General features: G+C 55.3%; 1 protein-coding gene across 3 annotated transcripts; it reads right to left on the reverse strand.

The window, feature by feature from the left end:
* Window positions 1-423: 423 nt before the first annotated feature.
* On the reverse strand, window positions 424-49,652 carry HSPBAP1 (HSPB1 associated protein 1). 3 transcript variants are annotated; one of them, XM_073645714.1, is made up of 8 exons: window positions 49,569-49,652; window positions 35,172-35,357; window positions 24,837-25,018; window positions 20,022-20,158; window positions 15,023-15,194; window positions 7,663-7,746; window positions 3,531-3,641; window positions 424-1,070 (listed from the first exon to the last, which is right to left on the reverse strand). In XM_073645714.1, exons 1-8 carry the CDS (start codon window positions 49,594-49,596, stop codon window positions 711-713), a joined length of 1,260 nt encoding a protein of 419 aa, XP_073501815.1. In that variant the 5' UTR covers window positions 49,597-49,652; the 3' UTR covers window positions 424-710. The 3 variants fall into 3 exon arrangements, with proteins under 3 accessions (XP_073501815.1, XP_073501816.1, XP_073501817.1); XM_073645715.1 differs by having other exon boundaries at window positions 49,578-49,649; XM_073645716.1 differs by lacking the exon at window positions 35,172-35,357 and having other exon boundaries at window positions 49,569-49,643.
* Between the last annotated feature and the right edge of the window lie 2,047 nt (window positions 49,653-51,699).

Below are 51,699 nucleotides of genomic sequence, written 5' to 3' on the forward strand. Positions count from 1 at the left end.
GGAGGAGAAGAGAACGGGAGGAGGAGAGGGCGAGAGGAGAAAAGGCAGGAGGAGAGGGCAGGAGGAGAAGAGAGCGGGAGGAGGAGAGGGCGAGAGGATAAAAGGCAGGAGGAGAAGAGAACGGGAGGAGGAGAGGGCAAGAGGAGAAAAGGCAGGAGGAGAAGAGCGCGGGAGGAGGAGAAGAGGGCAGGAGGAGAAGAGCGCGGGAGGAGGAGAAGAGGAGTAGAAGAACGTGGGATGAGGAGAGGGCGGAAGGAGGAGAGGGCAGGAGGAAGAGAGGGCAGGAGTGGTCTGTCGAGGCTGCAGAAGGACGGCCTACTATAGGTAAGAACCGGCGGTGTTTCTGGACGGTTCCCCCGTCAGCGCTGCCGCCCCATAGAGGCGAATAACAGGAGCGAAGACAATGAGAAGAGAACGTCACTATTTAAAACTTTGTTATGTTTTTATTTTTAACAATAAACAAACAAGTAATAAAAATAAAGATTTTCTGGAGACTGAACATGAACTGTACAAAAGCCGCCTTTCAGTTATCTATTACCGCCTGTTATCAGCCATTTAAGGCAGCGTAGAGGCCAACTGTAGGCCAGGTTATTATACCTATACCCTCTATTACTCTCTGTTATCAGCCGCTCATCTGCTCCGGTATCAACATCAGATTTTGGGGTTCGTGGCCCTTTAGCTCGAGCTGCATTTTGAGGTTAACTCTTTCCTCACCTCCTGTTCACCAGGAGCTGGGCGACCATGGTGAGGACCCGCGGGTGCAGCAGGCAGTCCAGCAGCTCGTCGCTGGTTATGGCGCCCGTTTCCCTGTCTGGTCTCGGATGTTTCACCTCTTTTTCTCCAGACTCCTCGTTAGTTAATGAAGGTAACACAGGGACGAAGCACTGACTGACCGGAGCGCGGCTGCTGGACCGGCCCTGACGCTCCTCATCCTCCCTCCTCCGCTTCATTTCCGGTTCATCTTTTTCAGCGGCGTTTTCCGTCTCGTTCGCCGCCATCTTGTGCTCCGTGAAGGCAGAAACCGCCAGATTCAAATATTGGAGGTTCGTTTCGTGAGTCGTCGCCTCGTCCTGCAAAACACAAGGAGAGTCACCGAAGGGTTAATGATCGGCAGACGTCGCTGACCTCATATTATTCAGGAAAAACTGCGGAGACGGCGACTTCTCCTGTAATATTTCTATCCCTCCAGAGTCGTCAGCAGATTCCATCCTTCACAGCAGCAATCACATTTCTCTGCAGTCCCACGTAAGCAAAAGAGACGCAGGAGCCGTGATTTACACCTTGTGAGACGCCGGAAACAAAATCCGATAGTCCGGCAGAAGTGGAGAAGCAATAACGAGGCTCCTCTGATCAACACAGCTATGCAGAAAAATCCAGATTATCAGATATTCCGGATTATTGGACAGAAATAGAAGTGGATACAATGTAAACTCACAATTGTCATCAATCAGCGGAGAATTACAATTGGTTCCTTCTTATTCCAGACAGTCATCTACTTCTGTGCTGGAAATAATCTCCAGATTATCAGATATTCTGGATTATTGGATGGTCATGGAACAGGGTCCAAAGTAACAACCGAATGTTCGTTACAGAGAGAGACAGACAGACAGACAGAGACCGTCAGACAGACAGAGACCGACAGACAGACAGAGACCGACAGACAGACAGAGACCGACAGACAGACCGCCAAACACAACAGACGCCGTCAGCCGAGCAGTCACTCAACTCTCTCCCCGATACACAGGAACGCTCGGCTCTATGAGAGTCATTGCCGGACTCCCCCATCCTCCTCCGGACTCCCCCGTCCCTCCCTCTTCCCTTCCTCCAGACTCCTCCCCAGTCCTCCTCCTCCCTCCAGACTCCTCTCCAGTCCTCCTCCTCCCGTCGTCCCCCTTCCTCACTACTCCCCCGTTCCTCCAGACTCCTTCCCAGTCCTCCTCCTCCCTCTGGACTCCTCCCCAGTCCTCCTCCTCCTCCCTCTGAACACCTTCCTCCGGACTCCCCCCCCCCTTCCTCTGGACTCCTCCCCAGTCCCCCTCCTCCCTCTGGACCCCTCCCTTCGGACTCCTCCCCAGTCCTCCTCCTCCCTCAGGAAACCTCCCTTTGGACTCCTCCACAGTCCTCCTCATCCCTCTGGACACCTCCCTTCGGACTCCTCCCCAGTCCTCCTCCTCCCTCTGGACCTCTCCCTTTGGACTCCTCCCCAGTCCTGCTCCTCCCTCTGGACCTCTCCCTTTGGACTCCTCCCCAGTCCTGCTCCTCCCTCTGGACACCTCTCTTCGGACTCCTCCCCAGTCCTCCTCCTCCCTCTGGACACCTCCCTTCGGACTCCTCCCCAGTCCTCCTCTTCCCTCTGGACACCTCCCTTCGGACTCCTCCCCAGTCCTCCTCCTCCCTCTGGACCCCTCCTTTCGGACTCCTCCCCAGTCCTCCTCCTCCCTCTGGACTCTTCCCCAGTCCTCCTCCTCCCTCTGGACCCCTCCCTTCGGACTCCTTCCCAGTTCTCCTCCTCCCTCTGGACTCCTCCCCAGTCCTCCTCCTCCTCCCTCTGGACACCTCCCTTCGGACTCCTCCCCAGTCCTCCTCCTCCCTCTGGACACCTCCCTTCGGACTCCTCCCCAGTCCTCCTCCTCCCTCTGGACCCCTCCCTTCGGACTCCTTCCCAGTCCTCCTCCTCCCTCTGGACTCCTCCCCAGTCCTCCTCCTCCTCCCTCTGAACACCTTCCTCCGGACTGCCCCCCCCTTCCTCTGGACTCCTCCCCAGTCCCCCTCCTCCCTCTGGACCCCTCCCTTCGGACTCCTCCCCAGTCCTCCTCCTCCCTCAGGAAACCTCCCTTTGGACTCCTCCCCAGTCCTCCTCATCCCTCTGGACCTCTCCCTTTGGACTCCTCCCCAGTCCTGCTCCTCCCTCTGGACCTCTCCCTTTGGACTCCTCCCCAGTCCTGCTCCTCACTCTGGACACCTCTCTTCGGACTCCTCCCCAGTCCTCCTCCTCCCTCTGGACACCTCCCTTCGGACTCCTCCCCAGTCCTCCTCCTCCCTCTGGACACCTCCCTTCGGACTCCTCCCCAGTCCTCCTCCTCCCTCTGGACCCCTCCCTTCGGACTCCTCCCCAGTCCTCCTCCTCCCTCTGGACCCCTCCCTTCGGACTCCTCCCCAGTCCTCCTCCTCCCTCTGGACCCCTCCCTTCGGACTCCTCCCCAGTCCTCCTCCTCCCTCTGGACACCTCCATTCGGACTCCTCCCCAGTCCTCCTCCTCTTTTTATCTAATTTCTGAATTATTAGATGCCGGATTAAGAGGCGTGTTGCTCCTTTGTTGTAAACTATGAATCTGCACCTCCCAGTCCGGGACTCCGGACATTTCGGCTCCTGATCATTCCGGATTAAAGGAACCTTCGGTGGTTTTCGGCCGATCGTACATCAGCGGGTGACAGACAGCGGCTGCTAAGGACGAGCCGCCCGGATTGTGTTCATAGAGCTCGACTGTCAGCAGCGCTCGGGGCCGTCAGTATTTCGCACCCTGCACTCACCTCCGTTGGGTTCAGCCAATCGCCGGAGCTCTCTGCGCCCTCCGCAGACTTAAAGGCACAAACCACCGTCCTGGTTATGGCCTCCTCCACCCGAGCCGCATGGTCCGAGCCCTGCACAGCACAAACACGACAGTGGTGTTACATAGGACTGCAGGTGACATCTACTACATTATCTGTACTCAGGGAGTTATCACTGTGTTATCTGTGGTGTTACATAGGACTGCAGGTGACATCTACTACATTATCTGTACTCAGAGAGTTATCACTGTGTTATCTGTGGTGTTACATAGGACTGCAGGTAACATCTGCTACATTATCTGTACTCAGAGAGATATCACTGTGTTATCTGTGGTGTTACATAGGACTGCAGGTGACATCTACTACATTATCTGTACTCAGAGAGATATCACTGTGTTATCTGTGGTGTTACATAGGACTGCAGGTGATATCTACTACATTATCTGTACTCAGAGAGTTATCACTGTGTTATCTGTGGTGTTACATAGGACTGCAGGTGACATCTACTACATTATCTGTACTCAGAGAGTTATCACTGTGTTATCTGTGGTGTTACATAGGACTGCAGGTAACATCTGCTACATTATCTGTACTCAGAGAGTTATCACTGTGTTATCTGTGGTGTTACATAGGACTGCAGGTGACATCTACTACATTATCTGTACTCAGAGAGATATCACTGTGTTATCTGTGGTGTTACATAGGACTGCAGGTGATATCTACTACATTATCTGTACTCAGAGAGATATCACTGTGTTATCTGTGGTGTTACATAGGACTGCAGGTGATATCTACTACATTATCTGTACTCAGAGAGTTATCACTGTGTTATCTGTGGTGTTACATAGGACTGCAGGTGACATCTACTACATTATCTGTACTCAGAGAGATATCACTGTGTTATCTGTGGTGTTACATAGGACTGCAGGTGACATCTACTACATTATCTGTACTCAGAGAGATATCACTGTGTTATCTGTGGTGTTACATAGGACTGCAGGTGATATCTACTACATTATCTGTACTCAGAGAGTTATCACTGTGTTGTCTGTGGTGTTACATAGGACTGCAGGTGACATCTACTACATTATCTGTACTCAGAGAGTTATCACTGTGTTATCTGTGGTGTTACATAGGACTGCAGGTGACATCTACTACATTATCTGTACTCAGAGAGTGATCACTGTGTTATCTGTGGTGTTACATAGGACTGCAGGTGACATCTACTACATTATCTGTACTCAGGGACTGAGGACTGCAGGTGACATCTACTGTGTTATCTGTGGTGTTACATAGGACTGCAGGTGACATCTACTGTGTTATCTGTGGTGTTACATAGGACTGCAGGTGACATCTACTGTGTTATCTGTGGTGTTACATAGGACTGCAGGTACACTTATGAGTCTGGACAGTTTGCCGATGCCTTTCCCAGCTTTCCTGTAGTCGGGCGGTCCCACGTTTCCCGCAGGACGATCTCGCGGAGGTCGGCGTTTGCTCCATTATCACGATACATATTTAATGAGCGGCTGATGATGGTCGGCGCCTTCTGAATTTAATTATATTACAATGGAATAAATCTGCCGGCAAATTATTTCTCCGTTTTCTATTCACGGCCATGTGAGATCGTTCAGGAAGCCGCCATCAGGGGCTGAACTACTCCCCCCATCATCTCATTCATATCCCAGCATGTATGTGGCTGCGGCAGGAGACATCGCAGCAGAATTGTGAGTGCAGCTCTGGGGTAGCGCTGAACCCCCTGCAGTAGATACTCGTGAGCTGAGATCGGAGGGTCCCTGTGGTGTTCTCTCGTTACTTTGTGTCAGATCGGCACGTCCTGATATTGCACACGTCTCTATCCGGCGGCCATCGATCGCTGCTGGCGGAGCCGCGCCGTTCTATCACTTGTATATAAATAGTTACTGTCTCGCGCCTCCAGAAAATGAATTTCTCTTTACTTGTATTGATCGCAGCAAGACGAGCATCGCACGGTCCGACCGCAGCTCCATGACTGCAGGACGGATCCTAGAACCCTTACATGGGGCTGCTGGAGGCCTCATACTGATGAAAGCAACCTGGCAAATCTAAAAAAGCTAATATTATTAATTACTTACTAAAAGCAGCAAGAGAGAAGGCGCCGAGCGGAGCAGAACGCCGAGCGGAGCAGAACGCGGCTGCCTGTAGAGCGGAGCAGGCTCATCCTGAAGAGCGGAGCAGGAACGCAGTGCGGAGCAGGCTCATCCTGCAGGGCGGAGCAGGCTCATCCTGCAGAGCGGAGCAGGCTCATCCTGCAGGCCGGAGCAGGAACGCAGTGCGGAGCAGGCTCATCCTGCAGGGCGGAGCAGGCTCATCCTGCAGGGCGGAGCAGGCTCATCCTGCAGAGCGGAGCAGGCTCATCCTGCAGGGCGGAGCAGGCTCATCCTGCAGGCCGGAGCAGGCTCATCCTGCAGGCCGGAGCAGGAACGCAGGGCGGAGCAGGCTCATCCTGCAGGGCGGAGCAGGCTCATCCTGCAGGCCGGAGCAGGCTCATCCTGCAGGCCGGAGCAGGAACGCAGTGCGGAGCAGGCTCATCCTGCAGGGCGGAGCAGGCTCATCCTGCAGGGCGGAGCAGCCTCATCCTGCAGTGCGGAGCAGCCTCATCCTGCAGAGCGGAGCAGGCTCATCCTGCAGGGCGGAGCAGGCTCATCCTGCAGGCCGGAGCAGGCTCATCCTGCAGGGCGGAGCAGGCTCATCCTGCAGGCCGGAGCAGGAATGCAGTGCGGAGCAGGCTCATCCTGCAGGCCGGAGCAGGAACGCAGTGTGGAGCAGGCTCATCCTGCAGGCCGGAGCAGGAACGCAGGGCGGAGCAGGCTCATCCTGCAGGGCGGAGCAGGCTCATCCTGCAGGGCGGAGCAGGCTCATCCTGCAGGGCGGAGCAGGCTCATCCTGCAGGCCGGAGCAGGCTCATCCTGCAGGCCGGAGCAGGCTCATCCTGCAGGCCGGAGCAGGCTCATCCTGCAGGGCGGAGCAGGCTCATCCTGCAGGGCGGAGCAGGCTCATCCTGCAGGGCGGAGCAGGAACGCAGTGCGGAGCAGGCTCATCCTGCAGGCCGGAGCAGGCTCATCCTGCAGGCCGGAGCAGGAACGCAGTGCGGAGCAGGCTCATCCTGCAGGGCGGAGCAGGAACGCAGTGCGGAGCAGGCTCATCCTGAAGGGCAGAGCAGGCTCATCCTGCAGGGAGGGGACGAATACATCCCCCTAACAGATGACAAGGACCCACCTATCCGCGGAGGTCGGCACCCTACCCAGCCAACACAATGCAGCCCTCGCTGCTCGTAATCACTGGACGAGTCTATGATTGACCGGCGGGAATATCCAATCATCCCTCCAGCGCAGAGCAGCAGATACCCAAATACATGGAGGATACGCAGCAGCAGCGCGGCTTCAAAGAGCAGGAACAAATCTCTCACATTTATCTCATCAGGGAACAGAGTCAGAGCGGAGCGGATACAGAGCGCGCCCAGGTCAACGCTGCAATATACTTATTATAGTGACCGACCCTGACTGCGGCATAGAGCGCATAACAACTGGGGGGGGGGCAATATCTCAGTTCAATGCCGGCTGTGACGCCAAGTCTGCCCCGTCAGGAAGCGTAATGGCGATATGACATACAGCCTGGAGCAGAGGAGAGAGCACGACCGCGCTAGTCACGTGACTGTGTACAGTGATGTCATCAGATATCAGCAGTGACAGCAATGGCACCCCATTATCAGTGACATCATAACATACTGTATTATCAGTGACATCACCATATATTATCAGTGACATCATCGTAAATTATCAGTGATGTCACTGTTTATACAGCTGCTCTATACAGAGGCTCAGGTCCGATATCTATTATACAGCGCGTGCTATCACTTATTACGGACCATTCGCCATTCACACAGTGATATATGACTCGGATGGCGATAATCATCACAGAGAATCTCCCACTACTCCCTGATGGGCCCTGATCCGCTCTCATCCCAGAGGTTTCATGGGCGGTAATCTGCGCCAGACTCATTATACATATAATCTCCAGCTCCGGATATAACGCCCCACCCACCCCCACTATCCCATTATCAATGATGCGGCTTTACCAGCTCCAGCCAGGAGTTGATGCTAACGGTGACGTCATCCACGGATTCCACGTAATGCCACCATCGCCGCGGGACCACAAGAACCTGCAGGGGGCAGTAAAGAGCGGGCGTTATACATCAGACACAGGACCACATATAGCACATTATACAGATTACAGCCGCACTGCGGGGCCAGATCAGTGGCTGCAGGGGGGTATATTAGTGGTCCCCCAGCTGCCCGAGATGGGACCCCCTGCGCTATTTTAGCTTACCGCTGCATTCATCGTTCTCAGAGTGAGCTGCTCTTCACAACAGCCGGGGGGGGGACGACAAAGGGAAGAGCGGGGGGGACGACAAAGGGAAGAGCGGGGGGGACGACAAAGGGAAGAGCGGGAGGGGGGAACAAAGGGAAGAGCGGGAGGGGGGAACAAAGGGAAGAGCGGGAGGGGGGAACAAAGGGAAGAGCGGGAGGGGGGAACAAAGGGAAGAGCGGGAGGGGGGAACAAAGGGAAGAGCGGGAGGGGGGAACAAAGGGAAGAGCGGGAGGGGGGAACAAAGGGAAGAGCGGGAGGGGGGAACAAAGGGAAGAGCGGGAGGGGGGAACAAAGGGAAGAGCGGGAGGGGGGAACAAAGGGAAGAGCGGGAGGGGGGAACAAAGGGAAGAGCGGGAGGGGGGAACAAAAAGAAAAAAGGAAGAGCGGGAGGCGGGAACAAAAGGAAGAGCGGGAGGCGGGAACAAAGGGAACAGCGGGAGGGGGGAACAAAGGGAACAGCGGGAGGGGGGAACAAAGGGAACAGCGGGAGGGGGGACAAAGGGAACAGCGGGAGGGGGGACAAAGGGAACAGCGGGAGGGGGGACAAAGGGAACAGCGGGAGGGGGGACAAAGGGAACAGCGGGAGGGGGACAAAGGGAACAGCGGGAGGGGGGACAAAGGGAACAGCGGGAGGGGGGACAAAGGGAACAGCGGGAGGGGGGACAAAGGGAACAGCGGGAGGGGGGACAAAGGGAACAGCGGGAGGGGGGACAAAGGGAACAGCGGGAGGGGGGACAAAGGGAACAGCGGGAGGGGGGACAAAAAGGGAACAGCGGGGGGGACAAAAAGCGAAGAGCGGGGGGACAAAAAGGGAAGAGCGGGGGGGACAAAAAGGGAAGAGCGGGGGGGACAAAAAGGGAAGAGCGGGGGGACAAAAAGGGAAGAGCGGGGGGGACAAAAAGGGAAGAGCGGGGGGACAAAAAGGGAAGAGCGGGGGGGACAAAAAGGGAAGAGCGGGGGGGACAAAAAGGGAAGAGCGGGGGGGACAAAAAGGGAAGAGCGGGGGGGGACAAAAAGGGAAGAGCGGGGGGGACAAAAAGGGAAGAGCGGGGGGACAAAAAGGGAAGAGCGGGGGGGACAAAAAGGGAAGAGCGGGGGGGACAAAAAGGGAAGAGCGGGGGGGACAAAAAGGGAAGAGCGGGGGGGACAAAGGGAAGAGCGGGGGGGACAAAGGGAAGAGCGGGGGGGACAAAGGGAAGAGCGGGGGGGGACAAAGGGAAGAGCGGGGGGGACAAAAGGAAGAGCGGGGGGGACAAAGGGAAGAAAGGCAAGATGCATGATAAGATTCTGTCCGCAGCCACCACTAGGGGGAGCTCCCTGTATACAGAGATGCATGATAAGATTCTGTCTGCAGACACCACTAGGGGGAGCTCCCTGTATACAGAAATACATAAGATCCTGTCTGCAGCCACCACTAGGGGGAGCTCCCTGTATACAGAAATACATCATAAGATTCTGTCTGCAGCCACCACTAGGGGGAGCTCCCTGTATACAGAGATGCATGATAAGATTCTGTCTGCAGCCACCACTAGGGGGAGCTCCCTGTATACAGATACATGATAAGATTCTGTCTGCAGACACCACTAGGGGGAGCTCCCTGTATACAGAAATACATAAGATCCTGTCTGCAGCCACCACTAGGGGAGCTCCCTGTATACAGAAATACATCATAAGATTCTGTCTGCAGCCACCACTAGGGGGAGCACCCTGTATACAGAGATACATGATAAGATCATGTCTGCAGCCACCACTAGGGGGAGCTCCCTGTATACAGAGATACATGATAAGATTCTGTCTGCAGCCACCACTAGGGGGAGCACCCTGTATATAGAGATACATGATAAGATTCTCTCTGCAGCCACCACTAGGGGGAGCTCTCTGTATACAGCGATACATGATAAGATTCTGTCTGCAGCCACCACTAGCGGGGAGCTCCCTGTATACAGAGATAGATGATAAGATCCTGTCTGCAGCCACCACTAGCGGGGAGCTCCCTGTGTACAGAGATACATGATAAGATCCTGTCTGCAGCCACCACTAGGGGGAGCTCCCTGTATACAGAGATACATGATAAGATTCTGTCTGCAGCCACCACTAGGGGAAGCTCCCTGTATACAGAGATACATGATAAGATTCCGTCTGCAGTCACCACTAGGGGGAGCTCCCTGTATACAGAGATACATGATAAGATTCTGTCTGCAGCCACCACTAGGGGGAGCTCCCTGTATACAGAGATACTCTGCAGTCACCACTAGGGGGAGCTCCCAGTATACAGAGATACTCTGCAGTCACCACTAGGGGGAGCTCCCTGTATACAGAGATACTCTGCAGTCACCACTAGGGGGAGCTCCCTGTATACAGAGATACTCTGCAGTAACCACTAGGGGGAGCTCCCTGTTTACAGAGATACTCTGCAGTCACCACTAGGGGGAGCTCCCTGTATACAGAGATACTCTGCAGTCACCACTAGGGGGAGCTCCCTGTATAGAGATACTCTGCAGTCACCACTAGGGTGAGCCCCCGGTATACAGAGATACTCTGCAGTCACCACTAGGGGAGCTCCCTGTATACAGAGATACTCTGCAGTCACCACTAGGGGGAGCTCCCTGTATACAGAGATACTCTGCAGTCACCACTAGGGGGAGCTCCCTATATACAGAGATACATGATAAGATCCTGTCTGCAGCCACCACTAGGGGGAGCTCCCTGTGTACAGAGATACATGATAAGATCATGTCTGCAGCGACCACTAGGGGGAGCTCCCTGTATACAGAGATACATGATAAGATTCTGTCTGCAGTCACCACTAGGGGAGCTCCCTGTATACAGAGATACTCTGCAGTCACCACTAGGGGGAGCTCCCTGTATACAGAGATACATGATAAGATTCTGTCTGCAGTCACCACTAGGGGGAGCTCCCTGTATACAGAGATACATGATAAGATCATGTCTGCAGCGACCACTAGGGGGAGCTCCCTGTATACAGAGATACTCTGCAGTCACCACTAGGGGAGCTCCCTGTATACAGAGCTACTCTGCAGTCACCACTAGGGGAGCTCCCTGTATACAGAGCTACTCTGCAGTCACCACTAGGGGGAGCTCCCTGTATACAGAGCTACTCTGCAGTCACCACTAGGGGGAGCTCCCTGTATACAGAGATACTCTGCAGTCACCACTAGGGGGAGCTCCCTGTATACAGAGATACTCTGCAGTCACCACTATGCATTGCTGTCACTGTTTTACCTCCTATAAATATTTATTATTAATGAGCAGAATATTTTGGAGGTTTTTGGTAATAAGAGGTAGAGATTTAGGAGTGAACTAGGAACAAAACACAATGAATGGAGTGAAAGTTACCGGAGTTCTATACAGTGACTATATCGGGGTATGCACAATGTATATAGGGGCGTCCACCACTCGGCCAAATGCTTCTTAACCCCTTTACAGCCCATGATGTACTAATACGCCTCTGCGCCCTGGGCTTTAAGAGCCTGACCCGTATTAGTACGTCATGGCGATCACGCGCACACACAGGCTGCGCAGACGCGATCGCCGCCGGGTGTCAGCTGATTGTCACAGCTGACACCCGGTGCTATGTGCAGGGAGCGGTCCCACACCGCTCCCGGCACATTAACCCCCGCAATGCTGCGATCGAAGTCGATCGCAGCATTGCGATGGCTAAGGGGAGGTGATCACAATACTCACCTCCTCTTCCGGCCTCCAGCGCTGTCTGCCGCGGCTTCCTGGATGTTGCCATGACGTCCCGATGTCGTCATGACGACATCCGGGTCACCAGACAGCAGGAAGATTTTTTTGGTCATACGAAGTACATCTCCAAAGTATCTTCTGCATCTGCAGCGCTGACAGCCTGCATGACACAGGGATGGTGCCGCATTCCTGTGCTATACAGGTGATCAGAATAAAAAAAAGTGAAAGTCCCAGAGTGGGACAAAGTATAAAAGTAAAAAAAGTATCAGAAAGTGAAAAAAAAAAAAAAAAAAAAAAAGTTGTAAAAAAAAATAAAAAAAGAATCCACCAAAAATAAAAATATAATGTACCCATCAATAATTATTATTATAAAAAAAAAACAACAACAAACAATATAAGTACACATATTTGGTATCGCCGCGTCCAGAACGACCCGACCTATAAAACTGTTCCACTAGTTAACCCTTTCAGTAAACACAGTAAAAAAATAAATAAAAAACAAAGCAAAAAAACATGCTTTATCATACTGCCAAACAAAAAATGGAATAACACGCGATCAAAAAGACGAATATAAATAAAAATGGTACCGCTGAAAACGTCATCTTGTCCCGCAAAAAACAAGCCGCCATACAGCTCCATCAGCCGAAAAATAAAATAGTTATAGCTCTCACAATAAAGTGATAAAAAAAAAATATTTTTTTCTATAAAATAGCTTTTATTATGTAAAAGCGTCAAAACATAGAAAAACGATATAAATGTGGTACCGCTGTAAATGTACTAACCCGAAGAATAAAGCTACCTCATCAATTTTACCACACGCGGAACAGAATAAAAAAATGTAAAAAAACACAATTCCTGAATTGTTGGTTTTTGTTTATTCTGCCTCCCAAAAGCTGGAATAGAAAGCGATCAAAAAATGTCACGTGCCTGAAAATGGCACCAATAAAAACGTCAACTCATCCCGCAAAAAACAAGTCGTCACATGACTGTCTGCCAAAATCTGGAAAAATTATAGCTCTCAAAATATGGCGATGCAAAAACTAGATTTTACAAAAAATGCGTCTCTTAGTGTGTGACAGCTGTCAGTCATAAAACCCCATATGATTCTGGTATCTCTGTAATCACACCGACCTGAAGAATAAAGTCGTCTAATCACTTATACCGCACGAGGAACAGCGTAAAAAATAAACGCTAGGGCTCGGGTTGGGATTTTTTCAAAAGTAAAAAAAAAAAAAAAAAAAAAAAAAAGATGACGATATGGCGACTAGTGTTGAGCGCAAGTGCTCGCTACTTGAGTTTGCATCGGGTGCTCGGGTATGCATTGAGTATCGCGGGTGCTCGAGTCTCCGCCCCATATGCTTCGCGGCCAAAGAAAACTCGCGGGGATTGCCTGCCATGCATGAGCGATCCCCGTATGTTTTTTTTTGGGTGTCTAACAACCGTGAAACATGCGGGCGGGGACTCGAGCATGTCACTCGAGCACACGCTGTACATGGTGCATACCAGAGTATCTGATGCAAACTCAAGTAGCGAGCACTTGCGCTCAAGACTAATGACAACTTATTCAATATGATGACCTAATGTGATCAAATTCTGTGCCGTACCTCTGGGTTCAAAATGATCACTATACACCTTGATAAAATCCTTGAGGGGTCTAGTCTCCAAAATGGAGTCAATTGTGGGGGGGTTTCCACTATTTAGGCAAATCAGGGGCTCCCCAAACGCAACATGGTGTCCGCTCTCGATTCCAGCCGATTTTGTGTTCAAAAAGTCACACAGTGCTCCTTCCCTTCTGAACCCTGACGTGCGCCCAAAGTGTATTTTCCCCACATAAGGGGTATCGGCGTACTCAGGAGAAATTGCACAAAAGTTTTTGGGGTCCACTTTCTCCTCTTACCCTTGTGAAAATAAAAAAAATGGGGCTAAAACATCATTTTTGTGGAAAAAGTTTGATTTTTTTACTTTCACGGCTTCATGTTATAAACTTCTGTAAAGGACTTGGGGGTTCAAGGTGCTCACCACACATCTAAATACGTTCCCTGAGGGGTCTAGTTTCCAAAATGGGGTCACTTGTGGGGGGTTTACACTGTTTAGGCACATCAGGGGCTCCCCAAATGCAACATGGAGTCCGCTAATTATTCAAGCCTAAACAGTGGTTTTCCCTCACATATTGGGTATCTGCGTGCTCAGGAGAAATTAGACAACAAATTTTGGGGTCCATTTTTTCTTGTTACCCCTGCGAAAATAAGAAAAATTGGGTCTAAAGTAACATTTTTGTGAAAAAAGTTAAACGTTAATTTTTTTCTTCCACATTCCAAAAATTCCTGTGAAGCACCTGAAGGGTTAATAAAGTTCTTGAATGTGGTTTTGAGCACCTTGAGGGGTGCAGTTTTTAGAATGGTGTCACTTTTGGGTATTTTCTGTCATATAGACCCTTCAAAGTGACTTCAAATGTGATGTGGTCCCTAAAAAAATGGTTCTGTAAATTTTGTTGGAAAAATGAGAAATCGCTGGTCAACTTTTAACCCTTATAGCTTCCTAACAAAAAAAAATTTTGGTTCCAAAATTGTTCTGATGTAAAGTAGACATGTGGGAAATGTTATTTATTGACTCTTTTATGTGACATATCGCTCTGATTTAAGGGCATGGAAATTCAAATTTTGAAAATTGCAAAATTTTCACCAAATTTCCGTTTTTTTCACAAATAAACGCAAGTGATATCGAAGAAATGTTACCACTATCATGAAGTACAATATGTCACGAAAAAACAGTCTCAGAATCAGGGGGATCCGGTGAAGCTCCAGAGGTATTACCTCATAAAGTGACAGTGGTCAGAATTGTAAAAATTGGCCTGGTCATTAACGTGCAAACCACCCGCGGGGGTAAATGACAGAAAAAAAGAAAAATATCGTACATTCACCTCCCGCACCGCTCCAGCGATGTCTGTACAGGGTTTCCCAAAAGTTACATGACATTGTTGGGCCACGAGTGTTGCAGCCAATCATCAGCGGCCGCTATTGGTCCGCAGCCAATCATCAGCGGCCGCTATTGGTCCGCAGCCAATCATCAGCGGCCGCTATTGGTCCGCAGCCAATCATCAGCGGCCGCTATTGGTCCGCAGCCAATCATCAGCGGCTGCTATTGGTCTGCAGCCAATCATCAGCGACTGCTATTGTTCCGCAGCCCTGACGCTTCAGTTGAACAGATCTCAGACTTTGGGGGAGGTGTGAGCGCTGCAGTCTGTTAGTGGCAGCTGATCGGCTGCAGCGCTCAGGTGGCATAATGTCAGGAGAATGTTGGGAGACCTGGTGCGGCACTGGTTGTGGGGGGAGTATATTGTGCGGTCACGTGCTGTATACCTGGCCTGGGTGTAAGGTGACCACGTGTGGACGAGCCCTGGAGAACGCCGGGTGACGCCGCCCGTCAGGGTTCACCACGTTGACCCTACTGAAGACGCTGGACTCCTCGTACGGGATGCGGGTGGGGTACAGATACGCCGTGTCCTCGGGGGGAAACAAGCGCCACTTCTTCCTGAAAACAAAGACAAGCCCCAAATAACGACACGAAAGAGGAACACAAAGCGTGCGGAGCAGAGATACAACGGTGCGCGCCTCAGCCACCGAGCCCACAGCAGCACAGAGGGTTTCAGGAGAGGAGAGGGCAGCACAGAGGATTTCAGGAGAGAAGTGTTCTCATCTTCTAAGAGTTCACACTATAATTACTAACTGGATGGAACAGGGTCATCAGCAGCACAGAGGGTTTCAGGAGGAGTGTGCTCTCATCTCATGGGAAATAAAGCTGTTACTTCATGATAGGAGCTGGTGCAGCACAGAGTATTTCAGGAGAAGAGAATTCTGGCCTTGTGGGAGGTTACACAGTGGAGGGGGTAGGGTCTCATGAGCAGCACAGAGTATTTCAGAAGAGTTTGCTGATTTTTTGAAAGGTCTCACAATAGTTATGAGGCAGGGGCTCACTGGCAGCACAGAGTATTTCAGGAGAGGAGTGTACAGATGCTGTAGGGAGTGGTAACCTCATGGGATGATGGGAGTGGGGGACGGGGGGAGTTAGTGCGGAGGAGGGGTACGGATGCATGAGGCCAGGGGGGCTGCGCTGGGGGTCTCGGCAGTGGGCAGTTCTCCATAATGATCTTGCACTTGTCTCTTTTCTGTGATCGATCCGTCCTCCATTAGTCTCAGCATGAGCCGCGTCCCATAGAGCGCTGCACTGTACAGCGCCCCCTGCAGCCACGAATGGGGAACTAATCAGAAGAGTGAGAAGCCGACGGCACGGAGCGAAGGCAGAGGAGGGGTCCGCACGCGGGAGGAAGGGGGCCGCACACAGGAGGAGGGGCGCCGCACGCAGGAGGAGGGGGGTGCACGTGGGAAGAGGGGGAGACACGTGAAAGGGGGCGGCACGCGGGAGGAGTGCACGCTGGAAGAAGGGGGGCAGCACGCGGGAGGAAGGGGGGGTCGCACGCGGGGGCGCATGATGGAGGAAGGGGGCCGCACACGGGAGGGGGGGCGCAGTGTGGGAAGAGGGGGGGCGCACACCGGAGGAAGGGGGCCGCACGCGGGAGGGGGGGCGCAGTGTGGGAAGAGGGGGGGCGCACACCGGAGGAAGGGGGCCGCACGCGGGAGGGGGGGCGCAGTGTGGGAAGAGGGGGGGCGCACACCGGAGGAAGGGGGCCGCACGCGGGAGGGGGGGCGCAGTGTGGGAAGAGGGGGGGCGCACACCGGAGGAAGGGGGCCGCACGCGGGAGGGGGGGCGCAGTGTGGGAAGAGGGGGGGCGCACACTGGAGGAAGGGGGCCGCAAGCGGGAGGGGGGGCGCAGTGTGGGAAGAGGGGGGGCGCACACCGGAGGAAGGGGGCCGCACGCGGGAGGGGGGGCGCAGTGTGGGAAGAGGGGGGGCGCACACCGGAGGAAGGGGGCCGCACGCGGGAGGGGGGGCGCAGTGTGGGAAGAGGGGGGGCGCACACCGGAGGAAGGGGGACGCACGCGGGAGGGGGGGCGCAGTGTGGGAAGAGGGGGGGCGCACACCGGAGGAAGGGGGCCGCACGCGGGAGGGGGGGCGCAGTGTGGGAAGAGGGGGGGCGCACACCGGAGGAAGGGGGACGCACGAGGAAGGAAGGGGGGGCGGCACGTGGGAGGAGTGCACGCTGGAAGAAGGGGGGCGCATGACGGAGGAAGGGGGCCGCACGCGGGAGGGGGGGCGCAGTGTGGGAAGAGGGGGGGCGTACACCGGAGGAAGGGGGCCGCACGCGGGAAGGGGGGCGCATGTGGGAAGAGGGGGGGCGCACGAGGGAGGAAGGGGGACGCACGAGGAAGGAAGCGGGCCGCACGCGGGAAAGGGGTGGGCGCATGCGGGAAGAGGGGGGGGCGCACGCGGGAAGAGGGGGGGCCGCACACGGGAAGAGGGGGGGGCCGCACGCGGAAGGAGGGGCCGTGGGAGGAGGGGGGCCACATGCGGGAGGAATGGGGGCCGCACACGGGAGGGGGTCACGGGTGCTCAATGTCTAACCATCACACCCCATGTCTGCACCGACACCGCAGCGGGGACATCATATTCTGAGCTAACGACCCACAGGAAAATGCGCGAAGCCTTAAAGGAGTTTGGTTAGTATTTGATAAGACAGCACATTGCTACTTTCTAAGCCATCTGCAGATCATCGCGCCGATCCCCAGACCTCAGGTTCTGTGCTGGACACAGAGCGGCGATATGAAGGGGGCCGGCTGACATCAACCACTAAGCCAGACCCCTCTGTCCGACCAATGAAAAGCTCTGCAGCCTTCTGAAGTACTTTGTGTCCACATCACAGAGGACTGCTCCGCTGCAAATGTAACAGACTCGCAGCTGTGAAAAGTATCAAATCAGGAAGAGGTCTCCGAATCTGGACGAAAAGCTGAATGTCTCTGTACCGTCCACCTACCTCTGCCCGCACCTTCTCTGTACCGTCCACCTACCTCTGCCCGCACCTTCTCTGTACCGTCCACCTACCTCTGCCCGCACCTTCTCTGTACTGTCCACCTACCTCTGCCCGCACCTTCTCTGTACCGTCCACCTACCTCTGCCCGCACCTTCTCTGTACCGTCCACCTACCTCTGCCCGCACTTTCTCTGTACCGTCCACCTACCTCTGCCCGCACTTTCTCTGTACCGTCCACCTACCTCTGCCCGCATTTTCTCTGTACCGTCCACCTACCTCTGCCCGCACCTTCTCTGTACCGTCCACCTACCTCTGCCTGCACCTTCTCTGTACCGTCCACCTACCTCTGCCCACACCCTCCCTCTGCACCCTCCATCTCAGCCTGCACCTTCTCTGCATCGTCCCCGTATCGCTGCTTGCACCCTCCCTTTATCTCTGCCTGCACCTTCTCTGCACCATCCACCTACCTCTGCCTGCACCCTCCATCTGCACCCTCCCTTTATCTCTGCCTGCACCCTCCCTCCGCACCCTCCCTGTACCTCTGCCTGCACCCGCCCTGTACCTCAGCCTGCACCCTCCCTCCGCACCTTCTCTGCACCCTCCCTGTACCTCTGCCTGCACCCGCCCTGTACCTCAGCCTGCACCCTCCCTCCGCACCTTCTCTGCACCCTCCCTGTACCTCCGCCTGCACCCTCCCTCCGCACCCTCCCTGTACCTCAGCCTGCATCCTCCCTCCGCACCCTCCCTGTACCTCTGCCTGCACCCTCCCTCCGCACCTTCTCTGCACCATCCCTGTACCTCTGCCTGCACCCTCCCTTTATCTCTGCCTGCATCCTCCCTCCGCACCCTCCCTGTACTTCTGCCTGCACCCTCCCTTTATCTCTGCCTGCACCCTACCTCCGCACCTTCTCTGCACCCTCCCTGTACCTCTGCCTGCACCCTCCCTCTATCTCTGCCTGCACACTCCCTGTACCTCTGCCTGCACCCTACCTCTGCACCTTCTCTGCACCCTCCCTTTATCTCTGCCTGCACCCTCCCTTTATCTCTGCCTGCACCCTCCCTTTATCTCTGCCTGCACCCTCCCTGTACCTCTGCCTGCACCCTCCCTGTACCTCTGCCTGCACCCTCCCTGTACCTCTGCCTGCACCCTCCCTCTGCACCTTCTCTGCACCCTCCCTCTGCACCTTCTCTGCACCCTCTCTGTACCTCTGCCTGCACCCTCCCTCTGCACCTTCTCTGCACCCTCCCTTTATCTCTGCCTGCACCCTCCCTGTACCTCTGCCTGCACCCTCCCTGTACCTCTGCCTGCACCCTCCCTCCGCACCTTCTCTGCACCCTCCCTCTGCACCCTCCCTGTACCTCTGCCTGCACCCTCCCTCTGCACCTTCTCTGCACCCTCCCTGTACCTCTGCCTGCACCCTCCCTCCGCACTTTCTCTGCACCCTCCCTGTACCTCTGCCTGCACCCTCCCTCCGCACCTTCTCTGCACCCTCCCTGTACCTCTGCCTGCACCCTCCCTCTGCACCTTCTCTGCACCCTCCCTGTACCTCTGCCTGCACCCTCCCTCTGCACCTTCTCTGCACCCTCTCTGCACCCTCCCTGTACCTCTGCCTGCACCCTCCCTCTGCACCTTCTCTGCACCCTCTCTGCACCCTCCCTGTACCTCTGCCTGCACCCTCCCTCTGCACCCTCCCTGTACCTCTGCCTGCACCCTCCCTCCGCACCTTCTCTGCACCCTCCCTGTACCTCTGCCTGCACCCTCCCTGTACCTCTGCCTGCACCCTCCCTGTACCTCTGCCTGCACCCTCCCTCCGCACCTTCTCTGCACCCTCCCTGTACCTCTGCCTGCACCCTCCCTCCGCACCTTCTCTGCACCCTCCCTGTACCTCTGCCTGCACCCTCCCTCTGCACCTTCTCTGCACCCTCCCTGTACCTCTGCCTGCACCCTCCCTCCGCACCTTCTCTGCACCCTCCCTGTACCTCTGCCTGCACCCTCCCTCTGCACCTTGTCTGCACCCTCCCTGTACCTCTGCCTGCACCCTCCCTCTGCACCTTCTCTGCACCCTCCCTCTGCACCCTCCCTGTACCTCTGCCTGCACCCTCCCTCTGCACCTTCTCTGCACCCTCCCTCTGCACCCTCCCTGTACCTCTGCCTGCACCCTCCCTCTGCACCTTCTCTGCACCCTCCCTCTGCACCTTCTCTGCACCTTCTCTGCACCCTCCCTGTACCTCTGCCTGCACCCTCCCTCTGCACCTTCTCTGCACCCTCCCTGTACCTCTGCCTGCACCCTCCCTCTGCACCTTCTCTGCACCCTCCCTGTACCTCTGCCTGCACCCTCCCTCTGCACCTCTGCCTGCACCGTCCCCGTATCGCTGCCTGCACGTCCCTCAGCCCCGTCATCATCATATCACTGATCTCTGGGCTCCACGTTACCTGCCTTGCACTTGTAGCACCAGGTTGCAGCCGTAGGAGTCGATGTGACACGGGGTGTTTGCGCCTCGACTTCCGATCCACAAGGTGCTGTCCCGGCCGTCTCTTCCCGGGAACCCGAAATCAGCCCAGGACACCTCCTGCCGGAGGAACAGAGGAGGGGGGTGATGTATATATTATATCCTCAGTCCTATTAGACAGGTGAGGAAAATGCTGAAAAAACACTTTACAAAACAGAAGTGTTCATTTTTATACAAGCGGATCTGTCCCCATCATGTGACACCAACAGGAGCCGGACAACGACCCCCAACATCCAGCCCATGCCAGTATGAACGAGGAGACCTGGGGTGATGATCCGACCCCACAGATCCCTGATCTCCCATCATCCCGTCTGTCAGAGATCACAAGAAGAGACAGAAGGATCCGCAGAAGCCTCATACACAGAAGATCTGGGGTCAGTGCTCCAAGATGTCTGGCACAAGATCCTGCCGAGATCCTCCATAACCAGTGTACAAGTGACGAGAAGAAGGGAGGCGACGTGCAGTTACCAGATACTGATGATGGAGGCGACGGGCGGTCACCAGATACTGATGATGGAGGCGACGGGCGGTCACCAGATACTAATGATGGAGGAGACGGGCAGTCACCAGATACTAATGATGGAGGAGACGGGCAGTCACCAGATACTAATGATGGAGGAGACGGGCAGTCACCAGATACTGATGATGGAGGAGACGGGCGGTCACCAGATACTGATGATGGAGGCGACGGGCGGTCACCAGATACTGATGATGGAGGAGACGGGCGGTCACCAGATACGGATGATGGAGGCGACGGGCGGTCACCAGATACTGATGATGGAGGCGACGGGCGGTCACCAGATACTGATGATGGAGGAGACGGGCGGTCACCAGATACTGATGATGGAGGAGACGGGCGGTCACCAGATACTGATGATGGAGGAGACGGGCGGTCACCAGATACTGATGATGGAGGTGACGGGCGGTCACCAGATACTGATGATAGAGGAGACGGGCGGTCACCAGATACTGATGATGGAGGAGACGGGCGGTCACCAGATACTGATGATGGAGGAGACGGGCGGTCACCAGATACTGATGATGGAGGAGACGGGCGGTCACCAGATACTGATGATGGAGGTGACGGGCGGTCACCAGATACTGATGATGGAGGAGACATGCGGTCACCAGATACTGATGATGGAGGAGACGGGCGATCACCAGATACTGATGATGGAGGAGACGGGCGATCACCGGATACTGATGGGATTTACATTTCTGTTTCTGCCTTCATAAAACATTTTTTTTAACCCTTTGATGTATGACAGCTTTCTCTGCATATACAGATATACACAGCCTATACGGCAAATAAGGAATTAACCCCATCCTCGCCACACTCCATTACTAGAAACACAAACCCCCCAGTGGATCCTGCAGGCGCCCCCTCCCCCTCCCCGGTGGTAATTGCAGACTTGGAGCGACGGCTCCTGAAGAGCAGAACGTCGGGATCTCGCGGAGAGTCACAGTCGCCTCGTGTGACAGATCACAGATGTGATCACTTTCCCACAGAGGATGGGGGGGGGATAATGATCAAAGTAAGGGGCGTCACGCTGATCGCGATTCTCTACAACCCAGATGGAAAGCAGCGAAGCATCGCGGCCGCTGTGACGTGGACGGGGGAGGATCCTTCAGTGGATTCCCGGGGCGAACGCTTCCATGGTGTCATATGTAATATCACCAGGAGGGTCCAGGATTGTGAATATCATCATCTGTGGGGTCCGGACCTCTATACCCGGATCCAATCCCCGCTGATCTCTCGCTCGTCACCATCTTTGATTTCCTGTTTCTTCCATGATTGATAAAGTTCACGAAGACCAATCAAAATGTGAAAGGTCATCGACTGATGATCAATATCTGCGACCTGTCGCCCCGACTGCTGTCAGTGATCTGCACAAGTGTGAGGAGGACCCCAGACCCCGGAAACACAAAGGTGACATTAGAGATCCCTGCAGAGAGGAGGATTCACCCCAGAAAATCATCAAAAGTCACCTACAAAATCAATGCCACATACACCCAAAATGAATCCAGAGCTGCGCTCACTATTCTGCTGGTGGAGTCACTGTGTACATACATTACATTACTGATCCTGAGTTACATCCTGTATTATACTCCAGAGCTGCACTCACTATTCTGCTGGTGCAGTCACTGTGTACATACATTACATTACTGATCCTGAGTTACATCCTGTATTATACTCCAGAGCTGCACTCACTATTCTGCTGGTGCAGTCACTGTGTACATACATTACATTACTGATCCTGAGTTACCTCCTGTATTATACTCCAGAGCTGCACTCACTATTCTGCTGGTGCAGCCACTGTGTACATACATTACATCACTGATCCTGGGTTACATCCTGTATTATACTCCAGAGCTGCGCTCGCTATTCTGCTGGTGCAGTCACTGTGCACATACATTACATTACTGATCCTGAGTTACATCCTGTATTATACTCCAGAGCTGCACTCACTATTCTGCTGGTGGAGTCACTGTGCACATACATTACATTACTGATCCTGAGTTACATCCTGTATTATACTCCAGAGCTGCACTCACTATTCTGCTGGTGCAGTCACTGTGTACATACATTGCATTACTGATCCTGAGTTACATCCTGTATTATACCACAGAGCTGCACTCACTATGCTGCTGGTGCAGTCACTGTGTACATACATTACATTACTGATCCTGAGTTACATCCTGTATTATACTCCAGAGCTGCACTCACTATTCTGCTGGTGCAGTCACTGTGTACATACATTACATCACTGATCCTGAGTTACCTCCTGTATTATACTCCAGAGCTGCACTCACTATTCTGCTGGTGCAGTCACTGTGCACATACATTACATCACTGATCCTGAGTTACATCCTGTATTATACTCCAGAGCTGCACTCACTATTCTGCTGGTGCAGTCACTGTGTACATACATTACATTACTGATCCTGAGTTACCTCCTGTATTATACCCCAGAGCTGCACTCACTATTCTGCTGGTGCAGTCACTGTGTACATACATTACATTACTGATCCTGAGTTACCTCCTGTATTATACTCCAGAGCTGCACTCACTATTCTGCTGGTGCAGTCACTGTGTACATACATTACATCACTGATCCTGAGTTACATCCTGTATTATACTCCAGAGCTGCACTCACTATTCTGCTGGTGCAGTCACTGTGTACATACATTACATTACTGATCCTGAGTTACCTCCTGTATTATACCCCAGAGCTGCACTCACTATTCTGCTGGTGCAGTCACTGTGTACATACATTACTGATCCTGAGTTACCTCCTGTATTATACTCCAGAGCTGCGCTCACTGTTCTGCTGGTGCAGTCACTGTAGTTGTCCGGCTGCAGAGCTCTCTTCCCAGCTGGGCTCTGTAGTTCGCCCTCAGTACCGGTGGTGCACTGGACGCAGCCTGTATATCACATTAATCCGGTCCCTCGGCTCTCAGTAATTAAGGAGCGGTCTCCGGAGAAGTCGCTAATAACATAATGGAGTGTAGAGACATTAGGGGATCGGTGGCGGTTCAGGAAGGAGATTAATGTTCGGGGTCAGAGACCGGAGCAGACAGCGAGCGACGCGCAGGAGAACAGCAGCCGCGGCACAAATAGGATGGAAGTGACGGGAGCAGGAGGTGACGGCCGTTCACCGGAGCAGAATCGATCGCCCCGTGATGATGTCACACACCCGCCATCTTCATCAGGAGTCACCGGACTCTGCGCAGAAATATAATGATAACGGCAGAGCGGATCGGAGCTGATTATTACAACGATTGCCAAGAATTCGGAGTGGCAACGCCGCCTGAAGCGACCAATCACGGCTGTGGGAAAACTTCTCCAATAGTTTTCTAAACTTTCTGAAAGTTTCTCCACGAGGAGTGATCCTGTGTGACGCGTCGCCCCCGACTCGCCTTCCCCAAAAACGCTGAGATCATTTCTGCTTCCCGATTTGTTTTTGTCGCCAGAATTTCAGATGAGATAAAACGCTCCGAGACAATGGAAGGAAAAGAAAAGAAAAGGCATTAAGGAGGAGGGACGTTGCGGTCATTGATCAAGGTCGCGCTCGTCATCCTCAGCCCGGAACGCGCTGATCTGTGCTGCGGCTAATCGTCTTTTTATTCCCCTCCGGAGACAGATAACGCGACGTTCAGCGCACGGCCAAAGTCATCCCAGGATCCCGCACAGCGGCGGAGGCGGCCATGAGGGGTCCCGGAGCTGCAGGGGTTAACAGCCGCTGCCCGGTCTGATCGAATGACGGCAGAAGCATTAACATGCAGGACGGCGCCATCGAGAGGGACAATGGAGTCATTACCTCGACTGGTGCAGGCGCCGAAGATAAACGGAGACATCGCCGCCGCCAGCTCCTCACAAATGGCCCCATTAATCAGGACGGATCAGACATGGCTGACTAGCCTCACCTCCACCGCCACCAACATCACCGGGACAAGGCGGCAGACATGTGGCTCCATGATTAACAAGACCCCGTCACCTGCTCCTTCCTCAGGAGCGATCGCACTCACCTGATGCTCGGAGGGTCCGTGGACCACCAGAGTAACAGGCCGACACAGTGACAGTGAGAGGACAGAGCAGCAAAGTGCCAGAGCGGTCAGGATGGCGCATAGTAAAAAGGATCCTGCACCTCCTGGTCCATGAATAACATGCGAGAGCTGCAGTGAAGACTGACACAGACGTATGACATGTATATACCCGGATTATAATGGAGCTCACCTGCAGCATTTTAGGTCGGTCCTTGAATAAAAGGGCCAAGTACTTGTAGTCCGCGTAAGCCCAGGAGTCTGCGCTATCGAACCGGCCGAAGGGTCCGGAAGCTTCAGAAGCCCCCCTGACCCAGTCCTGGAACTGCCCAAGGGTCCCGTCCACATAGTCACAGCGAGTCTCAAACTGCGGCTCTAAGAGAAGATGGAGGGGGCGACAGGATTAGATACACGCTCAGCAGACAGTATCACACAGGATAGGATTAGATACACGGCTCAGCAGACAGTATCACACAGGATAGGATTAGATACACTGCTCAGCAGACAGTATCATACAGTATAGGATTAGATACACGGCTCAGCAGACAGTATCACACAGGATAGGATTAGATACACGGCTCAGCAGACAGTATCACACAGGAGAGGATTAGATACACTGCTCAGCAGACAGTATCATACAGTATAGGATTAGATACACGCTCAGCAGACAGTATCACACAGGAGAGGATTAGATACACGGCTCAGCAGACAGTATCACACAGGATAGGATTAGATACACGGCTCAGCAGACAGTATCACACAGGATAGGATTAGATACACAGCTCAGCAGACAGTATCACACAGGATAGGATTAGATACACAGCTCAGCAGACAGTATCACACAGGATAGGATTAGATACACAGCTCAGCAGACAGTATCACACAGGAGTGGATTAGATACACAGCTCAGCAGACAGTATCACATGATAGGATTAGATACAGCTCAGCAGACAGTATCACACAGGATAGGATTAGATACACGGCTCAGCAGACGGTATCACACAGGATAGGATTAGATACAGCTCAGCAGACAGTATCACACAGGAGTGGATTAGATACACAGCTCAGAAGACAGTATCACACAGGATAGGATTAGATACAGCTCAGCAGACAGTATCACACAGGATAGGATTAGATACACGGCTCAGCAGACTGTATCACACAGGATAGGATTAGATACACGGCTCAGCAGACAGTATCACACAGGATAGGATTAGATACACGGCTCAGCAGACTGTATCACACAGGATAGGATTAGATACACGGCTCAGCAGACAGTATCACACAGGATAGGATTAGATACACGGCTCAGCAGACAGTATCACACAGGATGGGATTAGATACACAGCTCAGCAGACAGTATCACACAGGATAGGATTAGATACACGGCTCAGCAGACAGTATCACACAGGATAGGATTAGATACACGGCTCCGCAGACAGTATCACACAGGATGGGATTAGATACACGGCTCAGCAGACAGTATCACACAGGATGGGATTAGATACACAGCTCAGCAGACAGTATCACACAGGATAGGATTAGATACACGGCTCAGCAGACAGTATCACACAGGATAGGATTAGATACACGGCTCTGCAGACAGTATCACACAGGAGAGGATTAGATACACGGCTCAGCAGACAGTATCACACAGGAGTGGATTAGATACACAGCTCAGCAGACAGTATCACACAGGATAGGATTAGATACACGGCTCAGCAGACAGTATCACACAGGATGGGATTAGATACACAGCTCAGCAGACAGCATCACACAGGATAGGATTAGATACACGGCTCAGCAGACAGTATCACACAGGATGGGATTAGATACACGGCTCAGCAGACAGTATCACACAGGATAGGATTAGATACACGGCTCAGCAGACAGTATCACACAGGAGTGGATTAGATACACAGCTCAGCAGACAGTATCACACAGGATAGGATTAGATACACGGCTCAGCAGACAGTATCACACAGGATGGGATTAGATACACAGCTCAGCAGACAGTATCACACAGGATAGGATTAGATACACGGCTCAGCAGACAGTATCACACAGGATGGGATTAGATACACAGCTCAGCAGACAGTATCACACAGGATAGGATTAGATACACGGCTCAGCAGACAGTATCACACAGGAGTGGATTAGATACACGGCTCAGCAGACAGTATCACACAGGATAGGATTAGATACACGGCTCAGCAGACAGTATCACACAGGATAGGATTAGATACACGGCTCAGCAGACTGTATCACACAGGATAGGATTAGATACACGGCTCAGCAGACAGTATCACACAGGATAGGATTAGATACACGGCTCAGCAGACAGTATCACACAGGATGGGATTAGATACACGGCTCAGCAGACAGTATCACACAGGATGGGATTAGATACACAGCTCAGCAGACAGTATCACACAGGATAGGATTAGATACACGGCTCAGCAGACAGTATCACACAGGAGTGGATTAGATACACAGCTCAGCAGACAGTATCACACAGGATAGGATTAGATACACGGCTCAGCAGACAGTATCACACAGGATGGGATTAGATACACAGCTCAGCAGACAGTATCACACAGGATAGGATTAGATACACGGCTCAGCAGACAGTATCACACAGGAGTGGATTAGATACACAGCTCAGCAGACAGTATCACACAGGATAGGATTAGATACACGGCTCAGCAGACAGTATCACACAGGATGGGATTAGATACACAGCTCAGCAGACAGTATCACACAGGATAGGATTAGATACACGGCTCAGCAGACAGTATCACACAGGATAGGATTAGATACACGGCTCAGCAGACTGTATCACACAGGATAGGATTAGATACACGGCTCAGCAGACAGTATCACACAGGATAGGATTAGATACACGGCTCAGCAGACAGTATCACACAGGAGTGGATTAGATACACGGCTCAGCAGACAGTATCACACAGGATAGGATTAGATACACGGCTCAGCAGACTGTATCACACAGGATAGGATTAGATACACGGCTCAGCAGACAGTATCACACAGGATAGGATTAGATACACGGCTCAGCAGACAGTATCACACAGGAGTGGATTAGATACACGGCTCAGCAGACAGTATCACACAGGAGTGGATTAGATACACGGCTCAGCAGACAGTATCACACAGGAGAGGATTAGATACAGCTCAGCAGACAGGATCACACAGGATAGGATTAGATACACGGCTCAGCAGACAGTATCACACAGGATAGGATTAGATACACTGCTCAGCAGACAGTATCACACAGGAGAGGATTAGATACACAGCTCAGCAGACAGTATCACACAGGATAGGATTAGATACACGGCTCAGCAGACAGTATCACACAGGATAGGATTAGATACACGGCTCAGCAGACAGTATCACACAGGATAGGATTAGATACACGGCTCAGCAGACAGTATCACACAGGATAGGATTAGATACACGGCTCAGCAGACAGTATCACACAGGATAGGATTAGATACACGGCTCAGCAGACAGTATCACACAGGATAGGATTAGATACACGGCTCAGCAGACAGTATCACACAGGATAGGATTAGATACACGGCTCAGCAGACAGTATCACACAGGAGAGGATTAGATACACAGCTCAGCAGACAGTATCACACAGGATAGGATTAGATACACGGCTCAGCAGACAGTATCACACAGGATAGGATTAGATACACGGCTCAGCAGACAGTATCACACAGGATAGGATTAGATACACGGCTCAGCAGACAGTATCACACAGGATAGGATTAGATACACGGCTCAGCAGACAGTATCACACAGGATAGGATTAGATACACGGCTCAGCAGACAGTATCACACAGGATAGGATTAGATACACGGCTCAGCAGACAGTATCACACAGGATAGGATTAGATACACGGCTCAGCAGACAGTATCACACAGGATAGGATTAGATACACGGCTCAGCAGACAGTATCACACAGGAGAGGATTAGATACACAGCTCAGCAGACAGTATCACACAGGATAGGATTAGATACACGGCTCAGCAGACAGTATCACACAGGATAGGATTAGATACACGGCTCAGCAGTCAGTATCACACAGGATAGGATTAGATACACAGCTCAGCAGACAGTATCACACAGGAGAGGATTAGATACACAGCTCAGCAGACAGTATCACACAGGAGAGGATTAGATACACGGCTCAGCAGTCAGTATCACACAGGATAGGATTAGATACACAGCTCAGCAGACAGTATCACACAGGAGAGGATTAGATACACAGCTCAGCAGACAGTATCACACAGGAGAGGATTAGATACACAGCTCAGCAGACAGTATCACACAGGATAGGATTAGATACACGGCTCAGCAGACAGTATCACACAGGATAGGATTAGATACACGGCTCAGCAGACAGTATCACACAGGATAGGATTAGATACACAGCTCAGCAGACAGTATCACACAGGATAGGATTAGATACACGGCTCAGCAGACAGTATCACACAGGATAGGATTAGATACACGGCTCAGCAGACAGTATCACACAGGAGAGGATTAGATACACAGCTCAGCAGACAGTATCACACAGGATAGGATTAGATACACGGCTCAGCAGACAGTATCACACAGGATAGGATTAGATACACGGCTCAGCAGTCAGTATCACACAGGATAGGATTAGATACACAGCTCAGCAGACAGTATCACACAGGAGAGGATTAGATACACAGCTCAGCAGACAGTATCACACAGGATAGGATTAGATACACGGCTCAGCAGACAGTATCACACAGGATAGGATTAGATACACGGCTCTGCAGACAGTATCACACAGGAGAGGATTAGATACACGGCTCAGCAGACAGTATCACACAGGAGTGGATTAGATACACAGCTCAGCAGACAGTATCACACAGGATAGGATTAGATACACGGCTCAGCAGACAGTATCACACAGGATGGGATTAGATACACAGCTCAGCAGACAGCATCACACAGGATAGGATTAGATACACGGCTCAGCAGACAGTATCACACAGGATGGGATTAGATACACGGCTCAGCAGACAGTATCACACAGGATAGGATTAGATACACGGCTCAGCAGACAGTATCACACAGGAGTGGATTAGATACACAGCTCAGCAGACAGTATCACACAGGATAGGATTAGATACACGGCTCAGCAGACAGTATCACACAGGATGGGATTAGATACACAGCTCAGCAGACAGTATCACACAGGATAGGATTAGATACACGGCTCAGCAGACAGTATCACACAGGATGGGATTAGATACACAGCTCAGCAGACAGTATCACACAGGATAGGATTAGATACACGGCTCAGCAGACAGTATCACACAGGAGTGGATTAGATACACGGCTCAGCAGACAGTATCACACAGGATAGGATTAGATACACGGCTCAGCAGACAGTATCACACAGGATAGGATTAGATACACGGCTCAGCAGACTGTATCACACAGGATAGGATTAGATACACGGCTCAGCAGACAGTATCACACAGGATAGGATTAGATACACGGCTCAGCAGACAGTATCACACAGGATGGGATTAGATACACGGCTCAGCAGACAGTATCACACAGGATGGGATTAGATACACAGCTCAGCAGACAGTATCACACAGGATAGGATTAGATACACGGCTCAGCAGACAGTATCACACAGGAGTGGATTAGATACACAGCTCAGCAGACAGTATCACACAGGATAGGATTAGATACACGGCTCAGCAGACAGTATCACACAGGATGGGATTAGATACACAGCTCAGCAGACAGTATCACACAGGATAGGATTAGATACACGGCTCAGCAGACAGTATCACACAGGAGTGGATTAGATACACAGCTCAGCAGACAGTATCACACAGGATAGGATTAGATACACGGCTCAGCAGACAGTATCACACAGGATGGGATTAGATACACAGCTCAGCAGACAGTATCACACAGGATAGGATTAGATACACGGCTCAGCAGACAGTATCACACAGGATAGGATTAGCTACACGGCTCAGCAGACTGTATCACACAGGATAGGATTAGATACACGGCTCAGCAGACAGTATCACACAGGATAGGATTAGATACACGGCTCAGCAGACAGTATCACACAGGAGTGGATTAGATACACGGCTCAGCAGACAGTATCACACAGGATAGGATTAGATACACGGCTCAGCAGACTGTATCACACAGGATAGGATTAGATACACGGCTCAGCAGACAGTATCACACAGGATAGGATTAGATACACGGCTCAGCAGACAGTATCACACAGGAGTGGATTAGATACACGGCTCAGCAGACAGTATCACACAGGAGTGGATTAGATACACGGCTCAGCAGACAGTATCACACAGGAGAGGATTAGATACAGCTCAGCAGACAGGATCACACAGGATAGGATTAGATACACGGCTCAGCAGACAGTATCACACAGGATAGGATTAGATACACTGCTCAGCAGACAGTATCACACAGGAGAGGATTAGATACACAGCTCAGCAGACAGTATCACACAGGATAGGATTAGATACACGGCTCAGCAGACAGTATCACACAGGATAGGATTAGATACACTGCTAAGCAGACAGTATCACACAGGATAGGATTAGATACACGGCTCAGCAGTCAGTATCACACAGGATAGGATTAGATACACAGCTCAGCAGACAGTATCACACAGGATAGGATTAGATACACGGCTCAGCAGACAGTATCACACAGGAGAGGATTAGATACACAGCTCAGCAGACAGTATCACACAGGATAGGATTAGATACACGGCTCAGCAGACAGTATCACACAGGATAGGATTAGATACACGGCTCAGCAGTCAGTATCACACAGGATAGGATTAGATACACAGCTCAGCAGACAGTATCACACAGGAGAGGATTAGATACACAGCTCAGCAGACAGTATCACACAGGAGAGGATTAGATACACGGCTCAGCAGTCAGTATCACACAGGATAGGATTAGATACACAGCTCAGCAGACAGTATCACACAGGAGAGGATTAGATACACAGCTCAGCAGACAGTATCACACAGGAGAGGATTAGATACACAGCTCAGCAGACAGTATCACACAGGATAGGATTAGATACACGGCTCAGCAGACAGTATCACACAGGATAGGATTAGATACACGGCTCAGCAGACAGTATCACACAGGATAGGATTAGATACACAGCTCAGCAGACAGTATCACACAGGATAGGATTAGATACACGGCTCAGCAGACAGTATCACACAGGATAGGATTAGATACACGGCTCAGCAGACAGTATCACACAGGAGAGGATTAGATACACAGCTCAGCAGACAGTATCACACAGGATAGGATTAGATACACGGCTCAGCAGACAGTATCACACAGGATAGGATTAGATACACGGCTCAGCAGTCAGTATCACACAGGATAGGATTAGATACACAGCTCAGCAGACAGTATCACACAGGAGAGGATTAGATACACAGCTCAGCAGACAGTATCACACAGGAGAGGATTAGATACACGGCTCAGCAGTCAGTATCACACAGGATAGGATTAGATACACAGCTCAGCAGACAGTATCACACAGGAGAGGATTAGATACACAGCTCAGCAGACAGTATCACACAGGAGAGGATTAGATACACAGCTCAGCAGACAGTATCACACAGGATAGGATTAGATACACGGCTCAGCAGACAGTATCACACAGGATAGGATTAGATACACGGCTCAGCAGACAGTATCACACAGGATAGGATTAGATACACGGCTCAGCAGACAGTATCACACAGGAGAGGATTAGATACACAGCTCAGCAGACAGTATCACACAGGATAGGATTAGATACACGGCTCAGCAGACAGTATCACACAGGAGAGGATTAGATACACAGCTCAGCAGACAGTATCACACAGGATAGGATTAGATACACTGCTCAGCAGACAGTATCACACAGCATAGGATTAGATACACGGCTCAGCAGACAGTATCACACAGCATAGGATTAGATACACAGCTCAGCAGACAGTATCACACAGGAGAGGATTAGATACATGGCTCAGCAGACAGTATCACACAGGGGAGGATTAGATACACTGCTCAGCAGACAGTATCACACAGCATAGGATTAGATACACGGCTCAGCAGACAGTATCACACAGGATAGGATTAGATACACGGCACAGCAGACAGTATCACACAGGGGAGGATTAGATACACAGCTCAGCAGACAGTATCACACAGGATAGGATTAGATTCACAGCTCAGCAGACAGTATCACACAGGGCAGGATTAGATACACGGCTCCGCAGACAGTATCACACAGGGGAGGATTAGATACACAGCTCAGCAGACAGTATCACGCAGGATAGGATTAGATACACGGCTCAGCAGACAGTATCACACAGGGGAGGATTAGATACACAGCTCAGCAGACAGTATCACGCAGGATAGGATTAGATACACGGCTCAGCAGACAGTATCACACAGGAGAGGATTAGATACATGGCTCAGTAGACAGTATACACAGGATAGGATTAGATACACAGCTCAGCAGACAGTATCACACAGGATAGGATTAGATACACGGCTCAGCAGACAGTATCACACAGGAGAGGATTAGATACACAGCTCAGCAGACAGTATCACACAGGATAGGATTAGATACACGGCTCAGCAGACAGTATCACACATGATAGGATTAGATACACGGCTCAGCAGACAGTATCACACAGGATAGGATCAGTGACTTTGGCTTTGCTGCATTGTCTATTTTAGCCTGAGGTTGACTAAAATCTACCTCCACTTTTGATTCTCTATTCTTTCCCTCATGCTTTACACTACAGCTCTATTTTCTCAGATTGTCTCTTCTGAATAAGCAAAAGATCATCAGGAATCTGAGCACAGAAAATTCATCACAGTAAGGAGTTCAGGTAAGTAAACCCCCAGGGAAAAACAGCAGATCATCAGGAAAGTGCTGCACATAGACTAAGAGGAGGGCCCCGTCCCGACCCTGGAGGAAGAGGCGAGGAGCCCCCCGCCCCGACCCTGGAGGAAGAGGCGAGGAGCCCCCCGCCCCGACCCTGGAGGAAGAGACGAAAAGCTCCCCGCCCCGACCCTGGAGGAAGAGACGAGAAGCTCCCCGCCCCGACCCTGGAGGAAGAGACGAGAAGCTCCCCGCCCCGACCCTGGAGGAAGAGACGAGAAGCTCCCCGCCCCGACCCTGGAGGAAGAGACGAGAAGCTCCCCGCCCTGACCCTGGAGGAAGAGGCGAGGAGCCCCCCGCCCCGACCCTGGAGGAAGAGGCTAGCAGCCCCCTGCCCTGACCCTGGAGGAAGAGGTGAGGAGCACCCCGCCCTGACCCTGGAGGAAGAGGCGAGCAGCCCCCTGCCCTGACCCTGGAGGAAGAGGCGAGCAGCCCCCTGCCCTGACCCTGGAGGAAGAGGCGAGCAGCCCACTGCCCCGACCCTGGAGGAAGAGACTTGGAGCACCCCGCCCCGACCCTGGAGGAAGAGACAAGGAGCACCCCGACCCTGGAGGAAGAGACAAGGAGCACCCCGCCCCTGGAAGAAAAGACAAGGAGCACCCCGCCCCAACCCTGGAGGAAGAGGCGAGGAGCCTCCCGACCCTGGAAGAAGAGGCGAGGAGCCCCCCGACCCTGGAGGAAGAGACTCGATAATGTGGAGAAGATTAAATATGGCAAAGGAGCCTCAATACTGGGGATAAACCTCAGTGCTGGGGAGAAGTACGACTACCGAGAAGTAGCCTCAATAAGTTGTATGTCAACAAACTAAGGTGTGTTACACATTTCAAGGGGACAACACATCCTCCACATAAAGAGCCAGAAAATGGGGCCGTTGCTGTGGTGGGTGACACGGGGCCACAGGGTGCCATTAGTAGGGCCATCTGTCCTGATGAAGGTTCTTCCTAAGGATATTTCTATTATTGATGGTGCCGCACAGAACTGCGTCAGACAGATAATCACTGAGCCCGACCGCAGAACTACAGCTCCCGGCTTGAGAGTATCCCGGCCGCTGAGAGTTGTAATCCTGCGCCAGCGGCACAGATGGGGACGATTAGCGGGTGGATCTCAGCGCCATCAATGGCTCCTTGACCAGAATCTCGAATCCGTATTAAGCTGGAGACGGCAGTAGAGGGGATCGGCGCTGTAATCCCTCCGCAGTCTGACGCCGCCGTTACAATGTGTTCTCTGGAGCAGCTTAACTCTTCTAATCTGCCGTCACACCCTGTCATTAGCGGTGGAGGCGACAGTACTGGCATTAATGGCTCCGGAGCTGCAGATCAGGGAACAGAGGAGGCAATTAGATATTCTGGTAAAGGAGCTCATTAATAGCAATGAGTCACATCCTTTATAAAGTCCCTTCCAGGCAGCAGAATTGGGAATGCAGCTCTGGATGTGAGCGGTGGCGCCGCAGAGACAGAAGAGGTCACTGGATTGGGTTTCTGGATCCGTTACCTGTCTCCATTTTCCTCTTTCCGATTCTGAATCTCAGCGTCTGCTCCTGTAACACATCACCCAGGTGGGGCAGGGTCCAGCGAGATGCCGGCCAGTCACCGGTCATACCTAGGACCACCGCCGGACACGTCGCACCGAAGATCAGGTCTCGCGCCTCCCGGGGTGTGAACGGCTTTATACCGGCAGCTGCAGAAGAAAATCTCATGAATTAATGAAACCCATCAGGCGCCTGCAGTGAAATCATCCAGAAAGGGAAACGATATAGAATATGAATGATATTAATAAGATCATATCAGTAATATAATAATATATGAAGGTTTCATCTTCTGTTTGCTGCCAGTGAATGGAAACATGATCGCTAACGTGAAAAACGTATTCAATCTCTCGGCTCAGATACCTGGGGCTGTAACAATTGTATCCAGGGACACAAACCTCAGTGTTACATTGTATCAGCGGAAGCAGCTGCACTGGATACATTGTAACGACTCCTCTCCTCCCACAAGCCGCGTTCTGACAAATTCATTACATTTCAAGGTAAAACATGGAGTGAAATAAAGCAGAGAGCGGCATTTCTTGCTACCGCATTCGGTTCTGGCAAAGAGGCACAAACCGTATCAGAGGAAGGAGCGCGTTCCTCGCCTTATTTCTACCGGGCCGTCGCCCCAGCGCCAACGTTACGTCCCGTGGATTCCTCGCTGTCAATGTGATTTTCGCTGCTCAGAATTATTTTTATTGCAAAAATCCCAGAAGTAAAATGACTGAAGAAAGGAAACTGCAGCTGAGAGCGCCGCCGCCGCCGCCCCGAGTTTATCATCCCCTACGAGGCCGCGTGTAATGATGGCGATACGGGCACCGCCACGGCTGATTTACAGCACGAGAGGCTCCAGAGGCAACGGATCTTGGATCGACGCGGCTCACAATAAAGAAGTGATAAATCCTTAATTGTCTTCCAGAAGCCGAAACCAGAAAAACGACGATCGATAGAACAAGGGAAAACGTCCCGACAAAACAGCCGCTGATTAACTAAAGTCTGAGCCCAGACAGCGCCATAAAGCGCTCACCCCTGATGACGACGGGCACCCGGGCGACATTACAGGGACCATAAACCTCCCCCACCGCAACGAGGAGAGGACGGAAGAACGCCGAAATCTGACATTAACAACAAGCTAAGGACTGGAGATGAGAAAGACGGCGACAAGAACAGGACAACCACAGCGGCTCATAATGGAGCAGGACCGACAGACCGGCAGACAGAGCAACAGGCAGACAGACAGAAGGGCCGGCCGGCCGACAGGCAGACAGGCAGAAGGGCCGGCCGGCCGACAGGCAGAAGGGCCGGCCGGCCGACAGGCAGAAGGGCCGGCCGGCCGACAGGCAGAAGGGCCGGCCGGCCGACAGGCAGAAGGGCCGGCCGGCCGACAGGCAGAAGGGCCGGCCGGCCGACAGGCAGAAGGGCCGGCCGGCCGACAGGCAGAAGGGCCGGCCGGCCGACAGGCAGAAGGGCCGGCCGGCCGACAGGCAGAAGGGCCGGCCGGCCGACAGGCAGAAGGGCCGGCCGGCCGACAGGCAGAAGGGCCGGCCGGCCGACAGGCAGAAGGGCCGGCCGGCCGACAGACAGAAGGGCCGGCCGGCCGACAGGCAGAAGGGCCGGCCGGCCGACAGACAGAAGGGCCGGCCGGCCGACAGGCAGACAGACAGAAGGGCCGGCCGGCCGACAGGCAGACAGACAGAAGGGCCGGCCGACAGGCAGACAGACAGAAGGGCCGGCCGGCCGACAGACAGACAGAAGGGCCGGCCGGCCGACAGACAGACAGAAGGGCCGGCCGGCCGACAGACAGAAGGGCCGGCCGGCCGACAGACAGAAGGGCCGGCCGGCCGACAGACAGAAGGGCCGGCCGGCCGACAGACAGAAGGGCCGGCCGGCCGACAGACAGAAGGGCCGGCCGGCCGACAGACAGAAGGGCCGGCCGGCCGACAGGCAGACAGACAGAAGGGCCGGCCGGCCGACAGGCAGACAGACAGAAGGGCCGGCCGGCCGACAGGCAGACAGACAGAAGGGCCGGCCGGCCGACAGACAGAAGGGCCGGCCGGCCGACAGGCAGAAGGGCCGGCCGGCCGACAGGCAGAAGGGCCGGCCGGCCGGCCGACAGGCAGAAGGGCCGGCCGGCCGACAGGCAGAAGGGCCGGCCGGCCGGCCGACAGGCAGAAGGGCCGGCCGGCCGGCCGACAGGCAGAAGGGCCGGCCGGCCGGCCGACAGGCAGAAGGGCCGGCCGGCCGGCCGACAGGCAGAAGGGCCGGCCGGCCGGCCGACAGGCAGAAGGGCCGGCCGGCCGGCCGACAGGCAGAAGGGCCGGCCGGCCGGCCGACAGGCAGAAGGGCCGGCCGGCCGGCCGACAGGCAGAAGGGCCGGCCGGCCGGCCGACAGGCAGAAGGGCCGGCCGGCCGGCCGACAGGCAGAAGGGCCGGCCGGCCGGCCGACAGGCAGAAGGGCCGGCCGGCCGGCCGACAGGCAGAAGGGCCGGCCGGCCGGCCGACAGGCAGAAGGGCCGGCCGGCCGGCCGACAGGCAGAAGGGCCGGCCGGCCGGCCGACAGGCAGAAGGGCCGGCCGGCCGGCCGACAGGCAGAAGGGCCGGCCGACAGGCAGAAGGGCCGGCCGGCCGACAGGCAGAAGGGCCGGCCGGCCGGCCGACAGGCAGAAGGGCCGGCCGGCCGACAGGCAGAAGGGCCGGCCGGCCGACAGGCAGACAGACAGAAGGGCCGGCCGGCCGACAGGCAGACAGACAGGCAGACAGAAGGGCCGGCCGGCCAACAGGCAAACAGACAGAAGGGCCGGCCGACAGACAGACAGAAGGGCCGGCCAACAGAAGGACCGAGCACATACAGTGCACCGCTAATGAGAAGTACAGAGGCCAGGACACGGGAAGATGAATGGCCACCTCCATTATACACAGAGAAATAAGCAGATACCTCCTGTATTATACCCCAGAGCTGCACTCACTATTCTGCTGGTGGAGTCACTGTGTACATACATTACATTACTGATCCCGAGTTACCTCCTGTATTATACTCCAGAGCTGCACTCACTATTCTGCTGGTGCAGTCATTGTGTACATACATTACATTACTGATCCTCAGTTACCTCCTGTATTATACTCCAGAGCTGCACTCACTATTCTGCTGGTGCAGTCACTGTGTACATACATTACATTACTGATCCTGAGTTACATCCTGTATTATACTCCAGAGCTGCACTCACTATTCTGCTGGTGCAATCACTGTGTACATACATTACATTACTGATCCTGAGTTACATCCTGTATTATACTCCAGAGCTGCACTCACTATTCTGCTGGTGCAATCACTGTGTACATACATTACATTACTGATCCTGAGTTACATCCTGTATTATACTCCAGAGCTGCACTCACTATTCTGCTGGTGCAGTCATTGTGTACATACATTACATTACTGATCCTGAGTTACCTCCTGTATTATACTCCAGAGCTGCACTCACTATTCTGCTGGTGCAGTCACTATGTACATACATTACATTACTGATCCTGAGTTACATCCTGTATTATACTCCAGAGCTGCACTCACTATTCTGCTGGTGCAGTCACTATGTACATACATTACATTACTGATCCTGAGTTACATCCTGTATTATACTCCAGAGCTGCACTCACTATTCTGCTGACCACAGTTGTACATCACCAGGTGTACAGGACAAGTCCCTGGTTGTTAATGATTTCTTCCTGGTCAGTCAGCGGTTTTAGGCATTATCCGCTGTCAGTGATACATCACCAGAGCGAAGTGTGAACTAACGGAACAGCTGCTTATTATAAATTTATTATTTATTTATTATTATTTATTATTATAGCGCCATTTATTCCATGGCGCTTTACATGTGAAAAAGGGGTATGATGCAAGAACAATTACAATAATCTTGAACACAATGTGACAGCGACTGGTACAGGAGGAGCGAGGACCCTGCCCGCGAGGGCTCACAATCTACGAGGGATGGGTGAGGATACAGTAGGTGAGGGTAGAGCTGGTCGTGCAGCGGTATGGTGGAGCGAGGACCCTGCCCGCGAGGGCTCACAGTCTACAGGGGATGGGTGAGGATACAGTAGGTGAGGGTAGAGCTGGTCGTGGAGCGGTATGGTGGAGCGAGGACCCTGCCCGCGAGGGCTCACAGTCTACAGGGGATGGGTGAGGATACAGTAGGTGAGGGTAGAGCTGGTCGTGGAGCGGTATGGTGGAGCGAGGACCCTGCCCGCGAGGGCTCACAATCTACGAGGGATGGGTGAGGATACAGTAGGTGAGGGTAGAGCTGGTCGTGCAGCGGTATGGTGGAGCGAGGACCCTGCCCGCGAGGGCTCACAGTCTACAGGGGATGGGTGAGGATACAGTAGGTGAGGGTAGAGCTGGTCGTGGAGCGGTATGGTGGAGCGAGGACCCTGCCCGCGAGGGCTCACAATCTACGAGGGATGGGTGAGGATACAGTAGGTGAGGGTAGAGCTGGTCGTGCAGCGGTGTGGTGGAGCGAGGACCCTGCCTGCGAGGGCTCACAGTCTACAAGGGATGGGTGAGGATACAGTAGGTGAGGGTAGAGCTGGTCGTGCAGCGGTATAGTGGAGCGAGGACCCTGCCCCCGAGGGCTCACAGTCTACAGGGGATGGGTGAGGATACAGTAGGTGAGGGTAGAGGTGGTCGTGCAGCGGTATGGTGGAGTAAGGACCCTGCCCGCGAGGGCTCACAGTCTACAAGGGATGGGTGAGGATACAGTAGGTGAGGGTAGAGCTGGTCGTGGAGCGGTATGGTGGAGCGAGGACCCTGCCCGCGAGGGCTCACAATCTACGAGGGATGGGTGAGGATACAGTAGGTGAGGGTAGAGCTGGTCGTGCAGCGGTATGGTGGAGCGAGGACCCTGCCTGCGAGGGCTCACAGTCTACAAGGGATGGGTGAGGATACAGTAGGTGAGGGTAGAGCTGGTCGTGCAGCGGTATGGTGGAGCGAGGACCCTGCCCGCGAGGGCTCACAGTCTACAAGGGATGGATGAGGATACAGTAGGTGAGGGTAGAGCTGGTCGTGCAGTGGTATGGTGGAGCGAGGACCCTGCCCGCGAGGGCTCAAAGTCTACAGGGGATGGGTGAGGATACAGTAGGTGAGGGTAGAGCTGGTCGTGCAGCGGTGGTTACTGCAGGTTGTAGGCTTGTCGGAAGAGGTGGGTCTTCAGGTTCCTTTTGAAGGTTTCCACGGTAGGCGAGAGTCTGATGTGTTGGGGTAGAGAGTTCCAGAGTAGGGCGGAAGCACGGGAGAAATCTTGTATACGGTTGTGGGAAGAGGAGATAAGAGGGGAGTAGAGAAGGAGATCTTGTGAGGATCGGAGGCTGCGTGCAGGTATGTAACGGGAGACTAGGTCACAGATATATAGAGGAGACAGGTTGTGGATGGCTTTGTATGTCATGGTTAGGGTTTTGAACTGGAGTCTCTGAGCAATGGGGAGCCAGTGAAGGGATTGACAGAGGGGAGAGGCCGGGGAATAGCGGGGGGACAGGTGGATTAGTCGAGCAGCAGAGTTTAGGATAGATTGGAGGGGCGCGAGAGTGTTAGAGGGGAGGCCACAGAGCAGGAGGTTGCAGTAGTCAAGGCGGGAGATGATGAGGGCGTGCACCAGTGTTTTTGCAGATTCATGGTTGAGGAATGTGCGGATCCAGGAGATATTTTTGAGTTGGAGTCGGCAGGAAGTGGAAAGGGCTTGGATATGAGGTTTGAAGGAGAGTTCTGAGTCCAGGGTTACTCCAAGGCAGCGAGCTTGTGTTACTGGGGAGAGTGGGCAGCCATTGACTATGATAGATAGGTCAGATGGGGGGGGATGAATGAGATGGCGGAAAGATGATGAATTCTGTTTTGTCCATGTTAAGTTTTAGAAATCTGGCAGAGAAGAAGGATGAAATAGCGGACAGACATTATGGGATTCTGGTTAGTAGGGAGGAGATATCTGGTCCGGAGAGGTAGATCTGTGTGTCATCAGCATAGAGGTGATACTGAAAGCCATGAGACTATGAGCTGTCCCAGGCCGAAGGTGTAGATGGAGAAGAGCAGGGGTCCTAGAACTGAACCTTGGGGGACACCGACAGATAGGGGGCGAGATGAAGAGGTGGTGTGCGAGTGGGAGACACTGAATGTCCGGTCTGTGAGTTTATTTCCCTGTGACTCGGGGTCATGGTGCTCAGGGTCGCGGTGCTCGGGGCAGCAGTGCTCGAGGTCGCGGTGCTGGGGGTCGCGGTGCTCGAGGTCTTGGGGTCGCGGTGCTCAGGGGTCACAGTGCTCGGGGTCTTGGTGCTCGAGGTCTCGGTTCTCGGTGCTCGAGGTCTCGGTTCTCGGGGTTCGCTGTGCTCGAGGCCGCGGTGCTTGAGGTCTTGGGGTCGTCGTGCTCGGGGGTTGCGGTTCTCGGTGTCGCGGTGCTCGAGGTCTCGGTGCTTGAGGTCTTGGGGCCGCGGTGCTCGGTGTCACGGTGCTCGAGGTTCTAGGGCGTCGCGGTGCTCGAGGTCGCGGTTTTCGGGGTTCGCTGTGCTCGAGGCCGTGGTGCTTGAGGTCTTGGGGCCGTGGTGCTCGGGGGTTGCGGTTCTCGGTGTCACGGTGCTCGAGGTCGAGGTTCTTGGGCGTCGCGGTCGCGATTCTCGGGGTTCGCTGTGCTCGAGGCCGCGGTGCTTGAGGTCTTGGGGCCGTGGTGCTCGGGGGTTGCGGTTCTCGGTGTCACGGTGCTCGAGGTCGACGTTCTTGGGCGTCGCGGTCGCGATTCTCGGGGTTCGCTGTGCTCGAGGCCGCGGTGCTTGAGGTCTTGGGGCCGTGGTGCTCGGGGGTTGCGGTTCTCGGTGTCGCGGTGCTCGAGGTCTCGGTGCTTGAGGTCTTGGGGCCGCGGTGCTCGGGGGTTGCGGTTCTCGGTGTCACGGTGCTCGAGGTCGAGGTTCTCGGGCGTCGCGGTGCTCGAGGTCGCGGTGCTCGAGGGTCGCAGTGCTCGAGGGTCGCAGTGCCCGAGGTCTCGGGGTCGCGGTGTTCGTGGGTCGCGGTGGGAATAAACCCTCGGTTTCTTCTCCTGTTTGATACCACGTGTCGGTCGCTGATGTCTCGTCGATCACCAGCAGCGGTATACGGACATGATACACAGCGTATATACAGTGTGCACATCCCTGCCCAGCGCCAAGAAGGAGGTGGAGGACGATGAAGTATTAGTCCTGCGGCTCTGACGGGGGCGCCACCTCCACAAACTATTTTTTCACTTCTTCAATGAACATCGAACATAAATCATACACGCCGAGGACACGCCCCCACACAGGACACGCCCCACACACCAAGGTCACGCCCCCCCACACAGAGAGGACACCCCCCGCACACAGAGGACACGCCCCTGCAAACACACACAGGACACCCCCCTGCACACAGAGGACACGCCCCCGCACACACAGAGGACACGCCCCCCGCACACACAGAGGACACGCCCCCGCACACACAGAGGACACGCCCCCCGCACACACAGAGGACACGCCCCCGCACACACACACAGGACACGCCCCACACACCAAGGTCACGCCCCCCCACACAGAGAGGACACCCCCGCACACAGAGGACACGCCCCCGCAAACACACACAGGACACCCCCCTGCACACAGAGGACACGCCCCCGCACACACAGAGGACACGCCCCCCGCACACACAGAGGACACGCCCCCGCACACACAGAGGACACGCCCCTGCACACAGAGGACACGCCCCCGCACACAAAGGACACGCCCCCACACACAGAGGACACGCCCCCGCACACACAGGACACGCCCCCGCACACACAGGACACGCCCCCGCACACACAGGACACGCCCCCGCACACACAGGACACGCCCCCGCACACACACGACACGCCCCCGCACACACACGACACGCCCCCGCACACACACGACACGCCCCGCACACACACGACACGCCCCGCACACACACGACACGCCCCGCACACACACGACACGCCCCGCACACACACGACACGCCCCGCACACACACGACACACCCCCGCACACACACGACACACCCCCGCACACACACAGGACACCCCCCCGCACACACACAGGATACGCCCCCGCAAACACACACACACAGGATACGCCCCCGCAAACACACACAGGACACGCCCCCGCGCACACAGGACATGCACCCGCACACAGAGGACACGCCCCCGCACACACACAGGACACGCCCCCGCACACACACACACAGGATACGCCCCCGCAAGCACACACAGGACACGCCCCCGCGCACACAGGACATGCACCCGCACACAGAGGACACGCCCCCGCACACACACAGGACACCCCCCTGTACACAGAGGACACGCCCCAGCACACACAGAGGACACGCCCCCCCCACACACAGAGGACACGCCCCAGCACACACAGAGGACACGCCCCCCCCACACACAGAGGACACGCCCCCCCCACACACAGAGGACACGCCCCCCCACACACAGAGGACACGCCCCCCCACACAGAGGACACGCCCCCCCACACAGAGGACACGCCCCCCCACACAGAGGACACGCCCCCCCACACACAGGACACCCCCCTGCACACACACAGGATACGCCCCCGCAAACACACACACAGGATACGCCCCCGCAAACACACACACACAGGATACGCCCCCGCAAACACACACAGGACACGCCCCCGCGCACACAGGACATGCACCCGCACACAGAGGACACGCCCCCGCACACACACAGGACACGCCCCCGCACACACACACACAGGATACGCCCCCGCAAGCACACACAGGACACGCCCCCGCGCACACAGGACATGCACCCGCACACAGAGGACACGCCCCCGCACACACACAGGACACCCCCCTGTACACAGAGGACACGCCCCAGCACACACAGAGGACACGCCCCCCCCACACACAGAGGACACGCCCCAGCACACACAGAGGACACGCCCCCCCCACACACAGAGGACACGCCCCCCCCACACACAGAGGACACGCCCCCCCACACAGAGGACACGCCCCCCCACACACAGGACACCCCCCTGCACACACACAGGATACGCCCCCGCAAACACACACACAGGATACGCCCCCGCAAACACACACACACAGGATACGCCCCCGCAAACACACACAGGACACCCCCCGCACAGAGGACACGCCCCCGCGCACACAGGACATGCACCCGCACACAGAGGACACGCCCCCGCACACACACAGGACACCCCCTGCACACAGAGGACACGCCCCCGCACACACAGAGGACACGCCCCCCGCACACACATGACACGCCCCCCGCACACACATGACACGCCCCCCGCACACACATGACACGCCCCCCGCACACACATGACACGCCCCCCGCACACACATGACACGCCCCCCGCACACACATGACACGCCCCCCGCACACACATGACACGCCCCCCGCACACACATGACACGCCCCCGCACACACACAGGACATGCACCCGCACACAGAGGACACGCCCCCGCACACACAGGAAACCCCCGCACACACACAGGACACGCCCCCCGCACACACACAGAGGACACGCCCCCGCACACACACAGAGGACACGCCCCCGCACACACACAGAGGACACGCCCCCGCACACACACAGAGGACACGCCCCCCGCACACACACAGAGGACACGCCCCCCGCACACACAGAGGACACGCCCCCCGCACACACAGAGGACACGCCCCCCGCACACACAGAGGACACGCCCCCCGCACACACAGAGGACACGCCCCAGCACACACACAGGACACGCCCCAGCACACACACAGGACACGCCCCCGCACACACAGGACACGCCCCCGCACACACACAGGACACGCCCCCCCCACACACACAGGATACGCCCCCGCAAGCACACACACAGGACACGCCCCCGCAAGCACACACAGGCCAGGCCCCCGCGCACAGAGGACATGCACCCGCACACAGAGGACACGCCCCCGCACACACACAGGACACCCCCCTGCACACAGAGGACACGCCCCCGCACACAAAGGACACGCCCCCACACGCAGAGAACACGCCCCCGCACACACAGGACACGCCCCCGCACACACAGGACACGCCCCCGCACACACACGACACGCCCCCGCACACACACGACACACCCCCGCACACACACGACACACCCCCGCACACACACGACACACCCCCGCACACACACGACACACCCCCGCACACACACACGACACACCCCCGCACACACACACGACACACCCCCGCACACACACGACACACCCCCGCACACACACGACACACCCCCGCACACACACGACACACCCCCGCACACACACGACACACCCCCGCACACACACGACACACCCCCGCACACACACGACACACCCCCGCACACACACGACACACCCCCGCACACACACGACACCCCCCCCGCACACACACGACACCCCCCCGCACACACACGACACCCCCCCGCACACACACAGGATACGCCCCCGCACACACACAGGATACGCCCCCGCAAACACACACAGGACACGCCCCCGCGCACACAGGACATGCACCCGCACACAGAGGACACGCCCCCGCACACACACAGGACACGCCCCCGCACACACACACACACAGGATACGCCCCCGCAAGCACACACAGGACACGCCCCCGCGCACACAGGACATGCACCCGCACACAGAGGACACGCCCCCGCACACACAGAGGACACCCCCCTGTACACAGAGGACACGCCCCAGCACACACAGAGGACACGCCCCCCCCCCCCACACAGAGGACACGCCCCCCCCACACACAGAGGACACGCCCCCCCCACACACAGAGGACACGCCCCCGCACACACACAGGACACCCCCCCGCACATACACAGGATACGCCCCCGCAAACACACACACAGGATACGCCCCCGCAAACACACACACACAGGATACGCCCCCGCAAACACACACAGGACACCCCCCGCACAGAGGACACGCCCCCGCGCACACAGGACATGCACCCGCACACAGAGGACACGCCCCCGCACACACACAGGACACCCCCTGCACACAGAGGACACGCCCCCTGCACACAGAGGACACGCCCCCGCACACACAGAGGACACGCCCCCCGCACACACATGACACGCCCCCCGCACACACATGACACGCCCCCCGCACACACGACACGCCCCCCGCACACACATGACACGCCCCCGCACACACAGAGGACACGCCCCCGCACACACAGGACATGCACCCGCACACACAGGACACGCCCCCGCACACACACAGGACACCCCCTGCACACAGAGGACACGCCCCCCGCACACACAGAGGACACGCCCCCCGCACACACACAGAGGACACGCCCCCCGCACACACACAGAGGACACGCCCCCGCACACACACAGAGGACACGCCCCCGCACACACACAGAGGACGCGCCCCCCGCACACACAGAGGACACGCCCCCGCACACACAGAGGACACGCCCCCCGCACACACATGACACGCCCCCCGCACACACATGACACGCCCCCCGCACACACATGACACGCCCCCCGCACACACATGACACGCCCCCCGCACACACAGAGGACACGCCCCCGCACACAGAGGACACGCCCCCGCACACACACAGGACACCCCCTGCACACACACAGGACATGCCCCCGCACACACACAGGACACGCCCCCGCACACACAGAGGACACGCCCCCCGCACACACACAGGACACGCCCCCCGCACACACACAGGACATGCCCCCGCACACACACAGGACACGCCCCCGCACACACACAGGATACGCCCCCGCAAGCACACACACACAGGATACGCCCCCGCGCACAGAGGACATGCACCCGCACACAGAGGACACGCCCCCGCACACACACAGGACACCCCCCTGCACACAGAGGACACGCCCCTGCACACAAAGGACACGCCCCCCCACACAGAGGACACGCCCCCCCACACAGAGAACATGCCCCCCCACACAGAGAACATGCCCCCCCCACACACAGGACACGCCCCCGCACACACAGGACACGCCCCCGCACACACAGGACACGCCCCCGCACACACAGGACACGCCCCCGCACACACACAGGATACGCCCCCGCAAACACACACACACAGGATACGCCCCCGCAAACACACACAGGACACCCCCCGCACAGAGGACACGCCCCCGCGCACACAGGACATGCACCCGCACACAGAGGACACGCCCCCGCACACACACACACACAGGATACGCCCCCGCAAGCACACACAGGACACGCCCCCGCGCACACAGGACATGCACCCGCACACACACAGGACATCCCCCTGTACACAGAGGACACGCCCCAGCACACACAGAGGACACGCGCCAGCACACACAGAGGACATGCCCCCCGCACACACAGAGGACACGCCCCCGCACACACAGGACACGCCCCCGCACACACACAGGACACCCCCCCGCACACACACAGAACACCCCCCCGCACACACACAGGATACGCCCCCGCAAACACACACACAGGATACGCCCCCGCAAACACACACACAGGATACGCCCCCGCAAACACACACACACAGGACACCCCCCCGCACACACACAGGATACGCCCCCACAAACACACACACAGGATACGCCCCCGCAAACACACACACAGGATACGCCCCCGCAAACACACACACACAGGATACGCCCCCGCAAACACACACACACAGGATACGCCCCCGCAAACACACACAGGACACCCCCCGCACAGAGGACACGCCCCCGCGCACACAGGACATGCACTCGCACACAGAGGACACGCCCCCGCACACACAGGACATGCACTCGCACACAGAGGACACGCCCCAGCACACACACAGGACATGCCCCCGCACACACACAGGACACGCCCCCGCACACACACAGGACACGCCCCCGCAAGCACACACACACAGGATACGCCCCCGCGCACAGAGGACATGCACCCGCACACAGAGGACACGCCCCCGCACACACACAGGACACCCCCCTGCACACAGAGGACACGCCCCCACACACAGAGGACACGCCCAGAGAACATGCCCCCCCACACAGAGAACATGCCCCCCCACACACAGGACACGCCCCCGCACACACAGGACACGCCCCCGCACACACAGGACACGCCCCCGCACACACAGGACACGCCCCCGCACACACAGGACACCCCCCCGCACACACACAGGATACGCCCCCGCAAACACACACAGGACACCCCCCGCACAGAGGACACGCCCCCGCGCACACAGGACATGCACCCGCACACAGAGGACACGCCCCCGCACACACACACACAGGATACGCCCCCGCAAGCACACACAGGACACGCCCCCGCGCACACAGGACATGCACCCGCACACACACAGGACACCCCCCTGTACACAGAGGACACACCCCAGCACACACAGAGGACATGCCCCCCGCACACACAGGACACGCCCCCGCACACACAGGACACGCCCCCGCACACACACAGGACACCCCCCCGCACACACACAGGACACCCCCCCGCACACACACAGGACACCCCCCCGCACACACACAGGATACGCCCCCGCAAACACACACACAGGATACGCCCCCGCAAACACACACACAGGATACGCCCCCGCAAACACACACAGGACACCCCCCGCAAACACACACAGGATACGTCCCCGCAAACACACACACAGGATACGCCCCCGCAAACACACACATAGGATACGCCCCCGCAAACACACACATAGGATACGCCCCCGCAAACACACACACAGGATACGCCCCCGCAAACACACACACAGGATACGCCCCCGCAAACACACACAGGACACCCCCCGCAAACACACACAGGATACGTCCCCGCAAACACACACACAGGATACGCCCCCGCAAACACACACATAGGATACGCCCCCGCAAACACACACACAGGATACGCCCCCGCAAACACACACACACAGGATACGCCCCCGCAAACACACACAGGACACCCCCCGCACAGATGACACGCCCCCGCGCACACAGGACACGCCCCCGCGCACACAGGACACGCCCCCGCACACACAGGACACGCCCCCGCGCACACAGGACATGCACTCGCACACAGAGGACACGCCCCCGCACGCGGCTCTGGGGCCGTTCACACCCTCGGGGCCGGGACTGTGGGCGCTTCCGCTCTGCAGCGTCTCTCAGCTGCTTGCTGTCAGTCACTGGGACGACACTTCTCCGCACGTGTCCATTCTGTGGCTGCGGGCGGAGGTGTTGGACCCGGTCATTAGGAAGTAGCACAATCCGACATTACACATCACACCAGCGACAAGAGGCCGCGGAGAACTACAGATCCCAGCTCGCCTCCTTCCCCGGTACCTGCTGCACCTGTCACCGCAGGCTCCATCCTCAGCAAGGCTCACGTGACTCCCGGCGGCTCCGGCGCAGGAATATTACGTCATCAGCGCTTGTGCGCTCCAGGTGTCGCCGGCGATGGAGGCCGCCATGTTTCTGGTTACTGATCTAGTGTAATGGATCTGACTCCTCTGTCTGCGGCCGGTGATTATTATAGGCCCTATAATATAGGCTGTAATGACCATTATGGGATGTCTGTGGCCTGTAATTATTATAAGGTGTCCTGGGGTTCTTGTATAAAGTGGGTTTTGTGGGGTGTCCACTGTATACTGCGGGTCTTGTGGGATGTTCCCTGGTATACGGAGGGTTTTGTGGGGTGTTCCCGGGATACGGCGGGTCTTGTGGGGTGTTCCCCGGTATACGGAGGGTTTTGTGGGGTGTTCCCTGTATACGGCGGGTCCTGTGGCGTGTTCCCCCGTATACGGCGGGTCTTGTGGGGTGTTCCCTGTATACGGCGGGTCTTGTAGGGTGTTACAGGTATACAGCAGGTCTTGTGGGGTGTTCCCGGTATACGGTGGGTCCTGTGGGGTGTTCCCTTTATACGGCAGGTCCTGTGGGGTGTTCCCGGTATACAGCGGGTCTTGTGGGGTGTTCCCTGGTATACGGCGGGTCTTGTCGTGTGTTCCCGGGATACGGCGGGTCTTGTGGGGTGTTCCTGGTGTGCGGCAGTTCTTGTGGGGTGTTCCCCATATATGGCAGGTCCTGTGGGGTGTTCCCGGTATACGGCGGGTCTTGTGGGGTGTTCCCGGTATACGGTGGGTCCTGTGGGGTGTTCCCTTTATACGGCAGGTCCTGTGGGGTGTTCCCGGTATACAGCGGGTCTTGTGGGGTGTTCCCTGGTATACGGCGGGTCTTGCGGGGTGTTACCGGTATACGGCGGGTCCTGTAGGGTGTTACCGGTATACGGCGGGTCCTGTGGGGTGTTACCGGTATACGGCGGGTCCTGTGGGGTGTTACCGGTATACGGCGGGTCCTGTGGGGTGTTACCGGTATACGGCGGGTCCTGTGGGGTGTTACCGGTATACGGCGGGTCCTGTGGGGTGTTCCCGGTATGCGGTGGGTCTTGTGGGGTGATCCCTGTATCTAATAGGTTTTCAGGGGTATAGGATGTTGTTGTCTGGTTGAGCCTCTGATGGCTGCCAACAGCCCCTATGATAAGGAGAAGTGTGACCACGCAGAGCTCTGGGCGCGGTGTTGTGCAGCTTGACAGAGTGACTTTCCGCGCTGTAACATTCTGCCGATACAATGTTTTGCGGTTTGACATTGTGCCGCCCTGACAGTGTGATGTTCTGCGGTGTCGGGCTGCACGGAGCGACACTAAGAATCTGCTGAAGAGGAGTTCTCCATAGTGATATTTATTATAAGACCACGGCCCCACTATCAGTATTTGGTCAGTATTTGGTCAGTATTTGTCCTCAGGAGTGGGTGATAAATGCAGAATTGGTGACTTGTTTCTATTCTACCTTTTCTCTGACCAAATACTGATAGTGGGGCCGTGGCCTAATTGTCTGAATCAACCAATCAGCACGCACATTACATTTTTCCACTGCTCAAGAAAGATATAAGCTGGGCTGTGATTGGTCGCTGTAAGGCTGTGTGCCCACTATGCGTTTTTCAAGCGTTTTTGCTGCTGAATTTCCGCAGTGAAAACGCTTAAAAAACGCTTGGTAATACGTGCCCCATGTTCCCCAATGATAATATGCTGTGCTGTGCACATGCTGCGTAAATTTCCGCTGCGGATTATCATTGGAGAACAATCCGCAGCATGTCCATTAATTTTGCGGACACGCAGCGTAATCGCCGCCATTGACTTGCATTGAAACGCTTAATATCCGCATCACTACATGTGCACAAGCGGATATCATACGGTTCAATGTGCGGATGGTACCCGGGTCTGGAGAAGAGGAGACTCGTGTTAAAAAAGAATTTAAAATAAAAAATAAAGATTATACTCACCTTCCGATGGCCCCCGGTGTTTTCTCCGCTCCGTCCGGTCTGCTGTATGGGTCGCAGTTGTGTGAAGGACCTGCGATGATGTCATTTAGTCATGTGACAGGTCAGGCAACCGCTGACTTTGGCCGTCGGAAGGCGAGTA

Source organism: Phyllobates terribilis, unplaced genomic scaffold (assembly GCF_046119375.1).
Source record: "Phyllobates terribilis strain yellow unplaced genomic scaffold, ASM4611937v1 Scaffold_9__5_contigs__length_417890890, whole genome shotgun sequence".
Lineage (NCBI taxonomy): Eukaryota > Metazoa > Chordata > Amphibia > Anura > Dendrobatidae > Phyllobates > Phyllobates terribilis.

What these genes read in the sequence shown, in the direction of transcription:
- HSPBAP1 (XM_073645714.1), bottom strand. Translation starts at nt 49,596, where the DNA reads ATGGAGCCTGCGGTGACAGGTGCAGCAG. An exon ending in AAAGAGGAAAATGGAGACAG is followed by an intron (nt 25,019 to 35,171) that starts GTAACGGATCCA and finishes ATCTTCTCTTAG; the next exon opens with AGCCGCAGTTTGAGACTCGC. An exon ending in ATTGGCTGAACCCAACGGAG is followed by an intron (nt 1,071 to 3,530) that starts GTGAGTGCAGGG and finishes TGTGTTTTGCAG; the next exon opens with GACGAGGCGACGACTCACGA.